Here is a 71,790-nt window from a genome sequence, read left to right on the forward strand (position 1 = left end):
GCAGAGAGAGGGGGAGTAGTGAGGAGGTACCAGACAGGTGCAGCAGCCCCAGGCTCATTTACTTAATGGGCTGTTTATCATTGGAGCTCAGGGGTGACCTGCACATTAGATGAATGCTCTGGCAAGGATAAGTTGAATCTAGGACAGCAGAGGGGGGGGGGGGGTTAGAGAGACGAATGTAGGCCCTCTTAACCAAGGTTGCGCCCCAAATGGCACCCTATTCCCTATATAATGCACTGTTTTTGACAAAAGTAGTACACTATATAGGGGAATACGGTACGATTTGGGACGCACACAAGTAATAATAATTTGTATTGTTACACACGTTTGTAATGGATATGTGTTTCTTGCATATCCCAAGTCCCCCTGAGACACCCACAGGGAGCAGGGTCACAGCCAGGGTCACCATTGTCCAGCGCCACTGGAGGAATTTGGGCACAGCGACAGATTTTTCACCTTGTCGCCTCCTGTATTCGAACCAGCGACCTTTCGGTTACTGGCCTAACACTCTAACCTCCAGGCTACCTGCCATATGTATGACTTCAGCCTGCCTATATAATCCCATGACATGTTCCATTCCACTCTTGCCACATTTCAAATCCATTACAGTCACAAAAGCATATTGCCCTGTTGTTCCCTCTATGGCTCTGTTCCCTCTATGGCTCTGTTCCCTCTATGGCTCTGTTCCCTCAATGGCTCTGCTCCCTCTATGGCTCTGCTCCTCTATGGCTCTGCTCCCTCTATGGCTCTGTTCCCTCTATGGCTCTGCTCCCTCTATGGCTCTGTTCCCTCAATGGCTCTGCTCCCTCTATGGCTCTGCTCCCTCTATGGCTCTGTTCCCTCTATGGCTCTGCTCCCTCTATGGCTCTGTTCCCTCTATGGCTCTGTTCCCTCTATGGCTCTGTTCCCTCTATGGCTCTGCTCCCTCTATGACTCTGTTCCTCTATGGCTCTGTTCCCTCTATGGCTCTGCTCCCTCTATGGCTCTGTTCCCTCTATGGCTCTGTTCCCTCTATGGCTCTGTTCCCTCTATGGCTCTGCTCCCTCTATGGCTCTGCTCCCTCTATGGCTCTGCTCCCTCTATGGCTCTGTTCCCTCAATGGCTCTGCTCCATCTATGGCTGTTCCCTCTATGGCTCTGTTCCCTCTATGGCTCTGCTCCCTCTATGGCTCTGCTCCCTCAATGGCTCTGCTCCATCTATGGCTCTGTTCCCTCTATGGCTCTGTTCCCTCTATGGCTCTGCTCCCTCTATGGCTCTGCTCCCTCTATGGCTCTGTTCCCTCTATGGCTCTGTTCCCACTATGGAACCTCTATGGCTCTGTTCCCTCTATGGCTCTGTTCCCTCTATGGCTCTGTTCCCTCTATGGCTCTGCTCCCTCTATGGCTCTGCTCCCTCTATGCTCTGTTCCCTCTTTGGAACCTCTATGGCTTTGTCCCTCTATGGAACCTCTATGGCTCTGCTCCCATTTAGGAAGTGTAATATACTGTGACAAGCCAAGCTACGACTCTGGCTACAGGTCTATCTTTACGACGAAAGAAAAGCGACACTGGAAATGGTCATAAACTGCTCTCGTGATGATGACAAGCACCATTTGTGTTAAAGATAGCGTATCGTCAGGGTGACTATATGAATGTGGTTGTGTCCCAAATGGCACCCTATTCTCTACATAGTGTACTACTTTTGATCTGAGCCCTATGGGCCCTGGTCAAAAGTAGTGCACTAAATAGGGAATAGGGTGCCATTTGGAATGCAGAACGATTGGAACACATCCGGCCGCCATATCCAGAACTCCTCCACTCATTGACCACATAATATGTACCAGTGATCTTATAAATGATACACACTGGGTGTTCCACAGAACCATGAGACTATATCTGTCTAGCTCTCTCCTCTCACTATCGTTTCACTGCCATTCCTCAAACCAGAAACACATGTCTGGTGGTTTTGAAAGACTGACGTTTTTCCAGGAACACATCAAACTGCGGCTTAGACAGGGAAAGTTCTCCGTCCAAGTGGGTGGAGTTTGGCAGGAGGTTAGTTGATTGACACAATGTACAGGCAAGAGCACTCTCTCTCTCTCTCTCTCTCTCTCTCTCTCTCTCTCTCTCTCTCTCTCTCTCCTCTCTCTCTCTCTCTCTCTCTCTCTCTCTCTCTCTCTCTCTCTCTCTCTTCTCTCTTCTCTCTCTCTCTCTCTCTCTCTCTCTCTCTCTCTCTCTCTCTCTCTCTCTCTTTTTCTCTCTCTCTCACAGACACACACTCTCTCTCACACCAGCTGAGCCAGATCAAAACCTGCCCGCCTCTCCTCTGATGCTGTTTATCATGTCCCCCATGTAATGACGCCAACTGTGTGAACATCAACTGAGCGGAACCCTTACTCTTCTCTTTCATGTTGCATGCTCTCATGTATCAGAGGTCACATCTGGCCCGGCAACACGAAAGGCACATCTCTCTCCTGTGGGTCAGTGACCCTCATCAACACTGTGTGTCTGTTATCTCATCTTCTCTACAAAGATCAGTCAACATTACAACAGTAACCTTGGCTTGCACATGTCACTTTATGACAGGGAGGAGACAGTCGACTGACTCCCTGGCTTTTGGACTGAGGTGAACTGTGTCTGTCGTCATAGGCATCTGGTGGTCTACCTACAGGTTCATAGGCCCTGTACACACTCAGTTATACAATGCATTTAGCACAATGGTTATTACACAAAAATAATTACACAAGTATTGTGGAGACACCACACAATGGTTGTGTAAACATTTTTGTGCAGATAAACTCTCCGTTGTGTTACAAATGTATCAGTTGTATCACCCGTTGTGTCAAACGTCTCTTGTACATCAGTTGTACAACTTGAATGTGTACAATGCCATAATGTGTACAAGGCCAAAGCAACAGTGACTTTATCTCCTCACAGTGGGGAATGGTACTCTTCCTGACTGAAGCTCATTGGGGTGGGGTGGAGTGGGGGTGAGTGGTTTGTTAGGGTGGGGTGGAGGTGAGGGGTTTGTTGGGGAGGGTGGTGGGGGTGAGGGGATTGTTGGGGTGGGTGTGAGGGGTTTGTTGGGGTGGGGTGGAGTAGGGGTGAGGGGTTTGTTAGGGAGGGTGGTGGGGGTGAGGGGTTTTGTTGGGGTGAGGTGGTAGGGGTGAGGGGTTTGTTGGGGTGAGGTGGTAGGGGTGAGGGGTTTGTTGGGGTGAGGTGGTAGGGGTGAGGGGTTTGTTGGGGTGAGGTGGTAGGGGTGAGGGGTTTGTTGGGGTGAGGTGGTAGGGGTGAGGGGTTTGTTGGGGTGAGGTGGAGTAGGGGTGAGGGGTTTGTCGGGCAACCGATGTCTACAAAAACAACTCAGGGCATCTGTGTCTGACTACAGCAGTCAGTAAATACCAGGCGCCCTCCCAGTCAAAACACAGACAGAGCCAGCCAGTGGCACCAAGGGTGTGACCAATAGGAACAGGCTCAGTGGACACCTCAGTGATAATGGAGTAAATGGACTCAGGAACCCATGATCCCCTGCTAACAGTGGTCTATATAAGCCCAAGTGACAACATTGTAGTTATGGCAACATATTGCTTGCTTTCAGATTCTCAAGTGCTGTATGATTAGTGTTACAGACAAGTAATTATGGAGCTAAATAACAGCATTAATACATTAAATACAAGCACAAAGCCACGAAAATACAGCCATGGACCCAAATATTATTCACCAAAACAGGATAAAGACATGCAAAGTTTAACATACAATGCATATTATTTCAATCTTCTCCTCAGGACCTGAGTGTTCTAGAAACTTCACCTCGTCCAAGGGTGTTATAAAGACGCCAGGCTTCCCAGACAAGTACCCCAACAACCTGGACTGCACCTTCATGATCATCGCCCCCAAAATGTCAGAGATCGTGGTGGACTTCGACGCGTTCGACATGGAGCCTGACACCACCCCTCCCCCCGGGGCACTCTGTCGCTACGACTGGCTGGAGATCTGGGACGGGTTCCCTGCAGGTGAGAGAGAGCGAGAGAAACAAATTTGTTTTCATCCACCAGGCCACACAGATTGATTTAGCCCAGCACATTAAGGAGACAGGCAGAACCTACACTATTCATTGTCTACAATGATGTTGTTTCACTGGACCGCGTTGCCCAGTCTCCATTGTTGTGTGATTGGGTCTGAGGAGAATGGGAGGAAATGTACATTGACAAGCATCATAGGAGTGCCTGGCTGGGCACATTGCTTTGTCTGGCTCCCTGAGACTTCTTCCTGTATACTAGGGCCTTGCCAGGCTAGGGTCTGCATCTCAAATGGCAGCTTATTCACTATTTAGTACACTACTTTGACCAGATCGCAATGGGCCCTGCTCAAAAGTAGTTCACTTAATAGGGAATAGGGTGCCATTTGGGAAACAGCCCCAAGGAAGGGACTGGCACAGCCCTATAGAAACACACCAGGACCAAACAATCACACACCTCACAGCTGGGCTTGTACTGTAAACATGCCAGGCCGGGCATGTCTCTCAATAGACCTATGTGTTTTCTGTCCCGGGGGTCTGCCAAAGCTTTGTGTTTGAGGTGTGTACATATTTGACAGCCCAGATAGTAGGCAACACAATGTAGCCTGGATCCCAGATGATAGAGCTATACAGAGAAATCAAATCAACATGTATTTGAAATGGAAACAAAAAAGGGAAAAGGAGAAGCATCAGAGAATTCTTGACACATAATTGGAGATGAGAGATATTTGTTCTGTACCAGACCTGTTATATATTGGCTGTGAACATGTGTTAATGATAAACACTGTGAACGTTCCATAGTCTTTGCTACCTGACATGTCACGTCTGTTTTTGACACAAGGTGTAAAGTCACAAATGAGGTGAGACCTGAGATCATCAGAAAGTTCCAACCTGTTATCCTCTAATGGTTGTCACACGATCACGATAGGATGTTTTGTCAGATAACAGAGTGAAAGTTAATGAACATTTTAATGGAGAAAAAGTGCATTCTAGAATGGAAACTGTGCAGTAAATGAGGCTATTATTACAGATTGTAGAAAAGCAGAATCAATCACAACATGGGATATTGAAGGAAGTAATTGTGATGTAACTGTGATGGACTTTACATTTCTCTCTTTCTCTTCATTTCTATCTTTCTCTCTCTCTCTCTCTTCATTTCTATCTTTCTCTCTCTCTCTCTCTTAATTTATCTCTCTCTCTCTCTCTCTCTCTCTCTCTCTCTCTCTCTCTCTCTCTAACCCAGTGGGACCCCACATCGGGCGATACTGTGGTAACAGCAGTCCTGGCCGGGTCATCTCCTACACAGGGATCCTTTCTATGACCATCAACACAGACAACGCCATCGCCAGAGAGGGCTTCTCAGCCAACTACACTGTCAGAGAGAGCAGCCTACGACAGGGACAGACACCAGAGGGTTAGAATGACCTACTACCTCAAGTTAAAGTAGGCCTTGTCCAAGCTAGAAAGGCCCAGGGCCAGAAGCTGACTTTTCTCTGGGGCCAGAGTGTCCGGCTTTAAGCGAACTCACAGTAGGTGGGATGAGGGCAGGGAGAGGGAGGTGGGGAAGGACAGCGTGTGTGTGTGTGGGACTGACTGTAGACATAAGGTCTGCTTAGACTCCTCTCATACACACAGAGGCAGGATGGACTTACGAGACCCCATCGCAGAGAATCTAAACAGTCTCTGTCCCTCCTTCCATCTCTCCTCAGCGCTCTGCTAATTCTCTCATTTCTATTCATGAGTTTCCTCTGTTCCATTCTCTCAGCAGGCATTGACAGAACATCAAAATATCTACATATCATTGCAATCGAAAGGAAAGACCTTATCAGAGACTATTTTTCACAGTTCAAAGTCACAGTATGGGGTGTTTCTGACTGTTATAGATAAGATAAAGCCATCGGGGGAATAGGAGGAATACTGATTTCTGAGAATATTACATTCCACCAACCTTCCTCCCACGTAATGGAAAAAAGTATCTAAAGTTTTCCCAGAACAGTTTTAAGAACATTTAGGCACACACATTTATACTACCACACAGACTGATAGGGAACAAATGCTGTGGAAAAGGCTATGTGATTGGGTTCACCATGGGGCCTTTATTTCAATCTGTCACGCTTAGCTGGAGGCCTGGTGACAAGACCAGTCATCACTCTGCTCTGTGTGGGTCCACTGTGAAAACACACAGCTAGCCAGCCACGAGCCACGGAGGGTGTGTGTGTGTGTATTTATGTGTGTGTTTCTACAGCCATCTGGGATAATTAGAGATTTGTTTAACACCAGCACTGCTCTTAGCCATCCAGAGAAAGGCTATGTGGACAGATTTACAATCTGATGGGAGCCGTGTGTGAGTGTGCGTACACAAACACAAACAAGCACTCGCACACACACATTCCTACAACCGGGGTCAGAAGGACAGGTCGCAAGGCCCTAAATCACCGTAGGAGTCCGGGGGAGTTTCAACATGGAGTCTGTTTGAGATGTTTTTGACAACTTCTCCTGATGAGTTTGTGTCATCGAACATGAACATGAACACCAACCAGTGGTATTTTACAGCTGTAAAGAGTTGATAAAAATGGGACCCAGTGCCTCTCTGCTTGGCACTCAGCATTAAGGAGATTGAATTGGGGGTAAGCGTGCATGCGTCAGGGCAGCGAACCTAACCTGAACCTGTCACCAAACAGACACTAACAAAGACAGGCATTCGATGTACTACTCCGGGGGCGTTGAGAGTGAGGCATTTACAACCACAACTAATCAGAGGAATTTGGTGTTCTCTAGCTCCTTACAAAATGTTCTGAATGGGTAATCTTTTAACGCGTCCAGTTGAGATACACAAGACCATGCTCTTCTCTTCTTCTGAGCATTTCACTGTTGTATTTGGCACATGTTAACTTTTAGTTTCCAGTAAAATACAGTTAATTTCCATTGCATTACTCATTAATTGTCTTTGAGATTGAGACCTCTCTGAGTCACGCAAATAGTGTCTCTTTAGACCAGTGGTATTCAAAATGAGGAACAAAAAATAAAGAGTACAGATTATTGTATGAGACAGTATACAAACATTTTTGAGAAAGATAATTAGAAAAATACAATTTTATTGAGTAAAAATATTTATTGGTTTCTTTTCATTTGAATATAGTTGAAGGATGGGACTAATAACAAATAACAACAAATAATAACAAAGATAGCTAATAATGTAAGCATACTGTGTCCATAATAAGTATATAGGTTGTATGTTGGGAGCTTTTGGGAAAGAGCACAGTTAGAAAGATATGGCATATAGAAGCAAACCGGATGGACATTATGAAAATGATCGGAGAGGTTGAGAGTAGAAGAAGTTCAGGAGCGGAAAATAATAATAATAATAATAATAATAAAAAATAAAAAACAAATATATATATATATAATAGAATTATTGTAAAATTAACTGTGTCCATAAGGTGTAGATAGTAAGTATAGACTGGAAGTAGAGGCCTGGGCATTGTTGTTCACTAATTTACTCCAAGTAGGGAAAGGATGGTGGGGTTGAAAAGTAATAAAGGGGAGTATATATATAAAAAACATGGGGGATTGGAAGTGATGCAGACAATTACATTGATAGAAGATACAATCTATCTGCAATATTAAGCTGATCCACCCCCCCCCCCCAAAAAAAAAAAAATAAAAAAAAAATAATAAATAAATTAAATTAAATGTGGTACCCTGAAATTCTGCCGGAAGAAATGGTGTCCCTGCTGAAAAAGTTTGAACACTGCTTTAGACAGACACGACAGGACAGAGGATGGAGACTCATAGCCCTCACCCTAACTCTAATGCCAACCCTAACTCAAACCATAACCTCAGCAAATTGTTGTGTAACAACAGAGTTGCAGTTGATAGTTTGTTGATAATTTAATCTGTAGTATGTAGATCATCTCTAGGGGACTATCCAAATAAAGTGTAACTCATGTTTTATTTCTCCTCTGACAGACTTTACCTGTGTGGAGGGCCTGGGGATGGAGTCGGGAGAGATCATCTCAGATCAGATCACTGCCTCCTCTCAGTACAACCCCAACTGGTCCCCAGAACGCTCCAGACTCAACTACAAAGAGAACGGATGGACCCCCTCAGAAGACTCTGCCAGAGAGTGGATACAGGTAAGAGAAAGAGAGATGGCCCTGGGGCAGCTGGGTTACATGTGTGGTGTCTGCATCCCAACGGCACCCTATTCTCTTTGTAGCCCTATGCGCACTGGTCAAAGGTAGTGCACTACATAGAGGAATAGGGTTTCCTTGTGTCTGTCAGTGACATTGCTAATCCTATTGGTGCATATAAAACATTATGGCTGCACATTAAGCACTGGATTGAGCAAGAGTTGGGTATTCAAACTCATCGGGACAGTGTGTTTAGTCCTTTACAGCTACCTGTTCAGCTACTGAGTGAGTGTGTGTGATTGTGTGTTTGATTGTGTGTGTGATTGTGGGAATGCATGCGTGCACAAGTGTGATTGTGTGTGTGTGTGTACACTAGTGTGTGTGTGTGTGTGTGTGTCTGTGCGAGTCTGATTGTGTGTGTGTGTGTGTGATTGTGTGTGTGTGTGTGTGTGTGTGTGTGTGTGTGTACACTAGTGTATGTGTGTGTGTCTGCGCGAGTCTGATTTTGTGTGTGTGTGTGTGTGTGAGAGAGAGAGAGAGAGAGATTGTAGTAGCACAGGTCATGAGGATGATCGAGAATGACGCCAGACCTACAAAAGCCAAAAAATAAACAGCACCAAGTCACAAACAAGACATATTGTGATCAAGAGGCCAGACTGACGAGACTAGTTGGCGTTTGGGTTGTGTTGAGGATTCTTTGCACAGTGCTGATATTCTCTTATTCTTAAACAAACTTTAAACTTTAGAAAATGACACAGACAACGGCTTCTGAGTATATGTAAAATATCTTTAGTTATGCAATTGCAGGCAGAAGTTAATACAGAGTCAACAGGATATGTATAGCTCTTCATAAGTTCTGCGAGGTGTCTAAGACATCCTGTAACTTATAAAGCCTCCCCAACCCTTCCTAGCGTGACTTCCCCTAACAACAACAGCTTAATAAATCTACCTATCCCTGTAGCGCCAATCATCTTGTCAGTATTTTAATAACTTCAAAAACATGGGTTTGACCGATACTTGACTCCTCATACAGGAACTAGACAGTATCATCTTGCGACATTTGACATTTCATAAGGGAGAAGTAAGCATCTTCTAGCTGAAGGGGATTTTTCTGCGGTTAGGTGCAGCATCTTCTTTTCACAGAACCAAACAGCTTGGATGTCGGTACCAGACACAGGGGCTCAGTAGAGCAGGTGCGTAGGCTTTCGTCTGAGACCCCTTCAGTTGATTAAGCTCCTACCTATGCACACTGTAAACAAACTATCCAAAAGGGACATGATTTCTATAATCTAGTTTTGTATTAGCAACAACCTCAGGGGGATGCCTCTTGTTGTAAATGCAGATTGTTATATGAGGCTCTTATGTAACACTACTACAAACACACTCCAAACACTATTAACTGAACAGGAACATGTCAATCAAGATTTCACTCGTTTCCTGAAACAGAACAGAATTCCAGGATTAATGCAAGGGTTATAATGTCTTTTAATACAACCAAATGTAATAACTGATCATGGAACTGATAGGAAAAAACACAACATTTATCAAATGGGACATCCCCCATTGTTTGACCCCATTGCATGATAATATGTTGTTCTTCGAATCATGGGATGTCTGTAAATCCTGGTATGTCATTACATTACCCCAGAATAGTGCAGAAACATACACTACATGACCAAAAGTATGTAGACACCTGCTCGTCGAACATCTCATTCCAAAATCATGGGCATTAATATGGAGTTGTTCCCCCCTTTGCTGCTATAACAGCCTCCACTCTTCTTGGAAGGCTTTCCACTAGATGTTGGAACATTGCTGTGAGGACTTTCTTCCATTCAGCCACAAGAGCATTAGTGATGTCGGGCACTGATGTTGGGTGATTAGGCCTGGCTCGCAGTCGGCGTTCCAATTCATCCCAAAAGTGTTCAATGGGGTTGAGGTCAGGGATCTGGGCAGGCCAGTCAAGTTCTTCCACACCGATCTCAACAAACCATTTCTTTATGGACCTCGCTTTATGCACGGGGGCATTGTCATGCTGAAACAGGAAAGGGCCTTCCTCAAACTGTTGCCAGAAAGTTGGAAGCACAGAATCGTCTAGAATGTCATTGTATGTTGTAGCGTTAAGATTTCCCTTCACTGGAACTAAGGGGCCTAGCCCGAACCATGAAAAACAGTCCCAGACCATTATTCCTATTCCACCAAACTTTACAGTCGGCACTATACATTCTGGCAGGTAGCTTTCTCCTGGCATCAACCAAAAATCCAGGTTCGTCCGTCGGACTCCAAGATGGTGAAGCGTGATTCATCACTCCAGAGAACGCATTTCCACTGCTCCAGAGTCCAATGGCGACGAGCTTTACACCACTCCAGCCGACGCGCATGGTGATCTTAGGCTTGTGTGCGGCTGCTCAGCCATGGAAACCCATTTCATGAAGCTCCCGACGAACAGTTCTTGTGCTGACGTTGCTTTGAGAGGCAGTTTGGAACTCGTAGTGAGTGTCACTACCGAGGACAGGCGATTTTTATGCGCTACGCACTTCAGCACTCGGCAGTCCCGTTTTGTGGACTTGTGTGGCCTACCACTTCGCGGCTGAGCCGTCCTAGATGTTTCCACTTCAGAATAACAGCATTTACAGTTGACCGGGGCAGATAATCCGTGGCAGAAATTTGACGAACTGACTTGTTGGAAAGGTGGCATTCTATGACGGTGCCACGTTGAAAGTCACTGAGCTCTTCAGTAAGGTTATTTTACTACCAATGTTTGTCCATGGAGATTGCATGGCTGTGTGCTCGATTTCATACACCTGTCAGCAACGGGTGTGGCTGAAATAGCTGAATCCACTAATTTGAAGGGGAGTCCACATACTTTTGTATACATAGTGTAGTCTGAAGGACGGGAAGGCACCACAGTGTCCTGTTTTGGCCTCACTCCCTTTCTCTTTTTTGGGAGAGGAAGAAATAGCCCCCATGGATTTGTGTGGACCGTGTAAGTGACAGAGTACCGTTGGGAACTGGTGCTGTATGTCGGGGCTGTAGTGTTCCTTACTGTAGCCGATCCTGGAAAAATCCCTGCTTTCTATTCTCCTCCGCCTTCTAAAAATTCATGGCAACCTACTTATAGCACACAAGCTACGCTGTTAGACTCTTTGAGCCACTTGGACATTTGATACACATACTTGTAACCCTTGATACAATTGAGAATCATAATCATGCACAGCATTGTAAACAAAGTGCCCATCAACAAATCTGAACAAATTGAAAAATGCTGAGAATGTTTGCCAAAAGGTAGACAGATAAGCAGCTTGAGTACAAACTAGAGGGGTTTTGGACAGTGTCCTGGTCTGTCCTGGCAGGAAAGACCTTGTTTCTGAGCTTCAGTCTCAGTCTCAACTTGATCTCACAACTGAACGGGAGCCCTTTATTGCAATAGAAAGCTCTGAACTGAACACTCTGTCCAGCGGCTCCTATTCTATGTGACATGAGCTCCGCAGCGGCCGGCCAAGCCTATTGGCCAGACTTCCTCTATGAAAAGACTGATGCTATTCCTAATTACTCAACACTTGGCAGCGCTAACACTCTGCGGCTGTAAATAAAACCCTCCGCTCAGGCGTTTAATGGAGAAAACAATAAGAGGTAGAAACGGCTGCATTCATCAGCCGGACCGTCACTAAATGAGATTCAACAAAAACATTGGCACATCCTTCAAAACAGGATATTGGTGTTTTTATGGCGAGGAGAGGAAGAGCTTGTAATCAGCACTAGGCTACTGTGACTGACTGCTGTGACTGACTGCTGTGACCCACTTTGTCAGACCTCGCCGTGTTTTCTCAAGAAAGTGCTTTAATCTGGTTAAGATCAGGACAGTGCCCATCGACACTGGATCAAATGCGACCTAACTAAGTATTGTATTCTTCACGTTGTCTCGGGATGATGGGAGCTCCTCCAACAGTCTCTGAGGACTCCTTTGTTTTCCTCTCTGTCCTCTAACAACACATTCACTCACAGCACAGCCAGGCCCAAATATGTTCTGCAGATGTACAGCCCTTTCCTGGTTCCCTACGTCACAGACCCATGACAAACGTTTCTCCTCAAGCAGTATACCTCTATAAATGCTTTGTCTTTGGAGAGGAAGGAAACCTTTCCTGCATGAGCTTACTTCACAGGTTTCAATTACATGTCAATCTCATTGTAATTCAACTCTTATGTACATCAAAAACAGCCATGTTGGGGATTAATTACACACAGTGATGGGTTGGCAGTTTCTGACTATAGACAATGGGCCCAGCTATATCCCTTTAATATAAAAGCCAAGATGATGCAATGAATCAGCATAATACCAATTCCTGTCCTCCACCATCCAAATTACTGCCAGGCCACATTAAAATGACAACATGGTGAAAAATGGTGTCTTGGAAATAGTATCAATAATATATAAACTTTCGACGCATGAATAATATAATTTTATGTAGCGACGGCACGCATGCATGAATTAGGTAGCTCATTATATTCAGCTGAAGTAAGATGAATGGAGCATTACTCTGTCTTCGTCCCAAATGGCACCCTATTCCCTACATGGTGCACTCCTTTTGTACTTTTGACCAGAGCCCTGGTCAAAAGTAATGCACTTTAGGGAATAGGGTGCCATTTGGAACTTTGCCTCTGGCTAGCTGCATCATGCTGCAGAGTGGGTCACTTACTGTAGCATACTTCATCATAACGAAATGGAAAATGATGCACCTAGAAAACACCTCATAATTCAAACCCCCTAAAAGAAGAAGGAATGGAGTTGCACTGTTTTTGTGTCTATAAATCAATATTATCTCAAAGACACCCTCTAACAGTTCTTTTGGAGGATACTCTGAAAGAAAATGCTTTAATTTGACAACGCAAAAAAGCATGCCACTGACTCAAGACAAATGCACAGAAACAAACACACCTACACTATTATCACATAGCAACCAACCGCACTGTGCTCCAGCTACTTTGAAGCACATCAATATTTAATACATGAAGCCAACAGCAGCAGTGAAGCCAGCAGGCAGCCCTGCCCTCCATGCCCCCGTGCCCTTGAGAGACCAGGGTTGAGACCCATATAGCACCATATTCCCTATATTGTTCACTTCCTTTGACTAGAGCCCTATAGGCCCGGGTCAAAAGTTATCCACTATCTAGAGAATAGGGTGCCATTTGGGATGCAGCTCAGGAATTCCCCAGACAGACAATGGAGTTCCTCTCTCTGTCTCTCTACTCTACTCTGCTGGCCAGGCGGGGGAGCTGACTTCCTGTGGATCTGCCCCTGCTCCCAGAGGAAGGGCCAACGCTCCTGTACTCACCGTCAGGGGCATTGTGGGCCTTCCCACTGGTTTCATCCTGTCCGCCACAATGGGACTAACAGGCCCCGCCCTGCTCAGAATGCAGGCCCAGCCTCTCTGTTTATTCATTCAGAGTGTCTTAACATGATCAACACTTACAACCCACATCTTAACTGACCGTTAGTGGCTCTGTCACTTTAGGGACAAACACTAGCGTCCCGGACAGGTAGCTCGAAGTGGCTTCTGTCAGCTCTTTTCTAACACGGATAGTAGGCCTGTATTGCATGTTTGCAATTTTCTTTTTATAGGCTGTATATGATGTACAGCCAAATGCAGGACATTGAGAGCTGCCCTGTGCCCAATAAACTATTTGGTTATTGTCTTTGTTTGCACCTGAAGAAGACTTGTGAAGTCGAAACATTGTAAGATTTAGGTGCAGCAATATTCCCTGTACAGGCCTTTCATTTCTAATAATCTGTTTGGCCTAATGTGTGAGCTAACAGGGTTCTAGCTAACTGGATGTTCTTGCCTGGTTTGTGTTGCCAGGTGGACCTGGGATTCCTCCGCTTTGTTTCAGCCGTGGGAACACAGGGAGCAATCTCCAAGGAGACGAAGAAGGAGTACTTTGTCCGCTCCTACAAAGTGGACGTGAGCTCCAATGGAGAGGACTGGGTCACGATAAAGGAGGGATCCAAGCAGATGGTAAGACTGACTCATAAGATATAAGTTAACCCTTTTTACATCAGCAATTGTCACAAAGAGCTTTACTGTAACCCGGCCTTGAACTCAAAGAGCAACCAAAGCAGAAGCGAGGGCACAGTGGCCAGGAAAAATGCCCTAGTAGGATAAACCCAGAGAGGTTACAGAATAGTGATACATTGTAAGTAATAGAAAGAATGAGTTCAGTTTTATTTGGACATCAACACCACACATTTCACAATACACATTTCACAATACACCATTTCTCAATACACAATTTCACAATACACAATTTCACAATACACCATTTCTCAATACATATTTCAAATCAAATTAAATTTTATTTGCCACATGCGCCGAATACAACAGGTGTAGACATTACAGTGAAATGCTTACTTACAAGCCCTTAACCAACAATGCAGTTTTTAAAAAAGTGTTACTTTAGGCCAGATTTCCTGTTCTCTGGACAAATAATACCAGAAGAAAATGTCATATTTTATATAACGGAAAAAGACATTTCTATTTAACAAAAGTGACTCTATTCTCTATTCTTCTGGAATAAAGCAGAAGATACGTTTCTGTTGGACCTCCGTGTACATTGGACAATAAAGTAATCTGGTTCTTGTTCTCTACTTCCTCCTCCAGGTTTTCCAGGGGAACAACAACCCTACAGACGAGGCAAGGTCATTCCTACCCAAGCAGACTCTAGCCCGTTACGTCCGCATCAGACCCATGTCTTGGGAGATAGGCATCTGCATGCGCTTCGAGGTGTACGGCTGCAAGACATCAGGTACACACACACATGCACGCACGTTTGCACGCACACACAGCTGCATACATCATGTCAGTCACCACCAGGTGGCTCTCAAACACACACACAAATGCACATACAGTTGAAGTCGGAGGTTTACATACACTTAGGTTGGAGTCATTAAAACTCGTTTTTCAACCACTCCACAAATGTCTTGTTAACAAACTATAGTTTTGGCAAGTCGGTTAGGACATCTACTTTGTGCATGACACAAGTAATTTTTCCAACAATTGTTTACAGACAGATTATTTCACTTATAATTCACTGTATCACAATTCCAGTGGGTCAGAAGTTTACATACACTAAGTTGACTGTGCCTTTAAACAGCTTGGAAAATTCCAGAAAATGATGTCATGGCTTTAGAAGCTTCTGATAGGCTAATTTACATCATTTGAGTCAATTGGAGGTGTACCCGTGGATGTATTTCAAGGCCTACCTTCAAACTCAGTGCCTCTTTGCTTGACATCATAGGAAAATCAAAAGAAATCAGCCAAGACCTCAGAAAAAAAATGGTAGACCTCCACAAGTCTGGTTCATCCTTGGGAGCAATTTCCAAACGCCTGAAGGTACCACGTTCATCTGTACAAACAATAGTACGCAAGTATAAACACCATGGGACCATGCAGCTGTCATACCGCTCAGGAAGGAGACGCGTTCTGTCTCCTAGAGATGAACATACTTTGGTGTGAAAAGTGCAAATCAATCCCAGAACAACAGCAAAGGACCTTGTGAGGATGCTGGAAGAAACAGGTACAAAAGTATCTATATCCACAGTCAAACGAGTCCTATATCGACATAACCTGAAAGGCCGCTCAGCAAGGAAGAAGCCACTGCTCCAAAACCGCCATAAAAAAACCAGACTACGGTTTGCAACTGTACATGGGGACAAAGATCGTACTTTTTGGAGAAATGTCCTCTGGTCTGATGAAACAAAAATAGAACTGTTTGGCCATAATGACCATCGTTATGTTTGGAGGAAAAAGGGGGTTGCTTACAAACCGAAGAACACCATCCCAACCATGAAGCACGGGGGTGACAGCATCATGCTGTGGGGGTGCTTTGCTTCAGGAGGGTCTGGTGCACTTCACAAAATAGATGGCATCATGAGGAAGGAAAATTATGTGGATATATTGAAGCAACATCTCAAGACGTCAGTCAGGAAGTTAAAGCTTGGTCGCAAATGGGTCTTCCAAATGGACAATGGCCCCAAGCATACTTCCAACGTTGTGGCAAAATGGCTTAAGGACAACAAAGTCAAGGTATTGGAGTGGCCATCACAAAGCTCTGACCTCAATCCTATAGAGAATGTGTGGGCAGAACTGAAAAAGTGTGTGTGAGCAAGGAGGCCTACAAACCTGACTCAGTTACACCAGCTCTGTCAGGAGGAATGGGCCAAAATTCACCAAACTTATTGTGGGAAGCTTGTGGAAGGCTACCCGAAAAGTTTGACCCAAGTTAAACAATTTAAAGGCAATGCTACCAAATACTAATTGAGTGTATGTAAACTTCTGACCCACTGGGAATGTGATGAAAGAAATAAAAGCTGAAATAAAACATTCTCTCTACTATTATTCTGACATTTCACATTCTTAAAATAAAGTGGTGATCCTATCTGACCTAAAACATGGAATTTTTACTAGGATTAAATGTCAGGAATTGTGAAAAACAGAGTTTAAATGTATTTGGCTAAAGTGTATGTAAACTTCCGACTTCAACTGTATGCACACACACACACACAAATGCATAAGCAGTGCACACATATTTTGACTCTTCCCCTAACTTCTAATATAGACCATATACTGTATACCTGGCTCCCCAGTAAGTGCTCTAAGAAATCTAATGAATTCTGTTCTTGGTTGTACAGAAGACAGTGTACAGCTTTTTGGTTTAGAATAATCACTGCTTCCTAAGCCGGTTGAGGGTCATGCTAGGTTGTTATTGTAATTGTAAAAGTGCAATGGAAAAAGGTAAAAAGGCAAGTTGAGTCATCGTACATGCAGTATTTACAATATTACAAAGCACAGCATATGGTTCATCCAGAGATCCATATCCTTCCTTATTTCCCTCAGCAGGAGAACATCATAAAGATGGTATTACACTCTTTCTCACTGCAGGGCCAGTGTGTGTGTGTGTGTGTGTGTGTGTGTGTGTGTGTGTGTGTGTGTGTGTGTGTGTGTGTGTGTGTGTGTGTGATACTGTACAAAGTGATTAAGAGTTTGGAATGACACAGGGAGGAAGTAGACAGTCTGTCTCTGTTTGTGTTCTCCACTTATATTGCCTCTGTGAGTTCAGCTCAGCTACCTCATGCAGTACACGCACGCACACACACACACACACACACACACACACACACACACACACACACACACACACACACACACACACACACACACACACACACACACACACACACACACACACAGGGAGTTCCCACAAAGAGAAGTGGTAAAACCAAATCACACAAGAACTCACATAGACCTCAACACTGAATAACTGGGGAACTAGGGGGAGTTGATCTATCTCCACAGGGAAAGCTGTTACATACTGTCTCACTCAGACTCAGGAAGTGTTTGAAATTGTATCCTATTACCTTATAGAGCCCATGAGGACACAGCAGCTTCACCCTGCCCCCCTCTCTCTCTCTCTCTATTTCACAGACTACCCTTGCTCCGGCATGCTGGGGATGGTCTCCGGTCAAATCTCGGACGCCCAGATCAGCGCGTCGTCGCACGCAGAGCGTGGGTGGGTACCAGAGAACGCCAGGTTGCTGACAGGGAGGTCGGGCTGGACCCAGCAACAGACCAGACAGCCCTTCAGGAACGAGTGGCTGCAGATGGACCTGGGCCAGGACAAGCTGGTCAGTGGCCTGGTCATCCAAGGAGGACGCCACAGGTAGGTAGCACAGAGGTTAGAGAGGTGGGCCAGAAACCGGAGGGTTCGAGCCAGTGTGTGTTTGTGTGTCTTTCGGAGAGGTTGGGATCTTAGCAGAAGACCAATTTCAGTTGCCTGTTTGTAAAATGGATCAATAAAGTATTCTTCTTCTTCTACAGAGACAAGAATGTGTTTATGAAGAGGTTCAAGGTGGGCTACAGCAACAACGGCTCTGACTGGACCATGGTGAAGGAAGACAACAGCACCAGGCCCAAGGTAAGGGAAGCAACCTGGGAATTCATGTTTGGTATCCTGTGCATTCATCTCCTCTCTTTTCAACAGAGACCCACAGATCAATAGAAAGTAGGGCTGTCAGAGTTAATCAGTTAACTCGAGTTAACTGTTTGTAATTTTAGTGCGCACATTTTTTTCTACACGATTAAACGCATTGTCTGAAAGTGTTCAAAATACATTGAAAACGTCCACAACACATAATATATACAGTTAAAAACAAATACGATGTCAAAACAAGTTGACATTGAGGTTAAAGAAAGTGTGCTTTATCAATTTACCTGATTCTGCTTACCGTTACTTTGGGAAAAATCAAGACGTCAATATTCTTGTAATGCTTTTTGTGTGAAAAGTATTGAATTCCAGCTCAAAATCCTGTGATTAACTCTATATTTTTTTATTTATTTTTGACAAGATTGATGACAAGAGTGCAACATATCCTGTTGGTAAAGTCAAGGATGAAATGTGTGTGTGTGCAAACCATCAGCACCTAGCTAGTCAAAACATCCAGCAGTACTCTCAGTTCTCCCTGTCCCCTTCACAAGACAGTCTGACTTGAATATCCATCTATTCCAGATGGTGGGACTTATTTATGGCAGACAGAGGGAGATCTTATCTACGTCCTAAACTGCACCATAGGGTGCAATTTGGGAAGTAATGCTAGATATCCCCCTTTGTCTTTTTAAAAAGCTCCTTTCCAGCCTCCAGTCTTCAAAGATGAACAGACAGGAAGTCTATTTCTGTGGCTTCAGCTATACATCCAGTCTGCATCCCAAATGGCACCCTATTCCCTATATAGTGCACCACTTTTGACCGGGGCTCTGGTTAAAAGTAGTGTACTATATAGGGAATAGTGAGCCATTTGGGAGGCAGCCAGAGTGTTTTTCAAACTGCCACTCCAGGCTTCACTTTGAGTGGAAACATAAGAACCTACCCACCAAACCGAAATTGGTTCTGTGAAGGTTCCCAGAACATATGTTAAGTCACGGCAAATGTTCCCAAAACACAAAAACTGTCCAGTTGTGATGATGATTCTACAATGTTTCTTTTAGGGTGCAAAAAGCATTCACCTGATGTTACAAGAACATTCCCAGAACACATTTAATCTGTTCTTTAAAGGTTCCCAGAATGTTTCATTAGGTTGTGGGAACAGTCTGGTGAGAACATTGTGGGGACATATAAATAAATATATTTGATCATAAACATTCTCTGAATGTTATTTCGATGTTAACATCCTAATGTTAGATAAAACCCTAACTAGAACTTAATGGGAATCTTACCTAATGTTCTGGGAATGTTCCCGGTTTGCTGGGTAGGGTCTGGCACCATGGTGGTAGCAGGCCTGGTGTCCCGGACTTCCGCTACCTGCTCACAGCAGGGGCTAACTATTTTCACATGTCCTCTCGCTTTAAATAATATATTAAGGATATGCTTCAATATTAGTTTCATAACCCTCCTAGATCCTAGCTGAAATTACCCTTCTTGTTATGTTGCGTCCCAAGTAGCCCCCTATTCTCTTTATAGTGCACTACTTTTGCCCAGGCCCAAAGGGTTACTGTGCAGAGCTGGCACATTGGGGACGGAAAACGGGTTTCTGTCTCGTAGTGTACGGTCTGGAAATTGTTTGGTCTTCATCGCTGTTCTATTCTCCTGGCTCTCTTCCAGATCTTCATTGGGAACCAGAACCATGACACCCCAGAGCTGCGTACACTGGGCCCTCTGCTGACTCGCTTCCTCAGGGTCTACCCAGAGAGAGCCACCCCCGATGGCCTGGGGCTCAGACTGGAGCTGCTGGGTTGTGAGATCCATGGTGAGTTAGCAGAAACATCTCAGCACACACACAATCACAGCAAGACAGACAGACATACAGACAGACAAACAGAAGGACAGACAAACACATGCGCACACACGCATGCACATTCATTGTCATGGCAACAGTTTAACAACGACAGCAACAGAGTTGACCAAGCGCACAAACAGATCTAGGACCAGGCTAGGGTTACAGTATTAGGATTAAAGGACCCCTCTGACATGGTCTAGAGTTAGACATCAACCATAGTGACCTCACACAGATGAAATCTCAGATAGGTTTCACTCACCTACTCCTAACTACAGACCTGAGACCTGCATGAGTGGCAAGACTTGGGCAGTAGCTATTTAGCCTTTACTGCATGCTTGATGACAGTCATATACTGTACCCTGCCTGTCAGTCAGTGTGGGAAGTGTAATGAGTGTGTTATGTTTTATGTGTTATGTGGGAGGGTTAGGACATGACAGACATGAAAGGCTGACGCGGCAACCAGAGCAGGCTGCCCTGACTCTGAGCTGGAGGGGGAAGGGGGAGGGGGAGGGGAGGTGGACCAGTCACAGTGGGAGGGTGAGGGAGGGGGGGTGGAACAGTCACAGTGGGAGGGTGAGGGAGGAGGGGTGGATCAGTCACAGTGGGAGGGTGAGGGGGGAGGGGGGGTGTACCAGTCACAGTGGGAGGGTGAGGGAGGAGGGGTGGATCAGTCACAGTGGGAGGGTGAGGGAGGGGAGGTGGACCAGTCACAGTGGGAGGGTGAGGGAGGAGGGGTGGATCAGTCACAGTGGGAGGGTGAGGGAGGGGAGGTGGACCAGTCACAGTGGGAGGGTGAGGGAGGGGAGGTGGACCAGTCACAGTGGGAGGGTGAGGGAGGGGAGGTGGACCAGTCACAGTGGGAAGGTGAGGGGGAGGGGGGGTGTACCAGTCACAGTGGGAGGGTGAGGGAGGAGGGGTGGACCAGTCACAGTGGGAAGGTGAGGGGGGAGGGGGGGTGTACCAGTCACAGTGGGAGGGTGAGGGAGGGGAGGTGGACCAGTCACAGTGGGAGGGTGAGGGAGGGGAGGTGGACCAGTCACAGTGGGAGGGTGAGGGAGGGGAGGTGGACCAGTCACAGTGGGAGGGTGAGGGAGGGGAGGTGGACCAGTCACAGTGGGAGGGTGAGGGAGGGGAGGTGGACCAGTCACAGTGGGAGGGTGAGGGAGGGGAGGTGGACCAGTCACAGTGGGAGGGCAAGGCGGGGGGTGACTGAAGGTTGGGGATGTTGGGGATATCTGGGTCTGGTATGGGGTATCTGGTTACCCTTGTAGGTAGGAAGATAAGGATCAGACGGTGGGGTAGTGGAGGGGAGAAGGAAGGAAGGAAGGAAGGAAGGAAGGAAGGAAGGAAGGAAGGAAGGAAGGAAGGAAGGAAGGAAGGAAGGAAGGAAGGAAGGAAGGAAGGAAGGAAGGAAGGAAGGAAGGAAGGAAGGAAGGAAGGAAGGAAGGAAGGAAGGAAGAGGAGGTGGAAAGGGTGGCAGGTAGCCTAGCGGTTAAGAGCGTTGGGTTAATAACCGAAAGGTTGCTGGTTCAAATCCCCGAGCCGACTAGATGAAAAATCTGTCGACATACCCCTGAGCAAGGCACCTAACCCTAATTGCTCCTGTATGTCGCTCTGGATAAGATTGTCTGCTAAATGTATAAAATGAGAGAAGAAGAAGAGTGTGGCTGGCTGCTCACGTGCTCCAACTCCTTTTATCTGTCCCAAATCAATACAATCTCCACATCAAAGAGCATCTGCATATACACACTTACTAGGGAGCGAGCACACACACACTCACAATGGCGCATCGGGAAATCAACTATGAGCAATCTACTTTAATTATTTTCCCAAATCACCTTCACACCTTGATTTCAACCCCTCTGTTCCACCCCTCTCTGCCTGCGTCGGACTAGGGTTTATCTGTAGTGATCATGCTACCAGTAGCTACCAGCCTCTCTCCATAGTCTCATGTTACTGGATTATTTCCTATCTCTAGCCAGACCATGTGCCCTGGAAGCCTACTTGGTGTCACCATGTCAGATACATTACCATCTAAAAGCAAACAAACCCCTATATCCCCTAATCCAATCAGAAAGGTTGACCTGTAGACGGTCTGCTTGAGGGATCATGTCCCTAAATCTCTCTCTCTCTCTCTCTCTCTCTCTCTCTCTCTCTCTCTCTCTCTCTCTCTCTCTCTCTCTCTCTCTCTCTCTCTCTCTCTCTCTCTCTCTCTCTCTCTCTCTCTCTCTCTCTCTCTCTCTCTCTCTCTCTCTCTCTCTCTCTCTCTCTCTCTCTCTCTCTCTCTCTCTCTCTCTCTCTCTCTCTCTCTCTGCTATGCTATGCTCACTGAGTCTGTATATAGTCAAACCTTTCCTTAGTTTTGGGTCAGTCACAGTGGTCGGGTATTCTGCCACTGTGTACTCTCTGTTTAGGGCCAAATAGCATTCTAGTTTGCTCTGTTTTTTTGTTTTATTCTTTCCAATGTGTCAAGTAATTATCTTTTTGTTTTGTCATGATTTGGTTGGGTCTAATTGTGTTGCTGTCCTGGGGCTCTGTGGGGTCTGTTTGTGTTGCTTAGGAGACTCTTTTCCAGGTTCATCTATCTGTAGGTGATGGCTTTGTTATGGAAGGTTTGGGAATCGCTTCCTTTTAGGTGGTTGTAGAATTTAACGTCTCTTTTCTGGATTTTGATCATTAGCGGGTATCGGCCTAAATCTGTATACATTATTTGGTGTTTTACGTTGTACACTGAGGATATTTTAGCAGAATCCTGAATGCAGAGTCTCAATTTGGTGTTTGTCCCATTTTGTGAATTCCTGGTTGGTGAGCGGACCCCAGACCCCACAACCATAAGGGCAATGGGTTCTATAACTGATTTTTAGCCAGATCCTAATTGGTATGTCGAACTTTATGTTCCTTTTGATGGCATAGAAGGCCCTTCTTGCCTTGTCTCTCAGATCGTTCACAGCTTTGTGGAAGTTACCTGTGGCGCTGATGTTTAGGCCGAGGTATGTATAGTTTTTTGTGTGCTCTAGGGCAACGGTGTCTAGATAGAATTTGTATTTGTGGTTCTGGCAACTGGACCTTTTATTTTTGTCTTACTGAGATTTACTGTCAGGGCCCAGGTCTGACAGAATCTATGCAGAAGATCTAGATGCTGCTGTAGGCCCTCCTTGGTTGGGGACCAATTCTCTCTCTCTCTCTTTACCTCTCTCTACCTCCAGAGCCCACAACTCTCCCACCGACCACGACTGTAGCGACCACGTTTACTGTAACCACGTTCGCTGCCACCACAACTGCGTCTGTGACCATGCCTGCCCCGACGTCAGAGTGTGACAACCAGCAGGCCAGCTGTCACAGTGGAACAGGAACAGGAGGAGGGGAGGACTATGACACAACAGGTGCTCTCTCTCCTTCTCACACCCACCCTTTCTCTCTCTATCCCTCTATCCTTCTTACAACCTCCCTCCCTCCTCTCTCTCTCTCTCTCTCTCTCTCTCTATCCCTCTCACAACCCCCATTTTCTCTCTCTCTCTCCATCCCTCCTTCTCAGTTAACAACCTATATCTATCTACGGTATCTATCTACTGTGTTTGTATCCCTGACTGTGCCCGTCTGTGTCTGACAGGTGGCACCACATTGGCAGACCCAACCCTGGAGGGAGAACTCGTGCCAGGTGAGAACGCTAATAAACTACCGCCTCATTCACTTCATCCCTGCCTGCCTGCCCGCCCGCCCGCCCGCCCGCCCGCCCGCCCGCCCGCCTGCCCGCCCGCCCGCCTGCCTGCCTGCTTGCTTGCTTGCCTGCCTGCCTGCTTGCTTGCTTGCGCCAACTCCTCTGTTGTTCGTTAGCATGTTGGGTATGACATAGGCCAACAGTGAAGTTAGCTAAAGGACAAACAGATCTGGCAACCAGGCCTCAAAAGAGAAGGAACATTATTTCCGTTCCTGTTCTAGATTAGTCTACTTTCAGCGGGGGACTCCCAAACAGCCCCTATTCCCTTAATAGTGCATTATAGGAAAAAACTGAACTGCAGAAACAGGAACATTGGGTCTTAATGAACTGAGCAAGGGAGTCATATGACAACAACCAGAGGGCACAACAACAGTAACTTATTCTCTGACTGCTACAACAACGTCTGAGAACTAAACAAACTCTCTTTGTATTCATAGCAGTAGCATTCATTTGGATGCGTTGGTTAATCACTGCCACCGTGTTATGTTGCGTCCCAAGTAGCCCCCTATTCTCTTTATAGTGCACTACTTTTGCCCAGGGCCCAAAGGGTTACTGTGCAGAGCTGGCATAGTGGGGATGGAAATGTGTTTCTGACTTGTAGCGTATGGTCTGGAAATGATTTTAGTCTTCATCACTGTTCTGTTCTGTTCTGGTGGCACTCCTCCCTTCTCTCTGAAAGATCCCTTCACTCCTCCCTTCTCTCTGAAAGATCCCTTCACTCTTCCTTCTCTCTGGAAGGTCCCTTCACTCTTCCTTCTCCTGGTACTAAACACATGTTGGATCTGTGAATCTGTCTTTTGTCAAATATGAAATACTGTATCTAAGTTTGAGTGCCTTCAAGAGACTGTAAGGAAACAAAAATTTTAATTTTTCCTTAAGAAAAATGGTATGCTTGCTTCAGCTGTCCAAAAGTATTTTCATGGTAGTGGAATTTTAAATTGTTATAAGGAAATTAGAAATTACATGTATTCACTTCCTTACCTCACTCTCTTTTCACATTGTGTAGAATAGTTACACTCAGCCAGAGGAAACGAGTGTGGTTACTTACAAGGTTGACCTCTTTTCCAGAGTACCTGTGGTTTGCTTGTGACTTTGGCTGGGCGGACAACCCGTCGTTCTGTGGCTGGACACTGGAGAAGGATACTGGTGCTGAGTGGATGATTCAGACCAGCGGGGCCCCCACCGTCCACAAAGGACCCAACCTGGACCACACAGGTGGGTGGGAGGAGAAGAGAACAGAGTGCACACACACACACACACACAGATTGCATACATACACACACACACACAGCGCACACACTGTAGTAAATAAGGACTAACACAATGAACATGGACTCAGCTAATACTTAGCTTGTCTCTTAGCTTGTCTCTTACTGCCCTCTACAGGAGTTCCAGGGAACTTCATCTACATGCAGCTGGCTGCTGAGACCGAAATGGAGGAGGAGGAGGAGGAGGAGGAGGAGGAGGAGGAGGAGGAGGAGGAGCAGGAGGAGGAGGAGACAGAGGTAGAGGAGGTGGCGTTGGTGGGGGTGGTGGTGGAGGAGAGGATGGAGGAGAGGGTGGCACGCCTAGCCAGCCTGCCTGTAACCGCCCCGGACGCCGACCTGTGTGTGTCCTTCTGGTACCACATGTTCGGGGAGCACGCTGGCACCCTGCACATCAAACAGAGGAGAGAGACAGAGGAGGGGCGGGCAGAGGCACTGCTCTGGACCGTCAGTGGACACCAGGGCAGCCGATGGAGGGAGGGACGACTGTTGGTGCCCCACTCCAGCATACCCTATGAGGTAAAGCACTAGGCTAGGTTACAAGCCTCTTAGACCTACAGATGTAGGATCTTAATTTGAGCCAGTTTGCTCCAGCAGGAAAATAATCCTTCAGCAACAGGAAATGTGAATTATTATATGTAATATAATGAATAAAAAATAAAATAAAATAAGGAAAACGCTGGACAATGTTGTTCATGCTCCCAGGTGATTTTATTGACATAACGTTTTGACCCTTAGGTCTTCATCAGGCGTCCAAGTTAATTAATGGACATTTTCTGGGGGGTTGATACAGTGTTTTGTATCGTCTGAAATGTTTAAGTGGAAATTACAAACTTCAGAAGGCTCTTAGGCCTCACCCTTTTAGGCCTAAGTTACGAGCTTCTTAGACCTAGGTTATGAAACTCTTAGACCTAGGTTACGTTCCAAATGGCACCCTATTCCCTATGTATAGTAGTGCACTATTAATTAACTATATGTGCCCTTGTCAAAAGTAATACACAGTATTTCACCTTTGTGTTTGTGTTGTTGTTCCTAGGTGGTGATTGAGGGAGTGGGAGACAGGAGCACAGGACACATCGCGCTGGACAATATAAAGATCCTGGATGGACTCACACCAGAGGAGTGTAAGGGTAAGTGTCACTGCTAGGGTTGAATATTTTACAAATGTTCAATCTGAGAATAAATCACTTTTCTCCCGGGTAACCCGGTGTCATTCAAAAGCATATAAATAGGCCTATGTCTGGATGTGATTAGAGCTTTGATCAAAAATTCAAGCCTGATGCTACCTGAGCCTGATGAGCATACATTAAATACATTCTATGAGCCCTACACTAAAGACATTTAATGAGCCCAAGCCCAAAAAAGCCCAAGCCCAAAAAAGGCCAAATGATTGTGCCGTTATCCAATAGGCTACATATACAGTGCCTTGCAAAAGTATTCATCCCCCTTGGTGTTTTTCCTATTTTGTTGCATTACAACCTGTAATTTAAATGGATTTCTATTTGGATTTCATGTAATGGACATACACAAAATAGTCCAAATTGGTGATGTGAAATGAAAAAAATAACTTGTTTCAAAGAATTCTGAAAAATAAATAACGGAAAAGTGGTGTGTGCATATGTATTCACCCCCTTTGCTATGAAGCCCCTAAATAAGATCTGGTGCAACCAATTACCTTCAGAAGTCACATAATTAGTTAAATAAAGTCCACCTGTGTGCAATCTAAGTGTCACATGATCTGTCACATGATCTCAGTATATATACACCTGTTCTGAAAGTCCCAGAGTCTGCAACACCACTAAGCAAGGGGCACCACCAAGCAAGCGGCACCATGAAGACCAAGGAGCTCTCCAAACAGGTCAGGGACAAAGTTATGGAGAAGTACAGATCAGGGTTGGGTTATAAAAAAATATCAGAAACTTTAAAGACACCACACGGAGCACCATTTAAATCCATTAATTAAAAAATGGAAAGAATATGGCACCACAAAAAACCTGCCAAGAGAGGGCCGCCCACCAAAACTCACGGCCCAGGCAAGGAGGGCATTAATCAGAGGCAACAAAGAGACCAAAGATAACCCTGAAGGAGCTGTAAAGCTCCACAGCGAAGATTGGAGTATCTGTCCATAGGACAACTTTAAGCCGTACACTCCACAGAGCTGGGCTTTACGGAAGAGTGGCCAGAAAAAAGCCATTGCTTAAAGAAAAAAATAAGCAAACACGTTTGGTGTTCGCCAAAAGGCATGTGGGAGACTCCCCAAACATATGGAAGAAGGTTCTTTGGTCAGATGAGACTAAAATTGAGCTTTTTGGCCATCAAGGAAAACGCTATGTCTGGCGCAAACACAACACCTCTCATCACCCCGAGAACACCATCCCCACAGTGAAGCATGGTGGTGGCAGCATCATGCTGTGGGGATGTTTTTCATCGGCAGGGACTGGGAAACTGGTCAGAATTGAAGGAATGATGGATGGCGCTAAATACAGGGAAATTCTTGAGGGAAACCTGTTTCAGTCTTCCAGAGATTTGAGACTGGGACGGAGGTTCTCCTTCCACAGGACAAAGACCCTAAGCATACTGCTAAAGCAACACTCGAGTGGTTTAAGGGGAAACGTTTAAATATCTTGGAATGGCCTAGTCGAAGCCCAGACCTCAATCCAATTGAGAATCTGTGGTATGACTTAAAGATTGCAGTTTTGCCTTGAAGAATAGGGAAAAATCCCAGTGGCTAGATGTGCCAAGCTTATAAAGACATACCCCAAGAGACTTGCAGCTGTAATTGCTGCAAAAGGTGGCTCTACAAAGTATTGACTTTGGGGGGGTGAATAGTTATGCACGCTCAAGTTCTTTTTTTTGGTCTTATTTCTTGTTTGTTTCACAAAACAAATTATTTTGCATCTTCAAAGTGGTAGGCATGTTGTGTAAATCAAATGATACAAACCCCCCAAAAATCCATTTTAATTCCAGGTTGTAAGGCAACAAAATAGGAAAAATGCCAAGGGGGGTGAATACTTTCGCAAGCCACTGTATGGTATAGGCTACTGCACATTATGCACGACAAAAACATAAAAGCCCATAGATGTAGCTAGCTATATGCTCTCTTGGGTAAATAAATGAAACTAGCTCAAGTAGGCTAATCTTTTTTGAGTGTGGACTGTATTACTGTACTGTATTGTATTATACTGTATTATATGGACTGGAATTACGCACATCGTTCAAACCATGATAAAGCAGGAAGAGAACATGCGATTCTGGTGCAGCACATGCAGCCTACAAAGTTACAAGTATAGACTAGCGAATTTAATATACGTTTTGAAATATAATATGATCTATTTGTATAATGTCATCCTTGAATAATATAGGACTAGAATTAGATGCAGAAGTCTTTCACTTCTCTTCACGAAGATTGAATGGTTATGGATCTGAATAAATAACTGCTATAGCCTACCGCCATCGCGTATTCGCTCTTCTTTCAAACTACCAGTGAGTTCTATTGGCTGCTGTAGGCTATTAAACATTCAGCAAACAAGAGCTTGAGTTCCTAGCCGCGGGATGGGGGTGGGGGTGGGGGTGCTATGATTTTATTTCCGAGGGGGAAGCAAAAGAAATAAATGCTGCTCCGAAGACTTCTATATGGGTTCCCTAATACAGGACTAGTAAAGGCCCAGTGCACTACTTTTGTGAGAGAAAAAAATAACAAAATGTATTGGAGTGTTTACCAGCATTTGTAACTTGAGTCTGATAATTATCTGTACAAAACAGTTAATCTGATAATACTTGTGGAATATTGAAATACTTGCTTGATGTACAGTATGTTTTCCAGTTTCTTGAAATACTTTTCAAATGCAACTTATTTCTATGTGAAAACTGAAATGGTCTATTCATTCCTTTTCCATTTTAGTAGACACTCGTGTGCAGAGCAACTTACAGTAGTGAATGCATACATTTTCATACTTTCTCGTACTGGTCCCCCGTGGGAATAGAACCCACAACCCTAGCATTGCAAGTGTCATGCTCTACCAACTGAGCCACATCATCACATCATCACAAACACTTGATGTCTCAATGTACTCAATTACTGTACTGTGCATTGTTTTTCTTCATGGTGATGGAAAGTCTACAGGTACAAACATAGATGACCAGCCTATGTACAATACAGTAATGTACATTTACACTACCAGTCAAAAGTTTGAACACCCCTACTCATTCAAGGGTTTTTCTTTATTTTTAAAATTTTTTACATTGTAGAATAATAGTGAAGACATCAAAACTATGAAATAACACATATGGAATCATGTAGTAACCAAAAAAGTGTTATAATATATTATATTTTATATTTCAGATTCTTCAAATAGCCACCCTTTGCCTTGATGACAGCTTTGCACACTCTTGGCATACAGGGGGGGTATACAGAAGATAGCCCTATTTGGTAAAAGACCAAGTCCATATTATGGCAAGAACAGCTCAAATAAGCAAAGAGAAACGACAGTCCATCATTACTTTAAGACATGAAGGTCAGACAATACGGAACATTTCAAGAACTTTGAAATTTTCTTAAAGTGCAGTCGCAAAAACCATCAAACGCTATGATGAAACTGACTCTCATGAGGACCGCCACAGGAATGGAAGACCCAGAGTTACCTCTGCTGCATAGGATAAGTTCATTAGAGTTACCAGCCTCAGAAATTGCAGGCCAAATAAATGCTTCACAGAGTTCAAGTAACAGACACATCTCAACATCAACTGTTCGGAGGGGACTGTGTGAATCAGGCCTTCATGGTCGAATTGCTGCAAAGAAACCACTACTAAAGGACACCAATAAGAAGAAGAGACCTGCTTGGGCCAAGAAAGACGAGCAATGGACATTAGACCGGTGGAAATGTGTCCTTTGGTCTGGAGTCCAAATTTGAGATTTTTGGTTCCAACCGCCATGTCTTTGTGAGACGCGGTGTGGGTGAACGGACGATCTCCGCATGTGTAGTTCCCACCGTAAAGCATGGAGGAGGCGGTGTTATGATGTGGGGATGCTTTGCTGGTGACACTGTCTGTGATTTATTTAGAATTCAAGGCACACTTAACCAGCATGGCTACCACAGCATTCTGCAGCGATATGGCATCCCATCTGGTTTTCAATTGGGTTGGGGGATTGTGTAAGGGCTATTTTACCAAGAAGGAGAGTGATGGAGTGCTGCATCAGATGACCTGGCCTCCACAATCCCCCAACCCAATTGAGATGGTTTGGGATAAGTCGGACGGCAGAGTGAAGGAAAAGCAGCCAACAAGTGCTCAGCATATGTGGGACCTCCTTCAAGACTGTTGGAAAAGCATTCCAGGTGAAGCTGGTTGAGAGAATGCCAAGAGTGTGCAATGCTGTCAAAGGGTGGCTATTTGAAGAATCTCAAATATAGAATATATATTGATTTGTTTAATACTTTTTTTGTTACTACATGATTCCATGTGTTATTTCAATATGCATTTTGATGTCTTCACTATTATTCTACAATGTAAAAAATAGTACAAATAAAGAAAAACCCTTGAATGAGTAGGTGTGTCCAAACCTTTTACATTAATTTGTTTCTAAGGATGGTAAATTAATACTGCACAAAAAGTGGTTGATTTCCATGCTATTTGATCAAGGAAAATATTTTATTTGCCCATAACTTTGCACCTTTTGATGTAAATGTTTGAGAACAGGGTTTTGTTCTTTCTGGATTCCATTAGAATGACAATCACAGAGAAAGGGACAGGGCAACAACTCTTACAATTTCAACTATTGAATCCTGCAAGATACTGTTCTTAATTATACAACTACCTTTTTTTGCCAAAGCGGAGGTGCTGAAATTTTTTTGGGCCTGGGCTACAGAAGTCTATATTGGTCCGCTAATACTAGTAAAGGCCCACTGCACTACTTTTGTATAAAACATGTTTTATTTATTTATTTATTTTTTCAGGGGTTGCTGCAGCACCCCTACTTCCCGCGGCTATGCTTGAGTCCCTCTTCATATAGTCTATTGGTATAAGAAATGCAACAACAACAAAAATTCCAGCAAGCTATTCTAGTCTAGCTTTTCCTGCATGGGACTCCAAGAGCTAAGGAGCATTTTTAAGAAGAGAGGCCAGCAGAGCACAGCTGTGTGCGTATTGCGCAAGAGACAGAGGCTATACAGTGACCTCCACTAATATTGGCACCCTTGGTAAATATGACCAAAACGGGCTGTGGAATTTTTTTATTTATTGTTTGTCCTCTTGGTCTTTCATTAAAAATATTCACAAAAATCTAACCTTTAATTCAAGTAAAATAATTGAAAGAAAAATAAAACAAATATTTTTCACCTAAACATGTGTGCCACAATTATTGGCACCCATAGAAATTATTATGAGTAAAATGTAACTGAAGTATATTCCCATTCATATTTTATGTTTTTAAGTTCTCCTGAGTGATTAGGAACACTTAAGTGGTAAGCCATGACTTCCTGTTTCACTGGAGTATAAATATGAGGTGACACACAGGCCAAGTTCCCAAAGTCATCCATCACAATGGGAAAGACCCGAGAATACAGTAATGATGTGCGACAAAAGGTTGTTGAGCTGCACAAATCAGGAAATGGCTATACGAAAATAGCTCAATGGTTGAAAATGCCCATTTTCACTATCAGGGCAAGTTTAAAGCAACTGGAGATGTTAACAATCGGCCTGGAAGAGGACGTGTGTCTATATTGACCCCACGCACAGTGAGGAGGATGGTTCGAGTGGCCAAAAAAGACTCAGAGCTGTTATCTTGGCAAAGGGAGGTTGCACAAAGCATTGAATGAAGGGCTGCCAATAATTGTGGCACACATATATTTGAGAAATATATTTTTTTTATGATAAGCATTTATTTTTCTTTCAATTATTTTACTTGAATTAAAGGTTAGATTTTTCTGAATATTTTGAATGAAAGACCAAGAGGATAAACAATAAAAAATATTTTTTTTCACAGCCCATTTTGCTCATATTTACCAAGGGTGCCAATATTAGTGGCACTGTAAATTAGAAATGTATTATGCATAACCCATAATTAATTAGCTAAATATAAGGCTAATACTGAATTTTATGTATTACCTGAAAGAGGTAGGCTAGGACATCTATATATAGGGCTATATATAAATCTAGAACAGGAGAGAGAGAGAAAGACTGCGAGAGAGTGCTCATGCATGCACTGATTTAAAGCAACAATATTAGAGTGATAGGCTGTTTTAAAACTGCAGCTGCAATTAAAAAATATATACAGTGGGGAGAACAAGTATTTGATACACTGCCGATTTTGCAGGTTTTCCTACTTACAAAGCATGTAGAGGTCTGTACATGATCTAGAAAATCACATTGTATGATGTTTAAGTAATTAATTTGCATTTTATTGCATGACATAAGTATTTGATACATCAGAAAAGCAGAACTTAATATTTGGTACAGAAACCTTTGTTTGCAATTACAGAGATTTACATTTACATTTACGTCATTTAGCAGACGCTCTTATCCAGAGCGACTTACAAATTGGTGCATTCACCTTATAGCCAGTGGGATAACCACTTTACAATTTTTTTTTATTAAATTTTTTTTTTTTGGGGGGGGGGGTTGAAGGATTACTTTATCCTATCCCAGGTATTCCTTAAAGAGGTGGGGTTTCAAATGTCTCCGGAAGGTGGTGAGTGACTCCGCTGTCCTGGCGTCGTGAGGGAGCTTGTTCCACCATTGTGGTGCCAGAGCAGCGAACAGTTTTGACTGGGCTGAGCGGGAACTATGCTTCCGCAGAGGAAGGGGAGCCAGCAGGCCAGAGGTGGATGAACGCAATGCCCTCGTTTGGGTGTAGGGACTGATCAGAGCCTGAAGGTACGGAGGTGCCGTTCCCCTCACAGCTCCATAGGCAAGCACCATGGTCTTGTAACAGATGCGAGCTTCAACTGGAAGCCAGTGGAGTGTGCGGAGGAGCGGGGTGACGCGAGATAACTTGGGAAGGTTGAACACCAGACGGGCTGCGGCATTCTGGATGAGTTGTAGGGGTTTAATGGCACAGGCAGGGAGCTCAGCCAACAGCGAGTTGCAGTAATCCAGACGGGAGATGACAAGTGCCTGGATTAGGACCTGTGCCGCTTCCTGTGTAAGGCAGGGTCGTACTCTCCGAATGTTGTAGAGCATGAACCTACAGGATCGGGTCACCGCCTTGATGTTAGCGGAGAACGACAGGGTGTTGTCCAGGGTCACGCCAAGGCTCTTCGCACTCTGGGAGGAGGACACAACGGAGTTGTCAACCGTGATGGCGAGATCATGGAACGGGCAGTCCTTCCCCGGGAGGAAGAGCAGCTCCGTCTTGCCAAGGTTCAGCTTGAGGTGGTGATCCGTCATCCATACTGATATGTCTGCCAGACATGCAGAGATGCGATTCGCCACCTGGTTATCAGAAGGGGGAAAGGAGAAGATTAGTTGTGTATCGTCAGCGTTGCAATGATAGGAGAGGCCATGTGAGGATATGACAGAGCCAAGTGACTTGGTGTATAGCGAGAATAGGAGAGGGCCTAGAACTGAGCCCTGGGGGACACCAGTGGTGAGAGCACGTGGTGCGGAGACAGCTTCTCGCCACGCCACTTGGTAGGAGCGACCGGTCAGGTAGGACGCAATCCAAGAGTGAGCCGCGCCGGAGATGCCCAGCTCGGAGAGGGTGGAGAGGAGGATCTGATGGTTCACAGTATCAAAGGTAGCAGACAGGTCTAGAAGGACAAGAGCAGAGGAGAGAGAGTTAGCTTTAGCAGTGCGGAGAGCCTCCGTGACACAGAGAAGAGCAGTCTCAGTTGAATGACCAGTCTTGAAACCTGACTGGTTTGGATCAAGAATTCTGAGAGAGATAGCAAGAGAGTTGGCTAAAGACGGCACGCTCAATAGTTTTGGAAAGAAAATAAAGAAGGGATACTGGTCTGTAGTTGTTGACATCAGAGGGATCGAGTGTTGGTTTTTTGAGAAGGGGTGCAACTCTCGCTCTCTTGAAGACGGAAGGGACATAGCCAGCGGTCAAGGATGAGTTGATCAGCAAGGTGAGGTAGGGGAGAAGGTCACCGGAGATGGTCTGGAGAAGAGAGGAGGGGATAGGGTCAAGCGGGCAGGTTGTTGGGCGGCCTGCAGTCACAAGTCGCAAGATTTTATCTGGAGAGAGAGGGGAGAAAGAAGTCAAAGCATAGGGTAGGGCAGTGTGAGCAGGACCAGCAGTGTCATTTGACTTAACAAACGAGGATCGGATGTCGTCAACCTTCTTTTCAAAGTGGTTGACGAAGTCATCCACAGAGAGGGAGGGGGGGGGGGGGGGGGGATTCAGCAGGGAGGAGAATGTGGCAAAGAGCTTCCTAGGGTTAGAGGCAGATGCTTGGAATTTAGAGTGGTAGAAAGTGGCCTTAGCAGCAGAAACAGATGAAGAAAATGTAGAGAGGAGGGAGTGAAAAGATGCCAGGTCCGCAGGGAGTCTAGTTTTCTTCCGTTTCCGCTCAGCTGCCCGGAGCTCTGTTCTGTGAGCTCGCAATGAGTCATCAAGCCACGGAGCTGGAGGGGAGGACCGAGCTGGCCGGGAGGATAGGGGACATAGAGAGTCAAAGGATGCAGAAAGGGAAGAGAGGAGGGTTGAGGAGGCAGAATCAGGAGATTGGAGGGAGAAGGATTGAGCAGAGGGAAGAGATGATAGGATGGAAGAGGAGAGAGTAGCGGAAGAGAGAGAGCGAAGGTTGCGGCGGCGCATTACCATCTGTGTAGGGGCAGAGTGAGTAGTGTTGGAGGAGAGCGAGAGAGAAAAGGATACAAAGTAGTGGTCGGAGACATGGAGGGGAGTTGCAGTGAGATTAGTAGAAGAACAGCATCTAGTAAAGATGAGGTCAAGCGTATTGCCTGCCTTGTGAGTAGGGGGGGACGGTGAGAGGGTGAGGTCAAAAGAGGAGAGGAGTGGAAAGAAGGAGGCAGAGAGAAATGAGTCAAATGTAGACGTAGGGAGGTTGAAATCCCCCAGAACTGTGAGGGGTGAGCCATCCTCAGGAAAGGAACTTATCATGGCATCAAGCTCATTGATGAACTCTCCAAGGGAACCTGGAGGGCGATAGATGACAAGGATATTAAGCTTAAATGGGCTAGTGACTGTGACGGCATGGAATTCAAATGAGGAGATAGACAGATGGGTTAGGGGAAAAATTGAGAATGTCCACTTGGGAGAGATGAGGATTCCTGTGCCACCACCCCGCTGACCAGATGCTCTCGGGGTATGCGAGAACACATGGTCAGACGAGGAGAGAGCAGTAGGAGTAGCAGTGTTTTCAGTGGTAATCCATGTTTCCGTCAGCGCCAAGAAGTCGAGGGACTGGAGGGTAGCATAGGCTGGGATGAACTCTGCCTTGTTGGCAGCAGAACGGCAGTTCCAGAGGCTGCCTGAGACCTGGAACTCCAGGTGGGTGGTGCGTGCAGGGACCACCAGGTTAGAGAGGCAGCAGCCACGCGGTGTGAGGCGTTTGTGTAGCCTGTGCGGAGAGGAGAGAACAGGGATAGGCAGAGGCATAGTTGACAGGCTGCAGCAAATGGCTACAATAATGCAGAGGAGATCGGAATGAAATGAACTAAACATCTGGGAAAGGAGAGAGCGGGGCCTCCCTCACCACAACTCCCAAATATAACTCTCCCAACTTCCACCTCAGAAACTATAATTGGTTCTCTGAAACACCCGAAAATAACTCTCCCAACTTCCACTTTAGAAATTATAATTGTTGTAAACTACAGCGGTTCAATGTTTCTAGGAATAGACTAACTGCGAACGAATGTAGCTGGCTAAAATTATATTGTATTTAGTTGCTACAGTACTGCTAGCTGGTAGCGTTGGCTAGCTAGCAATGGCTGCGGTGTTGACTTTGTTTGAAAAACGGCGTCGCTGCGAACGAATGTAGCTGGCTAAAAGGATATTGTATTTAGTTACTACAGTACTGCTAGCTGGTAGTGTTGGCTAGCTAGCAATGGCTGCGGTGTTGACTTTGTTTGAAAAACGGCGTCGCTGTGAACGAATGTAGCTGGCTAGCTAACCTCGATAGTTTCTCTATACTACACCTTTATCTTTGATACAAATACAACTATGTAGCTAGCTAACATTACACTAATCAAATCGTTCCATTGTAATGTAATGTGTCATATTACCTGCGGAGCGAAGTACAGCATGACTACTCACCTCGCCTGCCATCATCATACGTTTCCTGTAGGTCTTGACCAGGTTTGCACACACTGCAGCAGGGATTTTGGCCCACTCCTCCATACAGACCTTCTCCAGATCCTTCAGGTTTTGGGGCTGTCGCTGGACAATATGGACTTTCAGCTCCCTCCAAAGATGTTCTATTGGGTTCAGGTCTGGAGACTGGCTAGGCCACTCCAGGACCTTGAGATGCTTCTTACGGAGCCACTCCTTAGTTGCCCTGGCTGTGTGTTTCGGGTCATTGTCATGCTGGAAGACCCAGCCACGACCCATCTTCAATGCTCTTACTGAGGGAAGGAGGTTGTTGGCCAAGATCTCGCGATACATGGCCCCATCCATCCTCCCCTCAATACGGTGCAGTCATCCTGTCCCCTTTGCAGAAAGCATCCCCAAATAATGATGTTTCCACCTCCATGCTTCACGGTTGGGATGGTGTTCTTGGGGTTGTACTCATCCTTCTTCTTCCTCCAAACACGGCGAGTGGAGTTTAGACCAAAAAGCTCTATTTTTGTCTCATCAGACCACATGACCTTCTCCCATTCCTCCTCTGGATCATCCAGATGGTCATTGGCAAACTTCAGACGGGCCTGGACATGTGCTGGCTTGAGCAGGGGGACCTTACGTGCGCTGCAGGATTTTAATCCATGACGGCGTAGTGTGTTACTAATGGTTTTCTTTGAGACTGTGGTCCCAGCTCTCTTCAGGTCATTGACCAGGTCCTGCCGTGTAGTTCTGGGCTGATCCCTCACCTTCCTCATGATCATTGATGCCCCACGAGGTGAGATCTTGCATGGAGCCCCAGACCGAGGGTGATTGACCGTCATCTTGAACTTCTTCCATTTTTCTAATAATTGCGCCAACAGTTGTTGCCTTCTCACCAAGCTGTTTGCCTATTGTAGCCCATCCCAGCCTTGTGCAGGTCTACCATTTTATCCCTGATGTCCTTACACAGCTCTCTGGTCTTGGCCATTGTGGAGAGGTTGGAGTCTGTTTGATTGAGTGTGTGGACAGGTGTCTTTTATACAGGTAACGAGTTCAAACAGGTGCAGTTAATACAGGTAATGAGTGGAGAATAGGAGGGCTTCTTAAAGAAAAACTAACAGGTCTGTGAGAGCCGGAATTCTTACTGGTTGGTAGGTGATCAAATATTTATGTCATGCAATAAAATGCAAATGAATTACTTAAAAATCATACAATGTGATTTTCTGGAGTTTTGTTTTAGATTCCGTCTCTCACAGTTGAAGTGTATCTATGATAAAAATTACAGACCACTACATGCTTTGTAAGTAGGAAAACCTGCAAAATGGGCAGTGTATCAAATACTTGTTCTCCCCACTATACAGTGAGGGAAAAAAGTATTTGATCCCCTTCTGATTTTGTACATTTGCCCACTGACAAAGACATGATCAGTCTATAATTTTAATGGTAGGTTTATTTGAACAGTGAGAGACAGAATAAGAGACTGTATATCTCTACAATAAAAAAATAAGGTGACCCCGAAAGCCAGATGGAGATGGGTAAAGTAGACGTGCATTCAGTCTTTATATTACTGTAGCATAGGCTATGTGGCAGCAAATGTAGGCCTACCTGTCACAAGAAAAAAAGGTTGATAGGTCTACATGCATTGTGAACTGCTTTCCATACTGAGATGGACTGTCTGTCCCCACCCTGAGAACTGATGATTCATCATGCAGAGGCCGTAGAGAAGCCAGATTTAAACATCGCATATAATTTAACAGTTCCATTTCACGCCATACTGTTCATATAAATAGTTTATTATAATTGACCGGTTTCTTGCAGTTATTTATCCCGGGAAAAGGTAGTGGTTTTGGGCAGTAAATCTCGGTAACCGGGTTCCCGCCCATCAACCCTAGTCACTGCCCACCTTCTTTTATTTTTTTTGTTACCTTTATTTAACCAGGTAAGCCAGTTGAGAACAAGTTCTCATTTACAACTGCGACCTGGCCAAGATAAAGCAGTGCGATAAAAACAACAACACAGAGTTACATATGGGGTAAAAAAACATAAAGTCAAAAAATACAACAGAAAATATATATACAGTGTGTGCAAATGTAGCAAGTTATGGAGGTAAGGCAATAAATAGGCTATAGTGCAAAATAATTACAATTAGTATTAACACTGGAATGCTAGATGTGCAAGAGATTATGTGCAAATAGAGATACTGGGGTGCAAAAGAGCAAAATAAATAACAATATAGGGATGAGGTAGTTGGGTGGGCTAATTTCAGATGGGCTGTGTACAGGTGCAGTGATCGGTAAGGTGCTCTGACAACTGATGCTTAAAGTTAGTGAGGGAGATAAGAGTCTCCAGCTTCAGAGATTTTTGCAATTCGTTCCACTCATTGGCAGCAGAGAACTGGAAGGAATGGCGGCCAAAGGAGGTGTTGGCTTTGGGGATGACCAGTGAGATATACCTGCTGGAGCGCAGACTACGGGTGGGTGCTGCTATGGTGACCAATGAGCTAAGATAAGGCGGGGATTTGCCTAGCAGTGATTTATAGATGGCCTGGAGCCAGTGGGTTTGACGACGAACATGTAGTGAGGACCAGCCAACAAGAGCGTACAGGTCACAGTGGTGGGTAGTGTATGGGGCTTTGGAGACAAAACAGATGGCACTGTGATAGACTACATCCAATTTGCTGAGTAGAGTGTTGGAGGCTATTTTGTAAATGACATCGCCGAAGTAAAGGATCGGTAGGATAGTCAGTTTTACGAGGGCATGTTTGGCAGCATGAGTGAAGGAGGCTTTGTTGCGAAATAGGAAGCCGATTCTAGATTTAACTTTGGATTGGAGATTCTTAATGTGAGTCTGGAAGGAGAGTTTACAGTCTAACCAGACACCTAGGTATTTGTAGTTGTCCACATACTCTAGGTCAGACCCGTCGAGAGTAGTGATTCTAGTCGGGTGGGCGTGTGCCAGCAGCGTTAGATTGAAGAGCATTGAAGCTCGTTTGGAGGTTTGTTAACACAGTGTCCAATGAAGAGCCAGATGTATACAAAATGGTGTTGTCTGCGTAGAGGTGGATCTGAGAGTCACCAGCAGCAAGAGCGACATCATTGATATACACAGAGAAAAGAGTCGGCCCAAGAATTGAACCCTGTGGCACCCCCATAGAGACTGCCATAGGCTCAGACAACAGGCCCTCCGATTTGACACATTGAACTCTATCTGAGAAGTAGTTGGTGAACCAGGCGAGGCAGTCATTTGAGAAACCAAGGCTATTTAGTCTGCCAATAAGAATGCGGCGGTTGACAGAGTCGAAAGCCTTGGCCAGGTCGATGAAGACGGCTGCACAGTACTGTCTATTATCGATCACGGTTATAATATCGTTTAGGACCTTGACTCTGCTAAGGTTGCAAAGCCTGGTTGGAAGATTCCTGGAATCAGGAGAGAATAGGCAAGAAATATGAAATCCTCCAACCAGGACTTCTGGACATCTTTGGGAAGGTAACCAGAATGGTAGTTTGTTACAATACTGATCCTGCTTATGATGTGTAACACCTTTGTTTCTCCTCCAGATCCAGATATACCAGAGGCTCCTACGTCCCAGCCAACAGAGATCTGCATATACCGTAAGTACACTACCTCACTGCTCATTGATGCTTGTAATATTTTTTTAAAATCTCTAATATTCTCAATTCTAGCTCATGCTAGGCCATATACTGTATGGATCTTCCATTCTTAACAACTAAAGTGAAGAGAGACAGGAAAGTAAGGAGGAGAGATGCTGTGTTAGAAGGGCGTGGGCCAGATTCAAACCCATGGCAGCACTTGCATACAGTACATGTGTGCTTTGAAGGCAGCAGCAGTAACCGCTAGGCTAGACCACCCCAGGCTACTAAAATTGTTGTTTTTCCATCTCTATTTCAGCGATGGACCACTACTACCCAGAGGAAGTGGAGAACAGCGAGCTGGGTGGCCCAGGCAACATGATGAAAACCCTGGACCCCATCCTCATCACCATCATCGCTATGAGCGCTCTGGGGGTTTTCCTGGGAGCTATCTGTGGCGTCGTGCTCTACTGTGCCTGCTCGCACGGCCACATGTCCGACAGCAGGAACTTGTCAGCTCTGGAGAACTATAACTTTGAGCTGGTGGACGGAGTCAAGCTAAAGAAGGACAGCAAGCTAAATGCACAGAACAGCTACTCAGAGGCGTGAGCTTCATCCTCTAGGGAAGAGAACACAAGCAGCCTCATAGCTGGAGGAACTAGACCACCGGACGGAGGGTTGTGAGTTGTGACCCAAATGTTATCCTATTCCTTATATAGTGCACTATGTAGGGGATAGGTTGCCATTTGGTATGCAGCCGGCTGTAGAGATGGTGGGAGGTTGTGACTGAGCCATGCTATTCTCAGGAGCTGCAGTGAAAGGAACCTACCCGTAGTGGGCACTGTGTATAAAGAAAACGTGTACAGCAAAAATTATTATTTGGTTTTTGTTTTTGTTTGTTTTGCGATGTGCTTTGTTTTTCTGTAATTAGATGCTGGTGATGAGACCAATTGAGATGGAAGTATTTATCTTTTTTTTTTTTTTTTTTTGGAAGGATAGGATATTACATTTTTGTCTGAGGTCATTATTATTTCACAGAAAGAGCATAAAAACGTATATTCACTATCCTGACGCGTGGCTCTTTGGCTGGCCATGTTATCTGTTTGTATGTCTGCATCGATTTGTGCATCTTGTTTGTGTGTGTGTGTGTGTGTGCGTGTGTGTGCATGTACGCATGCGTGTGTGTGCGTGTGCAAGTGTATGTGCGTACATGTGTGTATGCATCCAGAGGGTGCTTGCCCTGGCCCTAGACCTGTGTCTAGTTCCACAGTGCCTTTTTGAAAGTTTCTGTTGCCTTTTCTCCACTGATTCTGTTCTGATCATACCAGTACGTAGGCATCGGCTGGTAGTCTGATTCTGTTCTGGTCATACCAGTACGTAGGCATCGGCTGGTAGGGCTGATTCTGTTCTGGTCATACCAGTACGTAGGCATCGGCTGGTAGGGCTGATTCTGTTCTGGTCATACCAGTACGTAGGCATCGGCTGGTAGTCTGATTCTGTTCTGATCTTGGCAGTACGTTAGGCATCGACTGGTAGAGTCTGATTCTGTTCTGATCATAGCAGTACGTTAGGCATCGACTGGTAGAGTCTGATTCTGTTCTGATCATAGCAGTACGTTAGGCATCGACTGGTAGAGTCTGATTCTGTTCTGATCATAGCAGTATGTTAGGCATCGGCTGGTAGAGTCTGATTCTGATCATAGCAGTACATTAGGCATCGGCTGGTAGATTCTGATCATAGCAGTACGTAAGGCATTGGCTGGTAGATTCTGATCATATCAGTACGTAAGGTATTGGCTGGTAGATTCTGATCATAGCAGTACGTAAGGTATTGGCTGGTAGAGTCTGATTCTGATCATAGCAGTACGTAAGGTATTGGCTGGTAGATTCTGATCATATCAGTACGTAAGGTATTGGCTGGTAGATTCTGATCATAGCAGTACGTAAGGTATTGGCTGGTAGATTCTGATCATATCAGTACGTAAGGTATTGGCTGGTAGATTCTGATCATAGCAGTACGTAAGGCATCGGCTTGTAGAGTAGGGTCAGATTAGCAGGATTCCATGCCATCCCTTCATAGCACATGACACATCCAACTTATTGTACATAGGTTTTAATATATTTGAGCGCCTTTATAAAAAGAGACAAAATGCTGCAGTATCTCTTCTTCGTAGTTTTTGTATCATAGGCGATGTTATCTGGCTGTCATCATGTACAGTATGTAATAGGCATTTTGTGTTGTTATGTTCCATTGGTGCTCTCACAATGCTGCCTGGAAAAGGAGGGTTATTATGGCCAATGGTTATGGCCTTTTGAGAGATGTTCAGAGTCAGCCATGATCATCAGTATTGAGCCTTATTAATAGGGGCAAGAATTGGCTACAAAGGCCTAAGAAGGAGAGAGTTAAGAAGCCATTGGCTGTGTCTGAAATGGTACCCTATTCGCTAAAGAGTGCACTACCTTTGACCAGAGCCCTAGGGGCCCTGGTCAAAAGTAGTGCACTATATATGGAATATGGTGGCATTTGGGACGTAGACAGACAACAGATCGGATGGCTGAAGCATCTCTACAAAATAAAATGCTATCACACTGCTATGACAATACCTGGGACATTACGGGCCAGTTTCTCAGACATAGATTCAGAATCTCGTTGAGAATGCTTTTTAGTCCGGGACTAGGCTTAATCTGTGTCTGGGAAACCGGCCCTACATGTCTGTGGTAGAATGATGGACCTTGATAGAATGAAAGAGACTCTTATGACGTCATGCTGTTTTCAAGTACTGTAGTCTACATCCTCTTTGCTCTGCTTTTTGTCTGTATTGAATGTTAACGTGAAGAGTTCAGGCAAAACAAAGTACTGTATAAAATGGCGAAAACATAGATCCAAGGTTCAATCAATGGATGTGATGTAGCTATACTGTTTATTCCTTCAGCCGGGGTCTATGAGCTTCTATCTTTAGATTCTTTCATGTTTTCTTCATGCGGGGTAGCTAGTTCAACAGATGTTTCATGGTTCTGCTTCAAGCGCATAACAGTATTCCACATTCCATAGGATTAGAATGATTGGAATTAAAATGAGTCATTCTAAATTATTTCTATGGTTCCACCACTCAAAAATGTAAAGGCCTAATGTTTTGGTGTGGTCTTTGTCAATAGGAAAGGATGCTGCAGCACCAGATGTGAAAACAATGTTGCACTGATATATTTAAAAGATATTTGTGTTGTTTAGGATATTGTTTTGTGAAGAAAGAGAGAGAAAGCGAAAGAAGGATAAGACAGTGTTACAGATAACTATTTTATATGGTTTCAGATTATATAGTTCTGAAATGTACAATTATGGAGATGTTTTTCATTATTGAAAAAGCTATACATGTCTCTTTACTTACGTAATGTTTTACTTGGTATGTTATATCACCTTGTGTTTTTTGTACTGTCACAAATGTCTGTGCCATTTTTTTCTACTAAATGTTTGATTTTCAATACTGCTTCTGTAATTTGCTGTCCCAGATAAAAAAGAAAAAAATAAGTAAGCAGTTGAGGCCTTAATGACTCAAGTAAAGTTTCTTTACTTGGACTCTGTCCCAAATGTCCCTATTCCCTATACAGTGGACCAATAGGGCTCTGGTCAAAAGTAGTGCACGGTGTAGGGAATAGGGTGCCATTTGACTCCCTGGTCAGCTCCCTGTTGTTTCTGAATCTGATCAATGACTACTACATTCCAAAGATTTGGATCAAATAAATGTTTGAATAAGATTAATTATTTCAAGTTGTTTTAGTTCAGAAAGTGATAATTGTGTATTTGCCCCATCATATACCCAGAGTTGTACCCTTTTAATGTGTCCTTTGTCATATCCACATTGAACACTGGAGGGCGGTGTTGAATAAAATGCTTTGTATGGCAACTGTACGTGAAGGGCCACTCCAAATCAATGGCAACCAATCAAGTAATCAAGTGTGTTACAGTTTCTCATACATACAGTTTATTAGGGTATTACATGATCAAATACAGTGAATTACCAGCTAAGCTAATTTCCTGTTAAGTACATTTGTTTACAGGTAGAGATACTGTACCAATGTGCGAAGAAGACGTCTGTGGTTAGGGTGAAGTTTCCTGAGAAAGCCACCCATCACCACAGAGCTATCAGGCATAGAGCTATAATTAATATCACCATAGAGCAGAGGTTCTTAAGCTTTTACAGCTCGAGACCCAAATGAGAAATGTACTGTCCTCGAAAGACCCAAATTAAGAAGAAAGAGTGTGTGATTGTAACTCATAAATTGTTTTTATTCCGTTTTGATTTCTATTTGCCATATATTTTAACTGTGCTGTGATGTTTCACAAAAGTTCTGAACCTTTCTATTCTCATAGATTCTACATATTGTAAATTAAAGATAAACATTTTTGCTAAGAGTATTATAATATTTTTGATCGATTGACTATGACTTTTTAAATCACCCAGCAGTGCTATTTGCAGAGTTAGCTCCAGGTAAATGTTGCAATTCTTCAGCCATTCCTGACCCTGCAACCAATAACAAGCTACATATGGACTGTACCAAAACAAATTATCTAATGATTCAGTTTCTTCTCAGCAAAATCTGCAGAGCTGGAATAGTTCTATCCCCCATATATATATATATATATAACATTCTATTGATTGCAAGAATTTTGTATAATAATTTAAATTGAAAAACTCTTAAGTTTTGAATCCAGCGTCGTTTGGGGATCAGTTCATAAACCATGCGCCATGGAATCGGTACATCGAAATCTCTTCCCAACTATTTTGCAATCTACAGTGCATTTGGAAAGTATTCAGACCCCTTCTTTAATTATTCCACATTTTGTTACTTTACAGCCTTATTCTAAAATGGATTAAATTTTTTATTTCCCTCATCAATCTACACACAATACCCCATAATGACCAAGCAAAACAGGTTTTTAGAGATTTTTGCAAATGTATATACAAAAATAAATAAATACGGAAATATCACATTTACGTAAGTATTCAGACCCTTTACTCAGTACTTTGTTGAAGCACTTTAAGCAGCGATTACTGCCTCGAGTCTTCTTGGGTATGACACTACAAGCTTGGCACACCTGTATTTGGGGAGTTTCTCCCATTCTTCTCTGCAGATCCTCTCAAGCTCTGTCAGGTTGGATGGGGAGCGTCGCTGCACAGCTATTTTCAGGTCTCTCCAGAGATGTTCGATTGGGTTCAAGTTCGGGCTCTGGCTGGGCCACTCAAGGACATTCAGAGACTTGTCCCGAAGCCACTCCTGCGTTGTCTTGGCTGTCGTTGTCCTGTTGGAAGGTGAACATTCGCCCCAGTCTGAGGTCCTGAGCACTCTGGAGCAGGTTTTAATCAAGACTCTCTCTGTACTTTGCTCTGTTCATTTTTGCCTCGATCCTGACTAGTCTCCCAATCCCTGCTGCTGAAAAACATCCCCACAGCATGATGCTGCCACCACCATGCTTCACTGTAGGGATGGTTCCAGGTTTCTTCCAGACATGACGCTTGGCATTCAGGCCAAAAAAGTTCAATCTTGGTTTCATCAGACCAGAGAATCTTGTTTCTCATGGTCTGAGTGTCCTTTAGGTGCCTTTTGGCAAACTCCAAGCGGGCTGTCATGTGCCTTTAACAGAGGAGTGGCATCCATCTGGCCACTGTACCATAAACGCCTGATTGGTGGAGTGCTGCAGAGATGGTTGTCCTTCGCCAGATCTGTGCCTAAACACAATACTGTCTCTGAGCTCTACAGACAATTCCTTCAACCTCATGGCTTGGTTTTTGTTCTGACATGCACTGTCAACTGTGGGACCTTATATAGACAGGTGTGTGCCTTTCCAAATCATGTCCAATCAATTGAATTTACCACAGGTGGACTATAATCAAGTTGTAGAAACATCTCAAGGATGATCAATGGAAACAGGATGCAGCTTAGCTCAATTTCGAGTCTCATAGCAAAGGGTCTTAATACCTATGTAAATAAGGTATTTATGTTTTTTATTTTAATAAATTTGCCAACATTTCTGAAAACCAGTTTTCGCTTTGTCATTGTCATTGTGTGTAGATTGATGAGGACATTAGTTCATTGAATCCATTTTAGAATAAGGCTGTAACGTAACAAAACGTGGAAAAAGGGAAATGTTCTGACTACTTTCCGAATGCACTGTATATGGCACAGCTGTCAATTTTTTGGTCCTTAAATTAAACTGGTATACTTCTCAATTTATCACAATTTTCTTTAAAATTGGTACTTAATGCTCAGCCGACAGACAAGTTCCTTACTTTCTCCCCCATCCACTTGCCTCTATAGAGCTATACTTAATAAAGGCTTTTTCCTGCCACAATTACACAACAAAGACAGCACAGAATGCTGAATGTACAAAACCGGGAAGAGGTTAACATCATTAATAACATAACTGGAACTGAGGACCTAAACACAAAGTACAGATATCCTGATTGGGCATTTTTAAATGACAAAAGACAAACAAACATGACAAGCAATGTTTGAAATGTAACATTTGAAAAAATATTGTTTTGTTTGTGACAAATATTTATCCTAACATCATCAAATACATTGATTAGAATACAAAGGACTATTGTTCTGTGTTAACGTAATGTCTTTCATTTACAGCTTAATTGGAACCTAGATTATTATTATAATTTATATTTTTGGGTACTTTTTACCCCTTTTTCTCCCCAATTGGTAGTTACAGTCTTGTCCCATCGCTGCAACTCCCCTACGGACTCAGGAGAGGCGAAGGTCGAGAGCCATGCTTCCTCCGAAACACGACCCTGCCAAGCCTCATCGCTTCTTGATACACTGCTCGCTTAACCCGGAAGCCAATGTGTCAGAGGAAACATCGTCCAGCTGGCGACCGAAGTCAGCTTGCAGGCACCCGGCCCGCCACAAGGAGTCAATAGAAAGCGATGGGACAAGGAAATCCCAGCCGGCCAAACCCTCCCCTAACCTGGACGACGCTGGGCCAATTGTGTGCCGCCTCATGGGTCTCCCAGTCACGGCCGGCTGTGACACAGCCCGGGATTGAAACCCGGGTCTGTAGTGACGCCTCAAGCACTGCGACGCAATGCCTTAGACCACTGCGCCACTTGGGAGGCCCTAGAACCTAGATTAATTAATAATTCCTTTCATAATTTATATATTTAGTTTAATTGAATTATAATGTATGACTCATAAACCTGCAGTGATTAAGTTAAAAATAAATACATGATGGGATGGTAATTAGGAGGTACTAGATGAGTGGCTGATGATTTGGGGAGAGAGATCCCTTTTGCTTCATTTGAATGTTATTTAGACACGGAAGGGCAGATGTGCACAACAGCAGCTGTGCAGTCATACACAATGGCTAAATGTGTGCACATCGTCATTGTTCTCATTGACTATGCACACACACTCATTCCCTTTTGTCTTGACACAGAAGGCAATCAGTGTTTTTTTCAGATTTTACACCACCGAGAAAATACATTGTAACTCTTTTAGGATATAATATATGGCATTTAGCAGATGCCTTTATGCAATGTGACTTACATACATCCGTGCATACCTTTTTTTTATGTTCAGATGGTCTCTGGAATCGAACCCACCATCCTGACATTGCAAGCTCCATGCTCTACCAACTGAGTAAAACCTTTGATGTTATACTATACTAGTGTCACAGTTTGGAAGAAGTCAAATTTGATGGGAATAAAAGCGAGAACGCTTCCTCAGCAGTAAGACAGCACAACTTAAACTATGCTGTCTTACAAATACACAATGCTCTGCACTAAAGCTTCCTGTTTCTTCACTGATCACAAAAACAAGCCAACAGTGGTTTCACGGAACTACAGTGTCTCTTAGCAGGAGTTTACTATACTTTTTCACCAAACGAAATTCAGTTAGTGTAGTTTAAACACAAGTATATATATATATATCCCCAAAAAGAGTGTTTGAGAGTAAAGTTTTACATTGAACTCACAAATTGAGTCCACATTGAGTCCCACTGTTGATCTCTAGAATGTGATCTTTATCTGAGGTAAGAGTGTTGAATCGTCACTTAGTAACAGCCCTTATCAGTAGGAAGAACCTTCCAAACATGTTTATAATATGTGTTTGTCATATTGAATCATTGTTGAACCATCCATATCTGAGCAAATACAACTTCTAAGGAAGGATGTGCCCTGCAACACCAACATCTTTGAGCAAAGTACAGTTTCTCATATAATTAAGATCACAGAAATAACCACATATTGATCAGTGTGTGTGAAGTGGGTTAATAAGATGTGAGTCAGGGTCAGCAGTGTTACTTAGCCTACTCACAGGAAGGTTCACAGGTCTGTCTGTCTCTGAGCTTGCTTCATTGCCCTCCAAGTACAGTCGGCATGTCCTGTGTGGGCAGTTCTAGATAAGGAGAGGTGCCTGAAATGCATTGTCCACTCCACTCTGCTGAAGGGAAAAATATTTCGCCCTTGACTGAGGCACTGAGGACATATTGTAACGTGTTCGGGAGAGCTGGACTCCTGCCCATAGTTAGAATTTTTACATTCCGTTTTTCCTCGACGTTTTGGTATTTTGTACGAGGCAACTATCATTTTAAACAGATAGGCCACATCACTCATACTTTGGGTTATTTTCTTCAGTGAAAAAAGTAGTCTACGGAGTAGGGAGTTTATTTCTCTAGAAAAAGCAGACGGGATACTTTTTGCATCAAATGCAGCTCTGAAATTATAAATATATATATATTAGAAAACACGAGTCAAGGTAAGATTCTGTACGTTATTTTCTCAAATGATTATCCAGCATATCTGGTAGGTATTTGAAGTCTATGTCAAGAATGTATAGGCTACTGAAATATTCAAGAGATTCGACAAAGGGGATGGGGAATGAGCTGGGTAACTTTGTGTGGGGATAGCGGCAGTCGGACAGGGCTACGCGAAACCGATTGGCTTTGTGAATTCACTCGTATCAAATAGGCCTACATGGACTTTTCTGTGTTCATCTTTACCAAGGTACGTTCTTACATTGTCCAGCCGTATGCCCATATTAAGGGAAATTTGACGCATTTTGGTTGGTAGGCTTTGTATTGGTTTGCCCCCCATTTTCGTCTACTGTCTGTCGGCTACTTTTTATAACAGCGCTTTCCACCATAGATGAAGTTTTCTTTGACATGTTTCAGAGGCTGAAAGTTCTATTAGGTTAGTCTACTCTTAAATTTAGGCCCTATTCCATGATGTAACTTGGCGATTTTGAAGGGGATATATTGTATCAAGAGTTGTTACTGCCTATATTGTAACATTGTTGCCTCCATTTTCCAAAGGGGATTGGTTGGTAGGCCTGGGCTCTTGTCTGTACTTCGAGTGTATCTCCCTGGGGTAGTCTAAAATGTACCATGGCAATCAATATGTGGTAGCTTATGTACAGTAAACATAGATTTCTAATGTAATCGCACAGATGCATACACAGCAGTTTGTTTCAATGCTTGGGAGTGTCTCACAGCACTCATTGAGATATCTCTAGTTTATATCCCTGTAATAAGTTACCATTGAGATAGAGAGTTGGGTGTATGCATTCAAATTGTAACTGTCAGTTCCAGCCAGGGACCCCAAAAAATTGACCTATTGAAATCTACAGTTTTACTCTCTCTCTCTGTCCTAATCTATAGCATCAATGTGAGAGTGTGTGTAAACTGAGATTGACCATTCAGCATTGACCATATAAAATCCAGAGCGATATGTGTTCTTGTGAGTAGTTAACTAGTATTTCATCAAGGTTATGTCTCAAATGGCACCCTATTCCCTATACATGCACTACTTTTGACCAGGGCCCTATGGGGTAGTAGTGGACTACACAGGGAATAGGGTGCCATTTGGGACACAGCCCCATGTATACTACTCTGATTCATTCTGCAGTTGAGTTGAATTGACTGTGTGTTGAGTTGACTGTGTGTATTGCGAGACTGACCAGATGGGTCCTGCCTAGTGAGGCACAGATCTGGGGAAGGGTACCAAAAACTTTCTGCAGCATTGAATGTCCCCAAGAACACATTGGCCTCCATCATTCTTTGGAACCACCAAGACTCTTCCTAGAGCTGTCCGCCCAGCCAAAAGGAGCAATCAGGGGAGAAGGGCCTTGGTCAGGGAGGTGACCAAGAATCTGATGGTCACCCTGACAGAGCTCCAGAGTTCCTCTGTGGAGATGGGAGAACCTTCCAGAAGGACAACCATCTCTGCAGCATTCCACCAATCAGGCCTTTATGGTAGAGTGGCCAGATGGAAGCTACTCCTCAGTAAAAGGCACATGACAGCCCGCTTGGAGTTTGCCAAAAGGCACTCAGACGATGAGAAACAAGATTCTCTGGTCTGATGAAACCAAGATTGAACTCTTTGGCCTGAATGCCAAGCGTCACGTCTGGAGGAAACCAGGCACCATCCCTACGGTGAAGCATGGTGGTGGCAGTTTTCCAGCGGCAGGGACTGGGAGACATGTCAGGATCGAGGGAAAGATGAACGGAGCAAAGTACAGAGAGATCCTTGATGAAAATCTGCTCCAGAGCACTCAGGACCACAGACTGGGGCGAAGGTTCACCCACCAGCAGGACAACGACACTAAGCACACAGCCAAGACAATGCAGGAGTGGCTTTGGGACAAGTCTCTGAATGTCCTTGAGTGGCCCAGCCAGAGCCCGGGCTTGAACCAGATCGAACATCTCTGGAGAGACCTGAAAATAGCTGTGAATCGACGCTCCCCATCCAACCTGACAGTGCTTGAGAGGATCTGCAAAGAAGAATGGGAGAAACTCCCCAAATACAGGTTTGCCAAGCATGTAGCGTCATACCCAAGAAGACTCGAGGCTGTAATCGCTGCCAAAGGTGCTTCAACAAAGGGTTAAAAAATTTTTTTGCTTGGTCATTATGGGGTATTGTATGTAGTAGATTGATGAGGGGAAAAAATAGTTAATCAATTTTAGAATAAGGCTGTAACGTAACAAAATGTGGAAAAAGTGAAGGGGTCTGAATACTTTCCGAATGCACTGTAGATTGCAAAATGTACCTATTCCATGGCTAATGGCGTTCTTCACCAACCAAATGCAAAGAAGGCGAGGCGCAGAATGATTTGTTGAGCTGCTGTGTAAGAAAGCACTGCCACCAATCCTGATAGCTACAGTGCCTTGCAAATGTTTTCATCCCCCTTGGTGTTTTTCCTATTTTGTTGCATTAAAACCTGTAATTTAAATGGATTTTTATTTGGATTTCTTGTAAAGGACATAGTCCAAATTGGTGAAGTGAAATGAAAAAAAATAACTTGTTTCAAGAAATTCTAACAAATACATAACGGAAAAGTGGTGCGTGCATATGTATTCACCACCTTTGCTATGAAGCCCCTAAATAAGATCTGGTGCAACCAATTACCTTCAGAAGTCACATAATTAGTTAAATAAAGTCCACCTGTGTGCAATCTAAGTGTCACATGATCTGTCACATGATCTCAGTATATATACACCTGTTCTGAAAGGCCCCAGAGTATGCAACACCACTAAGCAAGGGACACCACCAAGCAAGCGGCACCATGAAGACCAAGGAGCTCTCCAAACAGGTCAGGAACAAAGTTGTGGAGAAGTACAGATCAGGGTTGGGCTATAAAAAAATATCCGAAACTTTGAACATCCCACGGAGCACCATTTAAATCCATTATTAAAAAATGGAAAGAATATGGCACCACAACAAACCTGCCAAGAGAAGGCCGCCCACCAAAACTCACAGGCCAGGCAAGGAGGGCATTAATCAGAGAGGCAACAAAGAGACCAAAGATAACCCTGAAGGAGCTGCAAAGCTCCACAGCGGAGATTGGAGTATCTGTCCTAGGACCACTTTAAGCCATACACTCCACAGAGCTGGGCTTTACGGAATAGTGGCCAGAAAAAAGGCATTGCTTAAAGAAAAAAATAAGCAAACACGTTTGGTGTTTGCCAAAAGGCATGTGGGAGACTCCCCAAACATATGGAAGCAGGTACTCTGGTCAGATGAGACTAAAATTAAGCTTTTTGGCCATCAAGGAAAACGCTATGTCTGGCACAAACCCAACACCTCTCATCACCCCGAGAACACCATCCCCACAGTGAAGCATGGTGGTGGCAGCATCATGCTGTGGGGATGTTTTTCATCGGCAGGGACTGGGAAACTGGTCAGAATTGAAGGAATAGCTCTAAATACAGGGACATTCTTGAGGGAAACCTGTTTCAGTCTTCCAGAGATTTGAGACTGGGACAGAGGTTCACCTTCCAGCAGGACAATGACCCTAAGCATACTGCTAAAGCAACACTTGGTGTGGTTTAAGGGGAAACATTTAAATGTCTTGGAATGGCCTAGTCAAAGCCCAGACCTCAATCCAATTGAGAATCTGTGGTATGACTTAAAGATTTCTCTACACCAGCGGATCCCATCTAACTTGAAGGAGCTGTAGCAGTTTTGCCTTGAAGAATGGGCAAAAATCCCAGTGGCTAGATGTGCCAAGCTTATAGAGACATACCCCAAGAGACTTGCAGCTGTAATTGCTGCAAAAGATGGCTCTACAAAGTATTGACTTTGGGGGGGGGGGGTGAATAGTTATGCACGCTCAAGTTTTCTGTTTTTCTGTCTTATTTCTTGTTTGTTTCACCCAAAAAAATATTTTGCATCTTCAAAGTGGTAGGCGTGTTGTGTAAATCAAATGATACAAACCCCCCCAAAATCAATTTTAATTCCAGGTTGTAAGGCAACAGAATAGGAACAATGTCAAGGGGGGTGAATACTTTCGCAAGCCACTGTATGTGCTGTCTGAGCCACGCTTGTTAAGTTCTTGTATTAAGAACTAAAGTGGCCTTGTTTATAGGCCTTAGTCAGAGTTGGTGGGGTAAAATTATTGTCTTTGTTTAGGAGATCCTGTCTGATAGATAGATCTAGAATGTTTAGTAACATAGTATTAACATTGTCTCAAGGACAGGAGTCAACGAGTGAACCCCCTCTTGTATTTGATCTTGCACACACACACACACACACACACACACACACACACACACACACACACACACACACACACACACACACACACACACACACACACACGCTGACTGAATCAGTCACTTCCCCTAGTTACATTGTTATGACTTAACAGCACCAATATCACTGGGTTAGCCTAGGACTGTGTCTCAAATAGCACCCTATTCCCTTTATAGTACACTACTTAAAAAGTAGTGCACTAGGGCTCTGGTCAAAAGTAGCGCACTATAAGGGAGAAGGGTACCATTTGGGACGCTAGACTAGGAGTGTCTGGATAATATCATACTGTAGTCCTGGGGTCATAGCCTATTACTATCACGCATCTCAGAGTAGGAGTGCTGATCTAGGATGTAATGTTATTCATTGTGATCTAAAAGGCGAAACGTATCCTAAGTCAGCACTCCTACTCTGAGACGGATAACTGGCTATGCCCTTCAGACTTCTCAGTCACATATGAGTCACATTGCAGGCTAGACCCCTCAGGCCTGACAGTGTTGACTGAAATCAGTAGCCCTAGACTCCAAATTCTTATGAGTCATGGACACTGCGTTTCATGGGTCGAAGTATGGCTCTGGGACAAGGGCATATTAAGTTGGAATGTATTGTCTCATTCTCTGAGTACGATCTAGATCAGCACCCACCCCCACCTTCTGAGAGCAGTTACATGTTTTTTGTTAAAAATAGGCTTTTTGTATCAAGCGTCTCAGAGTAGGAGCGATGAGCTAGGATCAGTTTAGCCTTTTAGATCACAATGAATGAGATTTCATGATCAGGGGGAGACCTGATCCTTGATCAGCACTGCATTACAGCTCATATCATCTCAAGAAGGCAGCTCTCATTCACACGATTGAGTAGCCTACTGGCTAGTAGCTCGGTAGATGCCCCCTGTTAAACAGTACCACAAACAAATGAGCTGGATTAAGAAGGAAATCCTCAGTTTAGGTTGGGTTTCCTAAGTATTCCCTTGTACTCTCCGGGACAACTAAATGCTCTTCCTGATCCATCCACATAGTGCTGTTAAGCGAGCGCAACGTACACAGCAGTTTAATTAAGGAAATGGATTCATTCGCTGCCCTGCTGCTAGGAGAGCTAATGGACGGAGAGGGAGAGAGGGAAAGAGAGGGGGGGGTGGACTGTGATTTACGCCAGCAGGTGGGGGATGACACAAGGAGAGAGGCAGTGGGGGTTGGGTGTCCGTTCACCTTACTTAGAATGCTAACCCAGCACAATTAACAATGCAAACATATTTATCATTCATAGCAACCATTCACGCATTGAATGTGTTGAAATAATCTATAGATTCAAAACCACGTACACATTTATTTCACACGTTAATCTGCATAATGAATACCATCAAATGTACTCGTTTTGTTCTCCTCCCTATTTGTATGCACTGTGCAGTCCAAGGTGGTCGATCGACGATAACAGTTTAATGTGGTTAACTACCATCGTAGAAGTAACGGCGAGGTGAGTGAGGCCGTGAGAAAATCCATGCAGGAGTGGTCTCTATGTTAGTTAAAGTCAGGGTCAAGTGGTGCAGCCCCAGGCCCACATCACATCACCGGATCAAAGTGTTAGGTAGTTTAGCTACCGCTTAGCACTAAGATGAAACATCCCATAAACACAACCAACTGACTCAGTGGATCGGTGTTAGGTCTTGTACTGTTTCCCCCTCTCTAAACAGGATTGTGTTAATCATTACAAATGACCGCAATATGATCCCTTTTTTTTTTAGCTGCCCCTTGAGTAAACAAGGGTTGACGTTTGCTCAAAATCTTGCAGATGTTGGTGAGTTGTGTATATATAGTGTGGTTCAAAACAGACACATTCCTTAACCTACGTTTATTCACCAAAATGCTTTTTCTTGACTTATAGTTTTGATGTCTTCACTATTATTCTACAATGTGTATATATATACAGTACCAGTCAAAGGTTTGACACACCTACTCATTCAAGTTATTTTTTCTTCCTATTTTCTACATTGTAGAATAATAGTGAAGACATCAAAACTATGAAATAACCCATATGGAATCATGTAGTAACCAAAAAAGTGTTAAACAAATCAAAATATATGTTATATTTGAGATTCTTCAAATAGCCACCATTTGCCTTGATGACAGCTTTGCACACGCTTGGCATTCTCTCAACCAGCTTCACCTGGAATTTTTTTCCAACAGTCTTGAAGGAGTTACCACGTATGCTTAGCACTTGTTGGCTGCTTCCTTAACTCTGCCGTCCGACTCATCCCAAACCATCTCAATTGGGTTGAGGTCGGGTGATTGTGGAGGCCAGGTCATCTGATGCAGCACTCCAGCACTCTCCTTCTTGGTAAAATAGCCCTTACACAGCCTGGAGGTGTGTTGAGTCATTGTCCTGTTGAAAAACAAATTATAGTCCCACTAAGACAAACCAGATGGGATGGCGTATCGCTGCAGAACGCTGTGGTAGCCATGCTGGTTAAGTGTGCCTTGAATTCTAAATAAATCACAGACAGTGTCACCAGCAAAGCATCCCCACATCATAACACCGCCTCCTCCATGCTTTACGGTGGGAACTACACATGCGGAGATCATCCGTTCACCCACACCGCGTCTCACAAAGACACATCGGTTGGAACCAAAAATCCCCAATTTGGACTCCAGACCAAAGGACAACGGTCTAATGTCCATTGCTCGTGTTTCTTGGCCCAAGCAGGTCTCTTCTTCTTATTGGTGTCCTTTAGTAGTGGTTTCTTTGCAGCAATTCGACCATGAAGGCCTGATTCACACAGTCCCCTCTGGACAGTTGATGTTGAGATGTGTTTGTGACTTGAACTCTGTGAAGCATTTATTTGGCCTGCAGTTTCTGAGGCTGGTAACTCTAATGAACTTACCCTCTGCAGCAGAGGTAACTCTGGGTCTTCCATTCCTGTGGTGGTCCTCATGAGAGCCAGTTTCATCATAGCGCTTGATGTTTTTTGCGACTGCACTTGAAGAAAATTTCAAAGTTCTTGAAATGTTCCGTATTGTCTGACCTTCATGTCTTAAAGTAATGATGGACTGTCGTTTTTCTTTGCTTATTTGAGCTGTTCTTGCCATAATATGGACTTGGTCTTTTACCAAATAGGGCTATCTTCTGTATACCCCCCCTGTATGCCAAGTTCTTGACATTTTCTGTATTGACTTACCTTCAAGTAATGGTGGACTGTCGTTTCTCTTTGCTTATTTGAGCTGTTCTTTTTTTTTTTTTTTGGGGGGGGGGGGAGGGGGGGGGGGTTGGGTAGATGAGCTTAATATTGCAGATAGATTGTAACTTCCATCAATGTAATTGTCTGCATCACTTCCAATCCCCCATGTTTTTTATATATATACTCCCCTTTATTACTTTTCAACCCCGCCATCCTTTCCCTACTTGGGGTAAATTAGTGAACAACAATGCCCAGGCCTCTACTTCCAGCCTATACTTACTATCTACACCTTATGAACACATTCAATTTTACAATAATTATATTTTATTTGTTTTTGCTCCTGAACTTATTCTACTCTCAACCTCTCCGATCATTTTCATGATGTCCATCCGGTTTGCTTCTATATGCCATATCTTTCTAACTGTGCTCTTTCCCAAAATCTACCAACATACAATCTATATACTTATTATGGAAACAGTATGCTTACATTATTAGTTATCTTGTTATTATTTATTGTTATTAGTCCCATCCTTCAACTCCATTCAATACCTCCCATCTATCTTTTAACACCATCCATATAGGATTTATATATTTGCCATATATATTTCAACCGTACTGTGATGTTTTACAAAAGTTCTGAACCTTTCTATTCGCATTGCTTCTACAGATTGTGAATTAAAAATAAACATTTTTGCTATAAGTATTATTATATTATTTATCGATTGACTGTGACTTTTCAGATCACCCAGTAATGCTATCTGCAAGGTTAGCTTCAGGTAAATATTGCAATCCTTTAGCCATTCCTGGACCTGTGTCCAAAAACAAGCTACAAATGGACAGAACCAAAACAAATGATCTAATGATTCTGTCTCTTCACAGCAAAATCTGCAGAGCTGGGAAGATTGTATCCCCCATATAAATAACTTTTTATTGGTAGCAAGAATTTTATATAATAATTTAAATTGAAAGATTCAAATTTTTGAATCCGGTGTCGTTTTGCGTGTCAGTTCATAAACACTATGCCATGGGATCGGTACGTCAAAAATCTCTTCCCAACTATTTTGCAATTTATATGGGACGGCTGTCAATCCTTTGGTCCTTAAGTGAAACTGATATACTTTTTTATTTATCACAGTTTTCCTTAACCAATTATGTTCTTTAATGCAAGGCTGACAGACAAGTTCCTTACTTTCTCCCCCTTCCACTTTCCTCTTCCACTTTTGTGGTAAGGCTGCAATTATTTGGTTGTAATTTTGGGTAGAGCAGACATTTCCACCAGTCCTACCGATGATATCATTTACGAAGATTATACCTTTTTTAAACATTCTGTCAAAAAATAAAGTTTTTTTGTCAATTAGTATATTTTAGTTTAACCACAATATTTGTTGCATTATTTGTTCTGTCGTTTCTGGAGGATTAAATTGAAATTGCAACCAACTTTCTATGGCTTGTTTTAGAAATAGTGATATTTGGGAGATGATTTCCTTTTCAAATAACTGAAAATGAGAGGTTGTAATCTGAATAAAGGGGAAAAGGCCATTCTTGAACATTGGGTGAGACATTCTTACTAATTTACTTGAGAACCAGTTCAGATTTAAGTATAACTTTTGTATGACTGAAGCTTTTAGTGATATGTCTAATGCTTTAATATTTAATAATTTCTGTCCTCCGAATTCATATTCATTATATAAATAGGCCCTTTTAATTTTGTCTGGCTTGCCGTTCCAAATAAAATTGAATATTTTTTTCTCATATAATTAAAAAAATGGTTCGCTAGGCGTAGGCAAGACCATAAGCAAATAGGTAAACTGGGGTAATACTAAAGAGTTAATCAGGGTGATTTTTCCACAAATTGACAGGTATTTACCTTTCCATACCTTTCCATGGTAGCAAGATCTTATCTATTTTTGCTAACTTTCTATTAAAATGTATTGAAGTGAGATCATTTACTTCCTTTGGGATATGTATTCCTAGTATATCCACATCACCATCAGACCATTTTATTGGTAAACTACATGGTAATGTAAAAATTGTATTTTTTAGTGATCCAATACGTAATATAGTACATTTGTCATAATTTGGTTGTAATCCAGAGAGGTTAGAAAATGTATCTAGATCCTCTATGAGGCTGTGGAGGGATTCTAGTTGTGGATTTAAAAGAAAACATGAATCATCAGCGTACAATGACACCTTTGTTTTTAAGCCCTGGATTTCTAATCCTCTGATATTATTATTGGATCTGATTTTAATAGCTAACATCTCGATGGCCACAATAAATAGATATGCCGATAGTGGACAACCTTGTTTCACTCCTCTTGACAACTTTCGGAGAAATAGCCATTATTTACTATTTTACACCTAGGGTTACTATACATGATTTTGACCCATTTTATAAGAGATTCTCCAAAATTGAAATGCTCCAGGCATTTATATATAAACCCCAGTCGTACTTTATCAAATGCCTTTTCGAAGTCTGCAATGAATAGCAGGCCTGGTTTCCCATATTTTCCAGTGTTCTATTGTTTCCAATACTTGCCTTATATTATCTCCAATGTATCTTCCATGTAAAAAACCTGTCTGATTAGAATGAATAATATCCGACAATACCTTTTTAATTCTATGCGCTATACATTTTGCTAGAATTTTTGCATCACAACACTGAAGTGTAAGGGGCCTCCAATTTTTTTAAATGGACTATTTGAGCTGTTCTTGCCGTAATATGGACTTGGTCTTTTACCAAATAGGGCTATCTTCTGTATACCCCCCTACCTTGTCACAACACAACTGATTGGCTCATTAAGAAGGAAATAAATTCCACAAATTAACTTTTAAGAAGGCACACCTGTTAATTGAAATGCATTCCAGGTGACTACCGCATGAAGCTTGTTGAGAGAATGCCAAGCGTGTGCAAAGCTGTCATCAAGGCTATTTGAAGAATCTCAAATCTCAAATATATTTTGATTTGTTTAACACTTTTTGGGTTACTACATGATTCCATATGTGTTATTTAATAGTTCTGATGTCTTCACTATTATTCTACAATGTAAACATTTGTAAAAAATAAAGAAAAACCCTTGAATGAGTAGGTGTCCAAACTTTTGACTGGTAGTGTATATATACAACTTTTCCTAAACAATTACAAATCTCATCTATCCAATTTTAGAGTGTAGTTTTTCTCCAGTTTTTGGATGGCAGTTAATCCACTTTTGTACAGCAGAAAAGCAGAGATGTGACACATTCTGTGACGAGTCAAGTACCCTCTTGTTGACCTGACTGTGAGGAGAGATCTCAAATGCATACTCCTCTCTCTCCTTGTCGTCTTCTCAAAAGTCATTGGACGAGAAAGACAGAGGTTCCACCCCTCTGACCTTCTCCTCCAATGGGTTTTGAGGATGCTAGGAGTATACAATTGAGATCCCCTGTAGTTCAGTTGGTAGAGCATGGCGCTTGCAACGCCAGGGTTGTGGGTTCGTTTCCCACGGGGGGCCAGTATGAAAAATGTATGCACTCACTAACTGTAAGTTGCTCTGGATAAGAGCGTCTACTAAAATGTAAAAAATTTAAATATTTTCCCTGTGTGACTGAAGCTTCCATGATGCTTCCATTATGCTGGAAACCCCCAATACTGTTTTAGATTCGAAACCAGGCCTCTCTATAACTCAATAACATAACTCAGCAGACTCTGACGGTGACCAGTGAGGTAAGCAATAGGAAAGTGTTTTATGGAGATACTGTATTTTCACTACTTTTCTACTCTGTTCTGCAGAGAAATGTCAAACTTGCTTTAAGAATGTCACTCCCAAGGGTAGTGAGTGGGTCGAGCCTTTATGCTATGCACATACACACAAGGAATAGATTATCTTAACAAGGCAACAAGATGTCTGCAATGGAATGTTTGGTGAATTTACATCAAATCAAATGTTATTTGTCACATACATGTTTTTTAGCAGATGTTATAGCGGGTGTAGCGAAATGCTTGTGCTTCTAGCTCCTACAGTGCAGTAAGATCTAACAAGTAATATCTAACAATTTCAGAACATATACCCAATACACACAAATCTAAGTAAGGAATGGAATTAAGAATATATACATATATGGACAAGCAATGACAGAGCGGCATGGACTAAGATACAGTAGAATATTATAGAATACAGTATATACATATGAGATGAGTAATGCAAGATATGTAAACATTATTTAAGTGGCTAGTGTTCCAATTCTTAAAGTGGCCAGTGATTTCAATAGGCAGCAGCAGGCTCTAATATGCTAGTGATGGCTATTTAACAGTCTGATGGCCTTGAGATAGAAGCTGTTTTTCATTCTCTCGGTCTCAGCTTTGATGCACCTGTACTGACCTCGCCTTCTGGATGATAGCGGGGTGAACAGGCAGTGGCTCGGGTGGTTGATGTCCTTGATTATCTTTTTGACCTTCCTGTGATATCGGGTGCTGTAGGTGTCCTGGAGGGCGGGTAGTTTGCCCCCGATAATGCGTTCGGCAGACCGCACCACCCTCTGGAGAGCCCTGCGGTTGCTGGCGGTGCAGTTGGCGTACCAGGCGGTGATACAGCTCGACAGGATGCTCTCAATTGTGCATCTGTAAAAGTTTGTGAGGGTTTTAGGTGCCAAGCCAAATTTCTTCAGCCTCCTGAGGTTGAAGAGGTTCTGTTACGCCTTCTTCACCACACTGTATGCGTGGGTGGACCATTTCAGTTTGTCAGTGATGTGTATGCCAAGGAACTTGAAGCTTTCAACCTTCTCCACTGCAGTCTCGTCGATGTAGGATAAAGGATTGTTCTGCCGACTGCAGGGATGACTGCAATGGTTAGACTGCTCTTTCTCTTTCCCTTGTTGAACCTGGCCATACAAAGCCATGATTCCCCAGAGTTTATTGACACTAATATAAATATTATGCTCTTAAAACATACCATGTTGCATGCCATAATATACCAGCTCCAAGGTAAAATAAACGTCACCTTGAATTTCCTGAAATTCTTTGAGGTTTCAGGTTTTTTCACGATAGTAGTGGTAGTAATATTACAATTCAAGCAAATTGTAGCTGCCAGGGGCTTGAAAGTGACACTTTTTGTCACCCCCCTCCCCCCACTCAAAAAAATGTAGCATAAAGCTTACTTACTTATTCAATGTTTTAATTATTTTCACTGCATCAATTTTATTTTAATTTAAAACAGCATTTGTAGAGAACAACAGATGAGCAGCAGGTGCTTCTATTCAGGGTTGCCACTCATCTGCCAATCAGGGATGTGGCTTTTCTGGTCTACCGGTAATCAAATTAGTCACAAAGAAATACAGAATTATAGGGTATGGGAGCGGGCACGAAGGGCAACTCACAAATCAACCGCCCCAGGTGTCCGCTCACCTAAATACATCATATCAATTCATGAGATAGCCCAGCACAAAGGACATCAGCCACTCTTCTGGGAAGGCTTTCCACTAGATGTTGGAACATTGCTGCAGGGACTTGCTTCTATTCAGCCACAAGAGCATTAGTGAGGTCGGCAATGATGTTGGGCGATTAGGCCTGGCTCGCAGTCGGCGTTCCAATTCATCCCAAAGGTGTTCGATGGGGTTGAGCCAGGGCTCTGTGCAGGCCAGTCAAGTTCTTCCACACCGATCTTGACAAACCTTTTCTGTATGGACCTCGCTTTGTGCACGGGAGCATTGTCATGCTGAAACAGGAAAGGTCCTTCCCCAAACTGTTGCCACAAAGTTGGAAGCACAGAATTGTCTAGAATGTCATTGTATGCTGTAGCGTTAAGATTTCCCTTCACTGGAACTAAGGGGCCTAGCCCGAACCATGAAAAACAGCCCCAGACCATTATTCCTCCTACACCAAACTTTACAGTTGGCACTATGCATTGGGGCAGGTAGCGTTCTCCTGGCATCCGCCAAACCCAGATGAGTCCGTTGGACTGCCAGATTGTGAAGCGTGATTCATCACTCCAGGGAACGCTTTTCCACTGCTCCAGATTCCAATGGTGGCGAGCTTTACACCACTAAAGCCGACGCTTGGCATTGCGCATGGTGATCTTAGGCTTGTGTGCGGCTGCTCGGCCATGGAATCCCATTTCATGAAGCTTCCGACTAACAGTTATTTTGCTGAAGTTGCTTCCAGAGGCAGTTTGGAACTCGGTAGTGAGTGTTGCAACCGAGGACAGGCGATTTTTACGTGCTTCAGCACTCGGCGGTCCCATTCTGTGAGCTTGTGTGGCCTAACACTTCACAATTACAGCACTTACAGTTGACCGGGGCAGCTTTAGCAGGGCAGAAATTTGACGAACTGACTTGTTGGAAAGGTGGCATCCTATGACAGTGCCATGTTGAAAGTCACTGAGCTCTTCAGTAAGGCCATTCTACTGCCAATGTTTGTCTATGGAGATTGCATGGCAGTGTGCTCGATTTTATACACCTGTCAGTAACGGGTGTGGCTGGAATAGCCGAATCCACTAATTTGAAGGGGTGTCCACATACATTTGTATATAAGTGCATTTTGAGCATACAATATAGCTCAGTATTTGTATTATTTGTTTTTGCTCATCTTTATCAGGGGTGCCAATAATTTTGGACCTGACTGTATATCTATTTTGATTATGTGTATTTTGATGTAGCCAAACAGGTGACTCAGGCTTTAGGCCAAGCTACCCTCTCAATCCACATCAAGATGGTTTAAACTATAAAAATAGGGCCAGAAAGTTGCTCAATTGCCAGAATTGTCTGTTGTTGCTAAATTCTACCATGCTCTCCAGTATCCAGTGTGGGTTAGCTTAGGCTACATGAGAAGGATGGGTGTATATGGGGTGCTATCTGCTGTTATCAGTGCAGAGGTTAACATGCATGTTTTAGTTCTCTGGGCTCTGTTTTTACCAGAGATATCCCCTCTCTCCAACGGTCGATCTGAGCCTCATGGGGAGTAGACCAAACTGCTCTAGGATAGCGTCCCAAATGGCACCCTATTCCCTACATAGTGCACTACTTTTGACATTGGCCCTGGTCAAAAGTAGTGCACTATATAGGGAATAGGGTAAACCCCCTACAATTTTGGTGCTCTATACAAGATGATACCCTGAGCTGTAAACAAAGATAATGTTCAGGAAGCTTGGGAGGAGTGTAGATTATTAGAGGGACTGGCATTGTTGCCTTTGGGTTGGATCATGTTTAACTGTCGATTTCATTAGTGCACATCAGACCGTAGCAAAACTGCAATGGAAAAAGAAGTTCAGGTAGATCCCTGTTTCAGTCCGTTTTGTTCTGTTAGGTGTCTACTAGTGAATATGACCCTGGTGTCTCCCTTTTGGATTTAGTATTTTATTAGGATCCCCATTAGCTACTGCTAAAGCAACAGCTAATCTTCTTAGGGTCCACATAAAACATGACATCATAGCTAGATAACATTTAAAGGGGAATGGAAACACTAGGCTTTAGAACACCAGCTAACTGTAACTGTAAATCAACATATTTGCATTGTTACATCTCTAGCAGGGTTTCCCAAAAATGGCTGAATCCCCAAAATGGCTGAAAGACCATGAACTCTGCGTGCATTAATGAACTAAATTTGCTGGTGTCAAACCATATAGTGAGGGAAAACATATTTGATCTCCTGCTGATTTTGTACGTTTGCCCACTGACAAAGAAATGATCAGTCTATAATTTTAATGGTAGGTTTATTTGAACAGTGAGAGACAGAATAACAACAAAAAAATCCAGAAAAACGCATGTCAAAAATGTTATAAATTGATTTGCATTTTAATGAGGGAAATAAGTATTTGACCCCCTCTCAATCAGAAAGATTTTTGGCTCCCAGGTGTCTTTTATACAGGTAACGAGGTGAGATTAGGAGCACACTCTTAAAGGGAGTGCTCCTAATCTCAGTTTGTTACCTGTATAAAAGACACTTGTCCACAGAAGCAATCAATCAATAAGATTCCAAACTCTCCACCATGGCCAAGACCAAAGAGCTCTCCAAGGATGTCAGGGACAAGATTGTAGACCTACACAAGGCTGGAATGGGCTACAAGACCATCGCCAAGCAGCTTGGTGAGAAGGTGACAACAGTTGGTGCGATTATTCGCAAATGGAAGAAACACAAAATAACTTTCAATCTCCCTCGGCCTGGGGCATTGTTACGGATACAGGTATCCTGTGTCTTTTTGTGTTTTTCCTCTCCTTCTGCCCTAATCACAGGTGTCCTGTATGTTCCTTATTGGTGGTCGTTGGGGTGTCTGCTGATTGCTGAGGTGGACCAATCAGTGGACATTCCTCTGCAGTGCACCACCTGTTTCTGGTTTTTTCAATCACACATCCCATTGTTTAAAAGCCAGTCAGTTGTGTTTGTAGGGGGAGACTATTTCCGTATGTGAGTATGGATACTGTGGTGTCCTGTGTACTCACTCATTTGCTGGTTACTCTGTTTGGTAACTTTGTTAGACTATTTTCCGTATGTGAGTATGGATACTGTGGTGTTTTGTGTACTCACTCATTTGCTGGTTACTCTGTTTGGTAACTTTGTGTGTTTCTGGGAAAAGGGGAATTTAAGCAAGTTGTCCTTGGGCGTACATTACCCGTAGGAAGAAAACTGTCTAAAAACACTAGTTAGACCTGAGCGGACCACCCACTGTAATTTTTGTATGATTAGCAGTAGCTTAGCGGTTCTTATAATAATAATAATAATATGCCATTTAGCAGACGCTTTTATCCAAAGCGACTTACAGTTCTTGAGGCAGGCAAGATCCGTTTAGGGGTATTTTACACTATTGTTTCATTTCTTGGGTCCTGCTCAGCCCTTTTTCCCAAACCTTTACCGTGTGTTCAAAAATATACCTTTTATGTTTGACGGTAGTTTATGGTTGTCGTGTAGTTTTTGTTCTCACTGTTCCATGTCACGATTCTAATTTGCATGAATTATGTTACGGGTCTCTTCTCCATCCACCCTAGACGTTTAAAGCCACGGGGTTCGTAACAGGCATCATGCAAGATCTCACCTCGTGGAGTTGCAATGATCATGAGAACGGTGAGGAATCAGCCCAGAACTACACGGGAGGATCTTGTCAATGATCTCAAGGCAGCTGGGACCATAGTCACCAAGAAAACAATTGGTAACACACTATGCTGTGAAGGACTGAAATCCTGCAGCGCCCACAAGGTCCCCCTGCTCAAGAAAGCACATACAGTGGGGAGAACAAGTATTTGATACACTGCCGATTTTGCAGGTTTTCCTACTTACAAAGCATGTAGAGGTCTGTAATTTATATCATAGGTACACTTCAACTGTGAGAGACGGAATCTAAAACAAAAATCCAGAAAATCACATTGTATGATTTTTAAGTAATTAATTTGCATTTTATTGCATGACAAAAGTATTTGATCACCTACCAACCAGTAAGACTTCCGGCTCTCACAGACCTGTTAGTTTTTCTTTAAGAAGCCCTCCTGTTCCCCACTCATTACCTGTATTAACTGCACCTGTTTGAACTCGTTACCTGTATAAAAGACACCTGTCCACACACTCAATCAAACAGACTCCAACCTCTCCACAATGGCCAAGACCAGAGAGCTGTGTAAGGACATCAGGGATAGAATTGTAGACCTGCACAAGGCTGGGATGGGCTAGAGGACAATAGGCAAGCAGCTTGGTGAGAAGGCAACAACTGTTGGCGCAATTATTAGAAAATGGAAGAAGTTCAAGATGACGGTCAATCACCCTTGGTCTGGGGCTCCATGCAAGATCTCACCTCGTGGGGCATCAATGATCATGAGGAAAGTGAGGGATCAGCCCAGAACTACACGGCAGGACCTGGTCAATGACCTGAAGAGAGCTGGGACCACAGTCTCAAAGAAAACCATTAGTAACACACTACGCCGTCATGGATTAAAATCCTGCAGCGCATGCAAGGTCCCCCTGCTCAAGCCAGCGCATGTCCAGGCCCGTCTGAGGTTTGCCAATGACCATCTGGATGATCCAGAGGAGGAATGGGAGAAGGTCATGTGGTCTGATGAGACAAAAATAAAGCTTTTTGGTCTAAACTCCACTCGCCGTGTTTGAGGAAGAAGAAGGATGAGTACAACCCCAAGAACACCATCCCAACCGTGAAGCATGGAGGTGGAAACATCATTCTTTGGGGATGCTTTTCTGCAAAGGGGACAGGACGACTGCACCGTATTGAGGGGAGAATGGATGGGGCCATGTATTGCAAGATCTTGGCCAACAACCTCCTTCCCTCAGTAAGAGCATTGAAGATGGGTCGTGGCTGGGTCTTCCAGCATGACAACGACCCGAAACACACAGCCAGGACAACTAAGGAGTGGCTCCGTAAGAAGTATCTCAAGGTCCTCTAGTGGCCTAGCCAGTCTCCAGACCTGAACCCAATAGAAAATCTTTGGAGGGAGCTGAAATTCCGTTTTGCCCAGCGACAGCCCCGAAACCTGAAGGATCTGGAGAAGGTCTGTATGGAGGAGTGGGCCAAAATCCCTGCTGCAGTGTGTGCAAACCTGGTCAAGACCTACAGGAAACATATGATCTCTGTAATTGCAAACAAAGGTTTCTGTACCAAATATTAAGTTCTGCTTTTCTGATGTATCAAATACTTATGTCATGCAAAAAATGCAAATTAATTACTTAAAGATCATACAATGTGATTTTCTGGATTTTTGTTTTAGATTCTGTCTCTCACAGTTGAAGTGTACCTATGATAAAAATGACAGACCTCTACATGCTTTGTAAGTAAGAAAACCTGCAAAATCGGCAGTGTTTCAAATACTTGTTCTCCCCACTGTATACAGGCCCGTCTGAAGTTTGCCAATGAACATCTGAATGATTCAGAGGAGAACTGGGTGAAAGTGTTGTGGTCAGATGAGACCAAAATCGAGCTCTTTGGCATCAACTCAACTCGCCGTGTTTGGAGGAGGAGGAATGCTGCCTATGACCCCAAGAACACCATCCCCACCGTCAAACATGGAGGTGGAAACATTATGCTTTGGGGGTGTTTTACTGCTAAGGGGACAGGACAACTTCACCGCATCAAAGGGACGATGGACGGGGCCATGTACCGTCAAATCTTGGGTGAGAACCTCCTTCCCTCAGCCAGGGCATTGAAAATGGGTCGTGGATGGGTATTCCAGCATGACAAAGACCCAAAAAACACGGCCAAGGCAACAAAGGAGTGGCTCAAGAAGAAGCACATTAAGGTCCTGGAGTGGCCTAGCCAGTCTCCAGACCTTAATCCCATAGAAAATCTGTGGAGGGAGCTGAAGGTTCGAGTTGCCAAACGTCAGCCTCGAAACCTTAATGACTTGGAGAAGATCTGCAAAGAGGAGTGGGAGCTGAGATGTGTGCAAACCTGGTGGCCAACTACAAGAAACGTCTGACCTCTGTGATTGCCAACAAGGGTTTTGCCACCAAGTACTAAGTCATGTTTTGCAGAGGGGTCAAATACTTATTTCCCTCATTAAAATGCAAATCAATTCATAACATTTTTGACATGCGTTTTTCTGGATTTTTTTGTTGTTATTCTGTCTCTCACTGTTCAAATAAACCTACCATTTAAATTATAGACTGATCATGTCTTTGTCAGTTGGCAAACGTACAAAATCAGCAGGGGATCAAATACTTTTTTCCCTCACTGTATATGAAAACATTATGCATATTTTGAAAGCTGAGAAACAGCCCTTTCAATCAAATGTTAATCAGTCAAGATAAAACACCTTTGAAAATCAACTTTCTAATGAAGATAGAGAATAAACTAAGAGCATATTGAGTCTTCCTTATTTAGTAAGGATGGAAAAATGGGCAATCAGAATTGTAATAATACCTTTTACTGTGAATTAGTTATAACTGTTTTAAGAACGGTATGGAATGTTCCGTTATCAGACACGTTCTTATCTGGAATGTATTTTAAACGCATATCTGCACCAAAACATATTACAAATGGCATTTAGTCTCACATATGATAAGGAAAGAGATACACAAGTAATATAATATTAATAAATCAATAACTTTATTGATAGCACCCCATAGATCCAAATAACTTTGAGGGGAATACATTGTCTCATTCAAACTTGAAAACAAAGTGCAATTTACATAGAAAATGTGAATAACAAAATATAATAAGAATAAGGCATATAATAACAATAATTGGCTTTTACAACTTACATTTCTTCTGTACATACATTCCACTACACCTATATACACGACGATGTCAGAATGGGAGCAAATTAAAAGCATGCAAGGGAGGCGAAATGACCACTGTCAACCTGAGCTACTGGGCGGCAGGTAGCCTTGCGGTTAGAGCGTTGGGCCAGTAACCGAAAGGTTGCTGGTTCTAATACCTGCGCCGACAAGGTGATAAATCAGTCTCTGCCCTTGAGCAAGGCACTTAACCCTAAATTGCTCCATGGCTGACCATGTAAAACAACACATTTCACTGCACCTATCCAGTGTATGTGACAATAAAACATATTTTTTTGTTTGGGTGAAGACTGAGTGCTTTTACTATGCCTATGTCTGCAATCAGTCACTCACGGGAGTAACACAACACAACACAATTTCGGTCCCCTACGATGCATAACTGCTTTCCCTTGCATTCTGGTGCAACACAAACAAACCACGTCATATCCTCCTTTCTATCTTTCCTGTAACAAAGCCAACAATTTCTTGAGTAGTCCTCCAGTATAAAGAAAAAGCCATATCTCAGACTGCCCATCTTAATCTTTTATTTTTATTGGCCAGTCTGAGATATGGCTTTTTCTTTGCAACTCTGCCTAGAAGGTCAGCATCCCGGAGTCGCCTCTTCACTGTTGACGTTGAGACTGGTGTTTTGCGGGTACTATTTAATGAAGCTGCCAGTTGAGGACCTGTGAGGCGTCTGTTTATCAAACTAGACTCTCTAATGTATTTGGCCTCTTGCTCAGTTGTGCACTGGGGCCTCCCACTCCTCTTTCTATTCCGGTTAGAGCCTGTTTGCGCTGTTCTGTGAAGGGAGTAGTACAAAGCGTTGTACGAGATCTACAGTTTCTTGGCAATTTCTCGCATGGAATAGCCTTCATTTCTCAGAACAAGAATAGACTGACAAGTTTCAGAAGAAAGTTATTTGTTTCTGGCCATTTTGAGCCTGTAATCGAACCCACAATTGCTGATGCTCCAGATACTCAATTAGTCTCAAGAAGTCCAGTTTTATTGCTTCTTTAATCAGCACAATATTTTTCAGCTGTGCTAACATAATTGCAAAAGGGTTTTCTAATGATCAATTAGCCTTTTAAAATGATAAACTTGGATTAGCAAACACAACATGCTATTGGAACACAGGACTGATGGTTGCTGATAATGGGCCTCTGTACGCCTATGTAGATATTCCATAAAAAAATCAGCCGTTTCCAGCTACAATAGCCATTTACAACATTAACAATGTCTACACTGTATTTCTGATCAATTTGATGTTATTTTAATGGACAAAAAAGTTGCTTTTCTTTCGAAAACAAGGACATTTCTAAGTATTATAATAATATAATATGCCATTTAGCAGACGCTTTTATCCAAAGCGACTTACAGTCATGTGTGCATACATTTTTACGTATGGGTGGTGACCCCAAACTTTTGAATGGTAGTGTGTATATATACAGTATATTATATATACCTCACGTGTGACTCGTAATAAGACTAAGCAATTAGCCTATTCAAATGTTTATCTGAGGGGATAAAGATAATTAAAATATACAAGCAAGCATTAGGCAACGAGTTGACTTTGACTAGCAAGAATTGGTCTGAGAATTGTCTATATCAAAGGCAAACATCGAATTAACATTGTACAATGAATGGATGCACATACAAGGCATAAAGCTTAAGTTACAAAGCATTAACAAGCATTACAAGGCATACTTCTAGGCATATAGATCCTAAGATTTAACTTTGAAGACAAAGCACGAACAAAGAGATACTTACTAGGCCAGAGGCCTTGAAGCCTAGGAAATTAGAATTGATCATACAACCTTCCTCCATGGACTGGATACAGGATAAGAGAGAGAACAAAGCCATTTAATTCCATTTATAACATCTGTAGGTGTAACCTTTCAACCCAAAACCAACCACCATTGACCAATCAAACAATACCAAGTTTACAGTAACCTAAACACTCCCAGGCCCAATCTCCACAAGGTGTCACAGCATTTAAAGGCTTGTGTGGGGGGTGAGACCAATGTAAATAAGACAGAATTCCTGGGAAGACAATAAAAAACCTTTTCATAATAGAGTAATTCAGAGTTCACCCTGTACAGATACAAGTAACCACAGAGATAATGCATCCATATATATAGATTGCGTCAGAGTTATCCTCAATGAACAAGTGTCAGATAGATACCAAAGATGGATAATATAGTATTATTCTATCACTCATTCAATAGTCAGTCCTTTGGATACTGTAACAGAGGGATACATGTTGGCCCCTCAGAGGGGGAAGGGCTGACTAGTCCTTTTGTTCCTGGACCATTTTCCATGCAGCTCCAGGTGACAGAGAACACATAAATTAGGGCCGAGCCTACAAGGGTGTTTTTGTTCCTCAGCCTTGTCTGTAGCCTCGGCAGCATGTTGTTCAGTCTCTCCAGCCCCTGTTTGACCTTGACACCGTGGGGACAGTTTCTATTGACTGCCTGGCGCACAGGTCACATGTCTACAGTGTCATCCTCCTCACGAAGGTCTGAGAGCTGACAGTCCGTCCGTGTCCTACAGACAGACCTAATATACAGAATATATAGGCCTAATAATACACAACAATAATAAATAATTGACAGTTAACAGCTAGACCAGGATGATTTAGTTATCAAAAGTCATAGCTATTAGCTAGCTATCATCATAAGGGTTAGGCTTCAGGCTTAGGCTACATTCATTCTTGCAATCAACAGCCAGCAGGCTTAGCTAGCTATATTTCGGAATCATATCACATATTAACAGACACCTAATGAGATATGTAGCTAGCTAGTTATCTAGCTAGCTAATAATTATGTGGGTATCATACATTTTACTGGTAAAATAGCAATCCTGCAGCAGTCCTCTTAGTTGTGGCTGGTTAGCTAGCTACTACAAATCAAATCAGACACTAGCCAGTTAATGTTAGCTCTTAGCTAATACCAATGACAAATGCTCTTCAAATTGTCAATATGAGCATTTTATTACGTACAGTTATCAAAGACAACATTAACATAAAAAAGACAAGAGAAGAGTTAAATCATGTAGGCTAACGTTAACTAACTAGCTAGCTACCTTTCCTCATTTTTCGCTTACTGTCTACTCGGCTTGTTATCAGGAGTTCATTTCACAGACTCGTCTTATCAATTGGAAAGAATACTCTAAAATGTACATATTATAATTACCAACATAACGTAATTGTATACAGTTTCTTACGTTAATATTGTTGTCCTGATCTCAATGACAAAGCTGTCAAAGTTGTGAGAAACCTTTCAGGTCCAGTGTGGAGGCGAGGCGCCTCCAGGTGGCAGCATTCATTCACTTTCAGTCCCCGCCAGGGTTGTCAGGTCTAGCAAAAATGTATAGCCCAATGACCACTCAAAACCCGCCCACAAGGCCTGAAAACTAGAGAGGAGTTGACACATTTATCGAAAAGCCCCAATTGTTTGCTTTTTGGCTTCTTTTTATTTAATAGAAAATGTCACTTCATGTGTGGCTGCAGCCTGATGTCCCAGTCATCCATCCCTCTGGAGCAAGATGGAAAGGAAAGAAGAGAGCAAATCATGAGTCCAGTACATCAATAGTTTTATTCTACTATTAATCAATCAATCACTACTATTGTAATTTGATAGTCAATAATGGAGTTAATTGTTTCCTCTC

At 43.4% G+C, this 71,790-nt stretch overlaps 1 protein-coding gene across 1 annotated transcript; it reads left to right on the forward strand.

Annotated features, from left to right (window-relative positions):
* Window positions 1–3,735: 3,735 nt before the first annotated feature.
* Window positions 3,736–43,496, forward strand: LOC311113964 (neuropilin-1a-like; the record flags this gene model as incomplete). Its single annotated transcript, XM_084189231.1, has 16 exons — window positions 3,736–3,991; window positions 5,240–5,410; window positions 7,966–8,132; window positions 13,985–14,140; window positions 14,783–14,927; window positions 17,606–17,840; window positions 17,999–18,095; window positions 19,776–19,920; window positions 23,157–23,333; window positions 23,561–23,608; window positions 24,737–24,883; window positions 25,055–25,122; window positions 25,213–25,452; window positions 25,970–26,063; window positions 39,712–39,765; window positions 40,064–43,496. 16 exons carry the CDS (start codon window positions 3,736–3,738, stop codon window positions 40,351–40,353), a joined length of 2,490 nt encoding a protein of 829 aa, XP_084045357.1. The 3' UTR covers window positions 40,354–43,496.
* Window positions 43,497–71,790: the final 28,294 nt, after the last annotated feature.

Source organism: Coregonus lavaretus (assembly GCF_964263955.1).
Source record: "Coregonus lavaretus genome assembly, contig: HAP1_SCAFFOLD_2899, whole genome shotgun sequence".
NCBI lineage: Eukaryota > Metazoa > Chordata > Actinopteri > Salmoniformes > Salmonidae > Coregonus > Coregonus lavaretus.